Raw genomic sequence first — 61,119 nt, 5'->3', positions numbered from 1 at the left:
CCTCCAATGCCGTGGCCACATAATTACATTCACCCATTTCTGCCTTGTCAGCAGGAGCACTGGAGCCTCACCGTCTTGGACAGGCAGCAGAAATCATGCAGGGAGGTGAGCCAAGGCAGTGGCCTGCAGCTAACTTCTGAAGAAAACACATTAACAAGATCCATCAACAAAAGGCTGCGAGAAACAAGGTTCCTGCTTTATACTAGTAATATTAATACCATTTCTTATGTCCAATAAAGCGCATACATTGGTTTTCTGTGTTTATCATACTGAAAAATGTTTCCGCCAGTCTGTTATGATTGGGATGGTGTCCAAAAAAAGTCAAATATGACTCAGGAACATGTGACAATGGAGCTGTTCTAGGCAACTTCAACTTATTTGTGAATCACCAGATTGTGACCGCCTGTGCAATTCTCCAAACAAAGTGGCAGCTGGACTATCAATAAAGATTATATCATCAGGAGGCAAAAAAAAAAATAACCCAGGTAATCTAATTTTATATTTATAGATACATTTTGATATAAAGTAAATATCAAAATCAATTTCTTAGCGTGGTTGGAATGAAAAGAGTGGCATATGAATGATGAAATATAGATGCAGGGTTTCATTACATAACTGATCCACTTTGGAAAACCATTTTAGTTCCCTAACCACATAGAAGAAGCCAGGAATAATAATTACATCTACTGTGTATTAAGCTTATATATCAAATGCTGAGAGCAGAGTATGAAATCTCGGTAGGATAAATAAACACTACCCAATTAGTATCTATCTATCTATCTATCTATCTATCTATCTATCTATCTATCTATCTATCTATCTATCTATCTATCTATCTACAGCAGTCTCCACTGTCAGGACTGTTATATACAGTACTATAGCTCGCTTCGTGCTGTTTGGTCCTCACAGACACCCATAGAGCATGTGACGATCAGCTGACTCCACCCGGAAGCTTTGAGGAAGCAGGCAACCACAACAACAAATCTTCATCAACAAAACTTGAATTCCTCGCGTTATTTACGTCTGTTAATCATGGAGTCGACCCTCGAACAGCATCTGGATGATACGTGAGTCAATACCAGAGTGTGTTTGAGTTCGTGTGTAAAATGTTGGCACGTTAAAGACGACTTCTCGCTTTTGTGTGTGTTTTCGGCAGCATGAAGAACCCAGCAGTTGTCGGTGTGCTCTGCACGGATCAACAAGGACACAACCTGGGCTGTAAGAAAACCCCGAGCTAGATACTATATGAGCTTTACAGGGAAGTGCTTCTCAGCATGTGTTCACAGCAGACTGACTGAGTAAAACCATTCATCAAGCGGAGCTTAAAGTGAACTGTCGTTTGCTCCTGTAAAATCACTCCAAACACAAGGAGGCCTATAGATCATTTTCAGAATAAATCAGAATACATTTTCACCCAAAGCTTTCATCTCAAGCTAAAATAATACATCATACTTTATTTGTTGATAATATTTTGTATTTGTAATCAGAATATGCAAAGTAACAAGTAACTAAAGTTGTTAAATGTAGTGGAGAAAAAATTACAATATTTGCCTCTAAATTGTAGAGAACTTAAGTACAATACTTGACTGAATGTACTTAGTTATTTTCCACCACTGGTTTTCTATACATGAATAGCACAAACAACCTCCTGATGATGTGGTTTCATACGACCATGAGTCATCATTTGTCCCATATTTGTAATATTTGTCAGTTGTTTACACACATTTGTGTGAAACTTTCAAGTTCAATCAACACGTCGTTTTGTACCGAGCAGCCCAACATTTGATTTCTCCAGCACCAGGAAGTTACTCACTCACAGCATTTAACTTATGTGTCAGAAGGAAAATTATCAACCTGATTATCACAGCCACCAAAATTTGTAATGTCACGTTATCACCACATAAAGCAAGACGTAGGTCTTTGTGCCATTTCTCATGACAACTTATATACAGAAACCCAGTAATTAAGTCAAATATACTCTATAGCAAACTGACAAAAAAAAAGTAAATCACAATATTAATATAATGAAATACAATATAGTTATTGATAGAATAAATTGATAATGGAATAAAGAAGGGAAAGCAATATAATTACATACATATACACATATACACTACCTACACATATATAAGCACATATATACATATGCAATCGCATACATAAATATAGTAAAAGCAGTTAACAAATGAATACTACTGTCAATTCACTGGTTTGTCTTTCAATCTTCACCTTGCTGTGAGAACATGAGTTTTGGATTTGAGAGTTTAACACACTGTTTTCATTTGACAATTGTGCCAAAGCAGCTGACAAGTACTTAAAATGGAAAATATGCCTTTCTAAATTGTATAACATACAAATTGCCACCCATCTTTTTTGGTCAACCTGAGTCATAAGGTTAATCATATTTGCAAAGTTAATAATTTGCTTGTTACTGAGAATTACAAGTGGAGACGTATGAGCTAAATAACATGACCGAGGAAAATAAAATGCTTTACTTGCTGATTAAAAAAATAACAGAGTGTGTTATTTGTGAGCATCACTAGCAATATGTAACAAAGTCAGGTGCAAGACTTATTGTTACATATTGCTAGTGATGCTCACAAATAACTCATATGATCGTCACACTGCTAACTAAAATCTGGATACCCACCTTTTCTGTGCATTACTGACTACCACCAAGTTTATTGGGTTTTTCTATTGAACCTGTTCTTACTTTAGCATTATTTCCACCTGCAAATATCTGTCCTGAATGATCTGTTCACACTGAAGACATTACAACTGTAAATGCACCCAGCACGCACTGAAGATGTAACCACCTTCAAAAGATGCATTTGGTCACATAAACTTCAAATTACACAACTCTGATTTCACACACCGCACATCCAGAATGAGAATATGCAGGCGGCTCGCACAGGAGTGTCTTGGATTGTCACAGATTTGTGGATGACGACAAGCTTGTTAACTGTCAGTGTTTGTGCAATTAAAGTGTGTGGTCTTGCCAAGAATTACACGAGAAGGTCAAATAGCGCTCTCATGTCTGTAAATATGAAGCTACTGCCTGCAGCCAGTTAGCTTAGCTTAGTTTAGCTGTTGGACAGTAAACAGTGGGAAGCACATAGCCTGGCTCCGTCCAAAGTTGCCAAAATCTGACTACTGGCACATGTGAAACTGTAACTAAATAACACAGGAGATCTTGTTTGTTTAATCAATAGAAAAAAAACAAATTGTAAAAATGCGAAGTTGTGGAATTACAGTGTTATGAGCTGAACTTTTCCTTTTTTTTTTGCCTCCTTTTTGACTCAATCATTGTCTCCTTGATCAAAAAGATGAAAAATCATTTAACGTGTGATAAAATCAGATGTTCTCAGATGATAAATGCAGCTTTCAGCTTTAGAGGCAAAAGACAGAAGTTGCAAGTGAGATGGATGCTGTTCAGATAACGCTGGAGAAGGTTTAACTGTCAGTATGTTTTCTTCAGTCCTGCTCAGTGACATTCCTTTATATTTCACAACCACCAGGCCGCGGCTCCCTGTCTGATGAACATGGTGGTGTTGTGTCAGTTCTGGCCAAACAAGCTGCAGCTCTCACCAGAGACCCAACAGACACTCCGACTGTGTGCCTGGAGTCGGAGTCAGGGTGAGCACTGACACAACCTTTTGTCTTTTTTTTTTTTTTTTTTTTTTTTTTTTTGCTTGACTGACTCCCGCCTGTCGTCCCTCCCTGCAGTTTCACTGAATATAAGAGGTTTGTCTGTGGTGGTGTTGATGAATACTTGAGCAGATGAGTAAATCAAAGTCTTGGCAGATGAGCTTATTTTCATTTGTGTGGCTGTGCTGCCACCTTCTGGGCTCTGCAAAAAACCTCATCTGCTGAACTGTGTCTCCAACCACTGACTCCAACTTCGAACAATACTCATGATTATCAGGAAGAAGTCATTTTAAATGTTGGACCTTAGTGCCTGTTGCTTTGTTGTGTCAACCCAGGTGTAAATGAATGACTTAATGACCGGAGCAGACATCACGTTTCAGTGGCTGAGGGGATCATTCTGTTCTGATCATTAGTGAGGAGAGAGCACATCAGTCATGTTTTAGCTGCCCTGCACTGGCTTCCTGTATACGAAGGCCTCGGTGAGGACCAAGCTACATCGCTAACTCCCTGATTAGCTATGTACCTCCAAGAACACTGAGGTCATCTACTGCTGCTTTATTGAAGGTTCCCAGCAACAGCTGTAGAAAAATTGGGGATGCAGTCTTGGTCAGTTACGGCCCTTAGCTGTGAACCACACTCCCTGTACGTATCAGAGAAGCAGCTCACTAAGTATCTTTAGAGGAAAGCTCAAAACTTATTTCTTCACTTTAGCCTTTAACTAGCTCTGAATTTCTGCTCTTTGCTCTGCATCTATGCACCGCTCAGCGCTTCGTTTAAATGTCCTCTTATTTAATGATTTAATATTTTATTCCTTATTTTATCTCATTTTACATGAATGTTTTTAATGTTTTTCATTTTAAATCAAAGATCAGTGCTCCACATGTTTTTATGTTCTTTTTATGTCTTTTCATGTGAAGCACTTGGTGCATTTCATTTCTTTGTTGTAAAGCAGTTTGTGCTACATTTCTTGGTGCTTTATTATTATTATTATTATTATTATTATTATTAGTGATCAAAAGCTATTAGAAATTAATCAGCTGATAAGTTTCAGTGTGAGTTTGAACTAAATTAGAGTTTAAGGCCAATGTCCTCTTTATACATTTATACAACTGCCTTTATACTGCTGTTGCTCACAGCCATGATGATGATGATGATGATGATGATGATAAACAGAAATCATAACATCACCAATAATAATAATGTACAAAAGATCAGTAAAAGGTCAAAACATGTCATCACTTTTATTTTACTCATCTCTTATTTGTCTGTACGATTACTGTTTATCAGATGAATGTTCGTCTGACGATACTGTTTTTGTTTCTGTGTGTTTTGTAGAAACATCCTGGTGAGGAGTCACGGCACCATCACAGTAGCAGTTCACAAGATCGCCTCTTGAAGACACCATGACTCACTGCAGAGTTTTACTGTAAAGAATTGTACATGCAAACAAACACATTAGTATGAATCACACAATCTGAGTGAGCTCTGACAAAGAGAAATCTGAGGTTTCCTCATTCGGCTGCTGTGTTCTCTGTATTTTCTGACCCCATATTTAAACCAGAGAGCTTGTTAATTTTCTGATGCTGAATATTGGAGTGTGAATCTCTTCTTTTATAAAAAAAAAAGAAAAGAAAAAGAATCTACACCAATTCATCAGTGATGCTATTTTATTGATACTGTACAGAATAGGTCTAATATGATGTTGTATCCAGCCGTGTTAAAACCGTATGTGTGTGTGAGTGTGTGTGTGCGCGCGTGTGTGTGCGCTTTTTGCCTACAAACATATCCTTCAAGCCAAGGCAGTCATGCACAGAATAACAACCCTTAATAAACTTTAACTTGACTTTGCGCTGCCCTCCTCTGTGTTAAGTATTCATTATTTTCTCCTTTGCTCAGTAGCTGCGTGACATTTACACAAGACATGGAAAAAAAAAAAAAAACAGGTTTCACAGTTTCCAATCATTTATGAAGCCACTGAAGTCGCGTATGGCGGAAGGATCACACATTTATTCACTTTAAAGAGCGTGTAGGTTCGTGTACAAGTGGAGCGCCAGGTGTACGCAGTGTGTTTTCGTGCTCCTCTGGATGGGGGAGTGTTAATCACACAATGTTTTTTTGTTTTTTTGTCAGACAACACGTGTATCCCTCTGTCCGCAGCACATGGCTGTGTATCTGCAGAGCAGGCGGTGCAGCGCATCTTAGTGGCGCACCGCCTTTGTCCAAGACCTGAGCACAGTCTGCGGTGGCTCCGATGTTTTCGCCGCAGACCAGTTTATTTATGCCTGAGTGCCGGCGACGGTCCGTCCATCCCTTTCTAGTGAACGTGATATCTCAGGAGCGCCTGGGGGGAATTTCTCCAAATTTGGTCCAGACGTTCACTTGGACTCCAGGATGAACTGATTAGAATTTGGTGGTCAAAGGTCAAAGGTCAAGGTCACTGTCACCGTACAAACACATTTAGGGCCATATAGCTCAAGAATTCATACCCTAATTATGACAAAAATCTAACAGAAATCTCTCCTGGGATAAAACGATGAAGTTATAACATTTTATATTCAAATGGTCAACTTCACTGTGGCGTCATGATTTTCTGCAAAACCACTTTTCTGACCATTTTTAAACGCTGTAACTGAGGAACAGAAGGGGAGGGGAGATTCTGACCATATATCACCTTGAAACTTTACCAAAAACACATGTAATGCCTTTTACTGAGTTCCCTCAAACTCTCCACTACATATTTCATGCCAGCCGAGCAGACATGGATGTAAACAGCAGCTCGACTGGAGGCGTACTACTGCAAGGAGGTAATTCCAGCTTTCTCTCCTCTCTCCCCCTGAGCCCTCAGACGAGGTTCACTGCTACGTCTCAGTCACGTGGCTCTCCTCAGTTGAAGGCTTCGCTCTCTGCGGCTCCTCGGCGCAGCCAGCGATGTTGAGGCTGAGATATGAGATGCAACTGAGAGTGGCCCGCTCATAGAGGCAAAGTTATGGCACAGTCATCATCGGAAGAAGAGGTCCCGCAGCAATTTCTCTCTGCCACAAAGTCCTCCGCTGGTGACGCGCAAGCATTTCTGGGACGCACAACACCGGAGCGAGAAAACCCCAAATTAAACTAATTGAAATCGGTGCAGAAGAGCGTCGAGGACAGAAAGAGATTTCAGGTATGTGCTTCATGTTTTTAATTTTTTTTTTTTTTTTTTTTGGCACATTTATGAGAGTCTGCAGCTTTCAGCTAATTAACCGTTTTAAATATGAGATGACACAGATTTTACATTTGATGAAGCTATAATTCATTTTCATTATTGGTGAACTATTTCCTTCAAACCTTTCACATCACACTAAAGTTATGCCCTAAACTGTTATCCTCTGTGACACCCCCCCACCCACCCCCCCACCCCCCAAAGTTATTCTGGGCTTTAAAACTTTTCACCCACATTGTGTCAGTGCAGGTTTGTGCCTCTTTTTGTCCGATGGCACCCAGATGACATCTTCTTGAAATTCACTGCAGAAGTGTCAGTGTGCCTGAATTCTGAACGAGCCTTTTCTTGCCTCCCCAGCAGAGTTGAGTTGAGTGAGGGGCACAATGCAACAGGCCTGTGAAGTGAAGATAAGAACTGGCTCACAGCAACACACCGTAAGACCTCCCTGTTTTCTCCTCACGGTAATACGGTTTTGTGTGTGCCTCCGTTGGACTAAGCCAAAAGCTTTCAGCTAAACACCCTGCATTTACTACATAAGCTCACAATTCCTCAGGACTGATGCCTGTGTGGCTTCCCCCTCAGAGCTCAATGTGGAGGCCAGGCTGTGGTCACAGTTGGAGCCTCTGGGTTGTGACTCTTGATAGATAAAATAGTTAGGCAGACAGAAAATCATGAAGAAGAGGGTCAGGGACACAGCTGGCCACGAACTTCATTAGATGGTGATATTTGGTTGAATGCAGGCTGTGACGTCATGCGACCAGAACTCATAGCTAGGACAGCATATAATGAAGAATACTGATGACAACTGAGGTTGATATTTTGTTGGTTTTAATTTGTGTTCTTCACCAAAACCCAACATCTACCACACATGGGAGAAGGTTGCCTTTAAGGCTTTCTGCTAGAGTGGTTTTCAGTTAGAAAGGCAACCTAACCAAGTAGATTTGTTGACCAAATAGCCACTCAAAACTGAAAATCTAAATAAAAGAAAAACTGAAAATAATAAGCTAACAAAGTCAAGCAGGACATGAACCCTGGTATCCAGAGTGACAGTCCTATGTTTGACCCATTCACCCACCACAACTATCTCTTTGTTGTCTTTGTAGTGGGCCTACCTTCTGCCAGAAAGCATTTCTGGCTTTCTGCCAGCAGGGTTTTCTGGCGGAAAGGCTTGAAGGCAAACTTCTCCCAGAACTACGTCTTCCACGCGTCTCGTGCCAACGCCGTCTTGAAAAACAAAGTACCAACATTCTAGTTGGGAGCAAAACCCGACGTCTGCGAAATGTCACAATGTCAATCAGCCAACGCTGGGTTGTGACATCAACCCGATTTTCATTTCCAGCCAAAATGTAATGTCTGTCCAGCGTCTTTCTGAAGAGAAAGTTACTTGGAAAAATACGGTTTGAAAAACTGAAGTTGATATTTTCATGTCTCTGTAACGTAGCGGCCTGAGGTTTTTCTGTCCATCTGCCCATATGTACGCACAGGTCCGTCTGTCCCATTCTCATGAAGGCGATATGTCAGTTACGCCTTGAGGAAATTTCTTAAGCTTTGGCTGTCAAAGGTCAAAGGTCAAGGTCACAAGGACCACACAAAACACCCTTTTGGCCATAACTTTAGAATGCACAGACTAATTAACTGCAACTGGACCGGTTGGTGGAGGCATGCATGTTTTTAGAGTATCACTATTTTCTTCACTTCATCAGTATTGTAGAGCCGTAATGAAATGCCATTTCTTTCAAAAGAGCAGTTCAGCTTAAGAAATAGTTCGGCTATCAATGCATAATCTTATGCTCTTATGTTATTGGGAGGGTTTGAAAATGCAGAATTTCCAGATATTTACTTTGTAGGTAAAAGTGTATCTTCTTGGCTTTTAACTGTAACTGCAGTACTCCTGCTATGACCCCAGGAACACTTTACGCAACTGTCCTGTTAGGATTAAAATAAACACTTGTACAACTCTGCAGGAGATTTGAACGGGGCTTTTCATCACTGTGAGAGTGAACTTTTAAAGTCTGCAAGCATAGTAAGACTATGGAGAGACCTCATGGATGCAGCAGTGGGAGTTGTATAACTTTACCAAGTATTGCTCTGCGGTCATACTATGATCCGCGTATAAAGGATCTACTATTACAGTGACGTCAGCAGATGTGATGTCATGTGTATTCTCAAATTATCCCTTTTTTTTTCAGACTTTTACACAATGCAAAACTTTTCTTTTTTTGCATTTCGACTGAGATGTGTGACTGTCTTGGAAGAGGGACATCACAACTCGTTTGAGCCACGTTCACTATCATGAACTTGATTGTCTTGTCGTACTTATCAGACCTTTCTTTACAGCCTTTTAAAGAATGAAGTTGTGCAGCCTTAGAAGTATCTTACAGGAAGACATGCCTGTGCAGATGTTTTGTCAACTCTAATCTTAAAACTGATGAAAGCATTCATTGATTTGTCCATCAGTGTCTGTGCTGTGTGCCAGTGTCAGGAGCAGTTCATGTCAAAACAATGATGGGCATGGCATTGTTGCATTGCTCAAACCACAGATTCTCCTTTTAAGGTATATGTATATGTTTTTTGGCAAAGGTCTTGCTGTGTACTAAACTAAAACAGGACGTGTCACAGCAGGACAATTGTTGACTCTAAACCAGTAGAACAGGGTGAGAATGTTTCTTAAAGCACAGTCATGGAAGATGGGGTGGGGTGGGGTGGGTTCTCCTGCTTTCTGCAGGTGTCCATGCTTTCCTCCTCACTGAGGATGTAGCAAGAGCTCAAAAGTCAGCATCAAAGGGACCTGTGGCTAATTTGATGCTTTTCATTATTATTTTCATTGGTTGTTGTGATTCTTTATCCCTTCAGGCAACATTTTTTAAATGTATACCTCTATAAAGAGTATGTACGTCAATAGAGACATCTAATAGCTGGGATTGGTTTCTGGATGAGTCATTTGACATTTGCCTTATAATAATGAGGTGAGGAACCTCCTAATTAGGTCTTGGGGATGTCTGTGTGTGAGGGGTCAGCTTGAGCCTGGTGAGATGTATTCAGAGCAGCTATTACAACTTTTTTTATTGTAATGCCAATGCAATGCACACCACATAATTATAACCCCTGCCCTATTTGTCCACGTCAATCAAGCAATGAATCAAACTTAATTTGTGTAGCACCTTTCATGGAGGTGCAGTTCAAAGTGCTTCAAAGAAGACTGATATTAATAAAGAAAAAAGGAAAATCAAGTAAGAAAGCTGAGAATTAGATACAATTAAATAGATTTAAAAAAGCTATAAAACCTTTAAGAAACATTAAACATAAGAAAATTTTGTTTGTTGGTTTTGTTTGTTTGTCAGCAGGATTATGCAAAAGGTACTGAACCAATTTTCACCAAACTTGGTAGAGGGATGGGGCAGGGGCCAGGGAAGAACCCATTCATTTTAAAGGGGTGAATCCAGGAATTTCTTTTTATCACTTTCCTTTAACATGGTGAGATAGGGCATTTTTTGATTCTCTCGTCAATTTCTCAGGAAATAATTTATAGATCTTGATGTAAAAAGTCAGACATATTATTGGTGTTGAGATGACTCTGTACAATTTGGTGCAGATCCAGATTCCAGATAATAATCTAGATATAAGATTACATATAATAGATTACACGGTTACATATAAGGATATAAGAACATGTTCATGTGACTGTTGTAATAACCAGCCTAAAGCCCAGTTCAACTTTTCTCTGACTTTCTGTCATTACTAGGCATCTTTTAGTAATTAAATGTGATTGTCATTGTTTCTCATTGTAAATGGAAACACAGAGAGGGAGGAAGCAGAGTGCAACATTCTTCTCAGTGCTGCACATCTGTAGATTCACACTGCTGACTGAAGCACTATTGCTGCATCACAGTGCAGGGGCTTGCTTCTCCGCATTTGCTGACCCGATACGTTAGCAGTCATCACTCCGTTGTAAATATCTCACGTAATAAATAAGCTATGCAAAGTCACACATAAACTTTAAGGATGCCAGATATTTCCCTTAAGAGTTGGCAGAGAACAAGAAACAGAATTAAAAGAGAGTGAATAATTGACTTATATTCATGTGATGCCCAGAAATGGATGATGTTGCTCTGTAACTGCTGGAATGTGTAAATGAGTAATGCTTTAACAATAATGATATGATAATAAGCTTTATTTATATAGAACCTTTCAAAACACAGTTACAAAGTGCTTTGCAAGACAAGATGAAATTGACGATGACCAACAAAAAAAGAATGATTAAAAAAAAACATTTAAAAACAGTCCAAAGTTTTACAGTGGGGTGGGGGGGTGGGGTGGTGGGGGTGGTGGTGGTGGGGGGGTTAAGTACTAGAACTTTACAACTTGGCGGCAATCTGAGGTCATTTCCACTCACAAACTTCAGTTGCCATGAAATCTTGTACAGACATTCGTGGTCTTGAAAAAAATGAGTCCTCTTATGACATAATATACATGTAAAACTAGTGACATTTCTACTTTGTGTTTAGCGCTAATCAGCAGATGTTAGCATCCTAGCATGCTAAACTAAGATATTGGATATGATAAACATTATACTTTGTGAACATCAGCATGTTAGCATTGTCCCTGTGAGCATGCTGACATGAGCTTTTAGTGCATAGCACTGCCTTCACCACTTAACTACAGCCTGACCGAGCCTCTAGCATGGCTGTGGTCTTTTAGTCTTGATTCATTTACAAGTTGAATGAGACCGACTTGACTGTACCACTTGTGTTGTTCTCATTTGTGGAGGAGATGCAGATCCAGTCTGGCCATCAGGTCCTCTGCAGGTCCTTCTATCATACGTTCTTTGAAGGTTCCTGCGTCTGAATTGGGATGCATTGTTGCACTAGTCACATTGCAGGACGTGCAATGTGTAGTGACGCACATTAACTCAAACATGTCACGCTACAACTTTCTTGCTGCTTGATACAAAAGGAAAACTCGCACGGTTGTTATTTTTCATGACTCATCTACAAGAGAAATCTGTCTGATCATTTACTCTGATTCAAAGGTTCTTGGATACACAGAGTTTGTTGATAGTCTGTGACATGCAGACTCTGCATGTCATGTCTGTGACATGCAGAGTCTGCATGTCACAGTGAACCACCAATCTCAATCAATCATTCTTGATCATTTTATCAGCAAACCAAAGCAGGCCCCATCCCCGCAAATGATCACAATCCAGTTTTGAATAAAACACGTCCATTTCTGTATTGGTCCGGGTTAGGGATAGGGCTGTGGTCATTCTCTCGGAGCTTTCATCATATGAGGTGGGTGGGGTTTTATCTAAACACAGAAAAAGTTTTGTTTCTGTGCCTTCAGTTATCATTGTCCATTTCTTCTTGCAGGTGTAATGCTGATCTCGATGCAGCCATAGTTCCAAGTGCCCTTCAACCAACCTGAGGATGACACTCAGAGAATAGGACTTCTGACTTCATTCTTCACCTGCGGAGCCTTCAGCATTCTACCAAAACAGCATAAAAGGTAACTCATCAAACTGGTTCAGGCAAACAATCTCTGTGCTCTCTACAAGAGAAAAAGAAGGGTGGTGTCTGCACAGTTTTGGGGGATCAATCTATAACATGATGAATCTGATCTCCAAAGCTTGGTGTCGTTAGTTTCCACAACTGAAATGTGTGTGTGCATCTGTGTGGTACATATTGGCGTTGGGAAATGGCAACGTCACAGAGCAAACAAGACAAGAGATCGCTCGTATTCCAGGGTAAAAGACAAGGGACAAAATCCACAGCTCTTATTCTGTGGAAAAGTGCAATGTAAATCGGCTAAAGCTCCTACGAGGCGGCGGCCGTCTGAGGTATCTTTCAAAGTTACTGTCTTTGTAGAATACGTTTCTATCTCTTGAGTTGCAGGAGAAGGAAAAGTAGGACATTCTGGAAAATCCGCTCTTGATTTTTCTGACTGTGATTGCTGAAGTCTCGTATTAACTTCAGCTGAACATTATAACTGCGGATATTGTCTCCCATCATGTAATGGAACTGTATTAGTAAATGATTTCTTCCCATGAGGAACAATTAGAGCGACCAAACGCTGCCTCCATGTAGACATGGGCATGTGGGTAAAATTGACTCAAAAATATGTGAACCTATCAGTCCATCTGCCACAAACGTTTATGAGTATGTGAGAAAGCCTTAACTGTTAATGGAAATGCACGACTGTTGATAAAGTGAAATGAATTAGTCAAGTTGAAAGTTCATTATCAAAACAAAATTAAAAACAAATGTTCATTTTTAATGGTTGAAAGTGGATCATGGAGTGTTGAACAACCTAAAACTCAAAATGCTGCATCGCCTAAAAAATTGTAAACCCGTCTTCAGAATGTGAATTGTCTCTTGTTTCTATGAAATAAAAGTCAAATTGCATTTGCCTCAAGGGCAGGATTCTCCCAGGCTTGTTTTTTGCATGTTGTCTATTTTCCAATCTAGTTGGCTACTTTCCTTTCCAGCTCACATACTGTAGTTTCAGTGCAATTCTGATACGGTCCTGCCCACGATTCTTTGTCTTTAAAAGCGATCTTGCTCAATCCTAAATCTGCCTGAGCAGGTGTTGCCATAGCTTTTTTGTATTGACCTAAAAGGTACAATCTGTGATTGTAATATACATCCCATCAGTAAAGATCAGAGGTGGCACGTTAAAGGAAGCAGCAGTTTCTTTTTCAGATTCCTCATTCATTTCTCCCTCTGTGGTGGACAGTGGTTTTCTCTGTAGTGAACACTAGATTGGGACACTTATGATTTATCATCATTTTGGACAGAATTACTAGCAGAAAGTTGTTCACATTCCATGGATGTTCTTTTTTAACATTCTGCTTTCACATCTGTCTATAGTCAAACCTGCAGACTAACCAAACGAATACCCCCCCTCGCCCTTCTTGTTTTTGTTTTTTCACCTTCATTGAATAGGACAGTCTAGAGACAGACAGGAAACAGGGAGAGAGAGAGAGAGAGAGAGAGAGAGAGAGAGAGAGGGAGAGGGGGTATGACATGCAACACAGGTCCCCAGCTGGAATCGAAATTAAAGTTTCCCCGTGTTGTTTATCTCACGGATGCACAAGAAGACCCGATACAAAGGCAAATGATTTTACACTGTTCCACTGATCAGAAGTTGGAGATAACACACCAAGATATACAGCAATGTACCAGCAAAGGCAGTGAAGAGGAAGACAAAAACGCTAGTAAGCGCAGATGTAAACAACACTGGATTTAACATACTTAAAAAAATCTGGTCTGCAAATGTTTTATGAGGAAGAAAATGCACTCAACATTTGTGACAGCTCAAGGATACACACAATGAGCTTGTGTGAGTAACGCTGAAAGTAAAATTAAGTTTTGTTTGTTTACAAGAAAACTCCACATGGTACCTTTAAGACTGCTGTTTTCAGTTTGCTCAGTCCAGGCTTCATGCACAGACTCGGACTCATAAATCAGACTTTCAGAAGGAGGAGGTGAACGGATCTGTGAGTAGTTTCTCATTGGTTGTTGTGATTCTTTTTCCCTGCAGACAACATTTTTTTTTTAAATTTATACCTCTATAAACAGTATGTAGGTCAAATAGAGACAGATTTTGGAGAATATTATTCACTAAGTAGCCTTACTAAAAATCTAATATTATACTAGATGCACAATGTAAAATTTGGAGAGAGAATGTGCAGCTGGAAGTGTGCGGTAACGTGGTGTTAATACCTGACTACAAAGTGCTGATCTCCAATCCGCCATCGCTCCAACCCTCAGACCCCCGGCACATTTACAAACATGCACTCAAACACACTCTGAGGACAACTTGTGAACAGCACATGGGGAAATACTTTCCTCGCAATACACTGGCCCAATTCATTCCCCTTTTAATCCGCTCTCTGCTCTCTGCCTAATTTGGTCTTGGCTTCTTATTACAGGTTTACTATGCCCTCTCCTCCAGTGTTGTTCAAAGTCTTTAACACTTTGCAGCGTCTGAGTGGGAGTACAGGTTATGTGAGAAATAAAAACAAATAACATAAGTATTTGTAAGGCTAAGCACCATTTAAGACAAGTGAGGAACAGTATACATACAGTATATATTTTTGTGGTTTTCGTGAGCTGACTCTAGGATGGTAAATGATAAAGACACACAACATGTGTGGTAAATAGCTGAGTTTGCCAATTGCAGTCAACATGGCTGTTAAAGGCGTCAGACTCTCTTGCTCAAGCGTTGCCTCTGTTTGCTCTTGTGGTTCATCTCTGACCCCAGCACTCCCCCCTGCATCCAGCTGTGGGTTCCCCATAGAGAGCTTCAAAAGTTTCATTTTATAAAATATTAATATTGACTAGTGTTTGTTTGACACTGTTGAAGCTCATATACAAAGTATTGCTTGCTTCTTTTTTCAAGAACGCTAATCAACACAAGTCTAAGACATGGGAGGGGGATTCTTTGGCAATATGTTGCATGAACGGCTCCAAGTATCTCAAGGTCTCATGTTGCCTGCTGGGGAAAACCAAGTCAAACTGCAATACACTTGACACATTTGACAGAAGCCTAAGCAGGTAGCTCCTAAATCACCTCTCAACAGGAGCACAGGTGCATTTCACAAAACTGTAGTCTTGGGGCTTAAGTCTTAAAGTTCCTCTGAAGGCATGTTTGTAAAAATCCTCGCTATGATCAATATTTTTGCTTAACAGGGTTTTTCACGTTTAAAAAGTGAAGGAAAAAAAAAGAAAACTGGGGCTAGAAGCTGATCTACTCTTACTTCCTGAGAAATCTGGTTCAAGCTTGTTTTTCACCCACCATCACTGCTTGCCTTAAGTTGACAGGTGAGAGAAGAATGCATATCAAAATGGTTAGTGAGGAAACTCACAGCCACATGCTTGAGCCTCAGTCAGACTCAGACCCAGAGTTTGTTGAGGAGTGAGGAGTTTGTTGTGACCAAAATCAGCAACTAGAAGACGTATCAGAGCCGTAAGCGTAGTTATTTATTTTAGCTTGTAGCTGGCAGTGGCTGACACAGTGTTAGCGGCCGTGCTAATGCAAACTGTCACTCTCTGTACTGACAAGGTTTTGGTGAAAGAGCAGAGAGCATCAAGATGGTTAGTGTTACAGGAAACATCAGAGAGACTCAGCCACATGTTTGAGCCTCAGTCAGACCCAGACTCAGACGAGAAGTCTGTTGAGACCAGAATCAGAGACTGGCAGACGGATCGGAACGATTAGCGAAGTTAGCATCTTTGTTTGTTTGTTTTTTAATCATTTGTTTATTCTGTATGTTAGCTCATAATGTTTGTGCTTATGGAAACTCTCGCTCTCTGTACTGACAGGGTTTCGGTTTTAGTTCGCCCGTCCCCACACGTTGATGGGATTGGTTACTTAGGTTTGTGACGTGTGAAACCCTGGCTGTCTGAATCTGTTTTTATGAGACTGTCATAAAACGTCATATAGATGTTATAAGGTTTAAAACTTGATTTTCATCAGATCTTCATATCTTATTATCACTGCACTCAGTAATCAATCATTATTGCCAGTACAAACATAAAACTATATCATCTCATTGGCAATCAGTGCATTTTCATGCACTTGAATAACCTGTTTATTCTGATTTCTACAGTGACTTGACTTTGTAAACGTAAACCTGATTTACTTTAAGGTTCCCTGTGGAGCTTTTTTTCACTCTTCCTACGTGCATCCTTGAGGCTTCATGAATGTGTGGGTGCATTTGCTTATATAGGAGCTGATTTCGGGACTAATTTGAAATCTGCATTGTTAACATCAATGTCTACCACTTAGAAGTCTTCTTCCCTGTTTGTGTTAGCACATTGTTACATTATGGCTACCAGCTGTTGCATCACATGTGCATGACAAAGGGGGAGTGTCTTCAAGTCCTATTTAAAATAATTAAACCCCAAATCAGACCAGAACAACAATGTAAGTAGATTTGAGCAAGTCAGCCATGTTTTAGACTGTGTGGTTTGGAGTTGTTCAAACGTTGCTTGCTAGAAACAGGTTTACTGAGTCTGGAAGTTTTATGAGCATTTCTAGGTTCTCTGAAAAGTTATCCTGATAACCGTATAACTGCTTCCCAGAACAGCCCCAGGGTTTTTCGGTTCACAAGTTAAATTATCACGAGGTTAAAACATCATCATAAAGCAAACTTTAGCCCATCATAAACAGAACATACTGTTACGTGCTGACAGGGAGCTTCGAGATACACATTTAAATTAAATATTTGCACCTGCTGTGACATAGATGCACTTAATGTAAACACTGCTGAGACATTCAGTCCTGCGCAGGAGCTGTAATAAGAGCAAAAGAGGTGGAAAAGTAACCAGGCGTAGCTGTACTGTAACTGGCCTGTTTCACAGCTCAGTGACTTAACAAGCATTACTGTCTGTCGTCAGAAAGGATCATTCTGTCCCGTGGCATGATGACACCACATTAATGTCAAATATCAGTCAAACACATTGAATGGTTCAAAATGATTTGATTAAGTTGTTGTCTGCAGTTTACAGGTTTTACAGGTAGGTTACTTGAAGCACAAGTAACCTACCTGTAAAAGGGAGAAGAGTTTTTGTTTTTTGATACTTAAACCTTGAGAAAGAACCTGCTTGTCCTGTTTCTTCAAAAACTAAAAAATGCTACATACTGCTAATGTTGGGGAAACCAAGAGATGGAGATTCACTCACAGACAACGAACAATCAGAATTTATTGTCCTTAAAGTGCAACAGAAAAAAGTTAGAAAATTTAAAAAAAAAAAATAGATATGGATTTAACACTTAAACACACATTAGTTACTGTGTGACTTTGTGGCAAACATTTTATATAATGAATCCTGAACATTACCCTAAAATGCTGTTCCATTCGTGTTTGTATCCATGTTACCTGTGTGAAGATATGTCCTGAATTTTAGTGTATTGTTATGGCCTGCAGTCACATGAATGATCCTGATTACCCAGCCTATGTAGCTTTAAAGTTATTTGTATTATTTGCCCTTTTTTTTTCTCCTAGTGAAACCAAGGCAGCCATGAACCTGTTCAGGAAGGATGCCATGAGCACAAAGAAGGAGAAGGAGAAAGAGATCCAATATGAGGACCCTCCAGATGGAGGATGGGGCTGGATGGTGGTGCTGCATTGCTTCCTGGTATGTCCACCTCAGCTGTTTCTGATAATCTCTCATTTCTGTGGTAATGTTATTATTATCATGTGTTTATTAATATGATGGTTTTTTAAATATTGTTTTTATATTATAATAACTTATAGAAAATATGGGATTATTGAACTTTTGCACATATTTCTTTCAGCACTATATGCAATGGATGTTTTGCTGAACTGGAAACACGCAAATATTTCACAGCACACTTCTCGCACTACAATATTTGTGCCACTGCATTTCTTGATAATACTGGATATAATATTTCCATGTGTCCAAATGTGACATAACAACATGAGAGAAAAATGTGCTGTGTCTACTTCACGGACAGCACTGATTTGTTTCCCATTATTTTCATGTGTGTGTTCAGGTAAATGTCCTAGTGATGGGAACACTGAAGAGCTTCGGGATCTTCTTCGTGGCCTTCCAAGATGAGTTTGGAGGCTCGGCAGAGAGCATCAGTTGGATCGGCTCCATCATGTCGAGTCTGCGCCTGTCTGGAGGTACGATGTCTGCGTCATCTATCTAGCTCTGAGTCCATAGATTAGATGTAAAGATACTTTTTACACTTAGGTATTGAATGGCAGAAAATGAGGAACGTTTGTTGATCCTACACCTTTGTGCTTCCTCTCCCGTATCTTCTGTAGCACCCATTGCCTCTGTGGCCTGTGCCAAGCTGGGAGCCAGGGTGACCTCCATCGCCGGGGCAGTGCTGGTTAGCGGAGGCTTCCTCATGAGTATTTTCGCCAACAGCGTGGTGTTCCTCTACATCAGCATGGGAGTGATAGTTGGTGAGTAGAAACGTGCGGTAAGCCAAAAAACCTCAGTGAGACTCAAACTTGCTGTTTCCATGATGACTCCGAAACCACAAAGCAAAGCCAAGGTCTTTCTCTGCATGCCTCATGCAGAGAAGAGAAAGTCATTCACAACCAATCATCTCCTCAAGGTGATGGCCTCCATCACCCACATTCCTGTGACTGACACAGTGTTTGATAATGATAACCTTCTCTCCTCCTCATAGGAATGGGTTTTGCACTACTATACCAGTCCTTCTCAGTGGTCACAGCCCTGTACTTTCGAAAGAGGTTAGCAACAGCGTATGCAATCGGGCGTTCTGGGATGGGTTTGACCTTTGCCCTCGCCCCGTTCACTCAGCTGCTCCTGGACCAATATGCTTGGCAAGGTAGGCCGGGCAAATCTCTTAGTGAGCAGGCTTAAGCATTTGTTTGATGTGTGAACATTGCATAATAAAGTATGTTTTCTGGTGTACTTCTGTTTTTTTTATGTGTGAGTGGAAGTACACATTTTGGGTCCTGAGCTGTCTTTGTCTCCCGCAGGTGCGATGCTGATTCTTGGGGGTCTCATGCTGAATCTGGTGGCCTCTGGGATGCTTCTGCGGCCCATCAACGTGAAGCCTCCCATGTCAAACGCTACCTCTTCTCCCATCCAAAAGAGTCCTGCTGTTTCCCTCAAGAGCTCCTCAGAGAAGGAATACACTAAGAGCTGCTTGAATGGCTCCTCTCATTTGTCTAATGGCATCTCCAAATCAGACTCATTCCCATCCTCTCCTCCCCCTCACAGGGACTCTGAGAACCTGGGGGGCCAATGTACTCAGGGAGCCCAGGACCAGTCAGTGAACCCTGAATTTACCAGACTGATCCTCAATGGTGTGAATGGCCATGAGCCTCACCATGACTTGGGTCAGTGTAAACCCACCGCTCCAGACAGCTCATTGGAGCTCAATGGCAGCATGAATGGGTCCACCATTGTTGGATTTCCCTCACATGCCAGCACACCCAGTGAGGTGACCGTCAAAAAAGCCAAAGTACTGGATTTCTCCTTGCTAAAGGACCCATTCTTTTGCATCTACACTTGGTCCTTGGTCTTCAGCCAGCTGGCCTATTTCATCCCCTATTTCCACCTGTCTGCCCGAGCCAGAACCCTGGGCATCGACGCCATGGATGCTTCGTTTATCATCTCTGTGGCAGGTGAGACACACGTTTATCAAAACTTCCTGTTTTTGTGTGTGTTTGTTATGATGATTATGGTGTTTTGGAAAATAGAGCCTATTTGCTCTCTTGACGAGGGTTATAAGAGAAGGTTGACACCACCATCATGTTTGTTGTGAGAAGGAGGATCTTGACAATGAAAACTCCAAAACTTTATTTTTAAAGATTAGTTTTTATTGCCATCATTAAGGTCATCAACAGCCAATCACACATAGAATATAGGTAATACAGCAGCAAGTGACAGAGATGTTATAGCGTGGCCTTCCAGGGGTCGGGTTCTGCTCAAACCAGCACTAGTTTGTTCAATGTTTGATCATATTGGAAATGAAATCAGTGGTAGATAGTTCTTCAGAACAGCTCCACTCAAAGGTGAAGTGAAAAGCCAGCTGTCATAGAGAACAAGAGGCACAATATCATTTAAGTATGGGGGTAATGGCACACATTTTTTAGACAGCCTCTCGTGGGAGATTGTCATAGTGTCGCACTCTGTCGTTCACAAGCAACGTGAAAGAAATAGTCAAGAGAGAGAATTTCACTGCTTCTCTCTCACCTGTGCACAGCTAATCATCAGGTGGTTGTGAATGTCAGACCGTCGATTTCAGAAATGTACTGAAATTGTCAAATGAAGTGCACCTAACTCAGCCGTCGGAAAAAGTGAGAGGGGAGGGGTTTTCCAAAGCTGTTCAATGACAAGCAGCTCTGAAGAAACCTACATGCTACTTAAAACAAGTTATCCGTAGAATCCTCTCAGCTCTCAAAGGGCATTTCAAGTTTTGAAAAACTGCAAAAATGTTGTCTCTATCATACAGTGTCCATGCACTGCTTTTATAATTCTTATTGAAATATTTAGAACTTTTGCAATATGCCACATCTGATAGAAGCACCTTTTTAAAAAAAAGACCTCTCCCTCTGGGTGAGTCAATTAGAGGCGCTGTACCCCTTCTGACTGTACACCAAATATGTTGATACAGTACCCACATCCAACACCAGCACCACCCCTCACCTGACTGCCAGCTCAGCAGTTTGATCAGTGTACCAGCACATGATCATAAACCAAACTCAGTCATTGCCACATGATTCACAGCACAAATTTATATCTTTTACATTAGACACCAGTTGTGCATTTGACACTGCCTGAAATTTGAAAAAAAAAAAAAAGAAAAACACTCCCACTCTTTATAAATCTGACAGACTCCTGACTGAACAGACAGCTGCCGCTTGTCTTTGAATGTGGCTTCCAGCAGGGATTTCACAGAGACTGTGAAGAGGGAGGTCCAGGTTTCTTTAAGACTGGGTTTAAGAGGCGATGCAAAAAAGTCCTCAGTCAACTTCTAGGCATTAATTATTTGTGAGCTGCTCAGACTCTGCAGTCTTATGTAATGAATGTGCTTACATAAAAGCTGAACTTTGGTCCACTGGCCAGGCTGGGTGGGTTCAGCAGTATGCCACTGATGGGGCCACTTCATATGAACAAAAAACAGCATTAACATTTTGACCACAGAGCACACGTGTGTGTAATTATTCAAGAGTGCTTGGTCAGGCTTTGTGAATAATTGAAATGCACCACATAGGGTTGTGCATTTATGAGTTACATGCTTCTGTTTTGTAACCTCTCCCTTAGTAATCAGTGCTCAGCAGATAAGATAGTATTTCCTTTGATTGAAGGTGTCTGGTAGATAATGATAATGACAGTTAAATGGTCTGAAACACATCTGTTATCACAAGCTCGAGGATGTAGTGGGTGTGAGAATGTTATTGTGATAGTAACATGAGAAGCTGCTGACATTTCATACATTTATTACATTTTTCTCGTCACATCTCTTCAATGTGGCATGACACCAGATTTGAATCATGTCACATTGAAGAATGCAAACTGATTGTTTGCATCACCGCTCTGTTTGGCTTTTGAAGACATATTTGTGGTGTTAGATTGTCTAAAAGGCTAATTATACATTTTGAAAAAAAAAAAAAAGAAAAAAATCTGTCATTGTGAAATATGGTATATAACCTGCCTGGGAAAATACAGTGTTTCCTTTGTCAGCATTGAGGCATCAGCAGCTGGACACCACCACTGCTGGACAATATGGGTAAAATTAGAGAAAGAGGTTTCAAGAAAACACTATGTCGAGAAAACACAGCTGGGATAAAACCATTTATGGATTGAGCCAAAACTATGATTGGGGTCAAGTAACACGGCAGTATAAGATTACAGGATGCTCTGAAGGCTCTTAAACCAAACTCTATGGAATCTCATCTATGCAGCTGTAACAAAAACCAGAGGATATAGATGTCTGATGAACTGTTGCTTTACTAAGATGAGCTCTGTGCCAGTGATCAGTGCCAGCGAGCAGCAAACAACACGTTTGTTCTGTCACATTCTCTGGTCATGTGCACTGTAATGAAAGAGAGACAGAGCTGGGGAGACGGGGTGCCACCCACACCACAAAGCCACCATCCCAGTATCCTGCTGTCCTTCTTTCCCCCGACCCAGCGCTTGTCATAGAGGCCCATTGACTGGGCCGGGCGAGGGAGGCCACTATCATCCGGGTCAGTCTGTTCGTCAACTCTCAGCCACCAACACTGGAGCTAACCGGAGTCGCTAAGCAACAGCTGACTGAGTAAAGTTGCTGGCACGGTGACAGGAGGGGTCCAGTTCTAAAGTGGCTGATACTTTGCAGAGGAGCACTGAGGCGGCAACACGTACAAAAGAGGAGGCAAGACAAGCCAGCAACAACCTCAGAGAAGCTGGGAAAACCAATATATGCCTTTTATAAACCTTTGCTTTAATCTAGTGACAAAATGTCCATCTTTGAAGAAAAGGGAATGGCATCTCTCCATGGCTCCCAACCCTCCCATGGTGTTAAATCCCAGAGGCATTCATATACGCCTTCTATACCTGCCAACGCTACAAACAGAAATGGACAGAACTAATAATGTTCCTGGTGCACTTGGCTTAAGGTGCTACTTGGAGAGGCCAAATTTAAACTGCATTGTGTTGAGTTTGAACAGGAACAGCTGCAGGCCTGGATGAACCTGCTGAGGCTAAAACACACAAACAAACTCATAACTCATCTGTATGCAAGCAGGGGACACCCCAGGACATTGTCGTGGGTCGCTAGAGGAGGACACATAAACACAGCACAGCTGCCTCTTGTCATCTTTCTAACCTCAGAGGAGAGAGAGACGCTGTAGAATCTGTTATGTAAGGAGAGCAGAGGTGTTCACTGGCGAGGCATTTCAATGTTTATTCATTTAGATTTCATCCATAGGCTTAAATGAAGATGTAGCCGATCATTTAATGCATCCATGTGTTGATTTATGTTGATAAATGTAACCTTTATTGACATATACTGTAAATATGCTTACTCTACTTGGCACAGGTACTGTATGCAAACTCATATTCAGCAGAATTCCCTTCTGTTTTGGGTTGAGGTTGAGCCTTTGCAGTTGTGTTGCAGAGGCTGAGCAAAGGATCAGTATATCTGATCCGCACAGAACCAGTTTGTTATATTGATCAGTGGCTAAGCGCCGCCTGCTTGTAGCTATTCCTGTGACAGTCAATACACCACTGCAGTTTCTGCATCATCTATCGCGTTCCAGTTGACCTCAGCAGAGAGCAGCACATATCTGCCCAGTCATCATAGTGGAGTAAACAATCAATCAGATGGGATGGAGTGCATAATGAGTTGTTTAGCCGTGTGTTGCCAGTGTCATACAGATGTTAACAGAAGAGTATGTTGCCTAGTGTTTCTGGTTAGGAACATTTTCGTTTCAGAGAGCATGGACGACAGGGACTCATCTAGACATCCCGTTTGATGCTAATGCAGACCTGTGTCGCTTTGCTTTTGAACATCATTCATCATTCTTTCACACACGTGCGCACGCACACACACACACACACACACACACACACACACGCACACACACACATCCTGGCTTTGTTTTTATTAAGCAGACAATAGCTGCATGATTTTAAAGGAACAAGATGTGGTATGCTCACACGTCCCTGCACAAATCTTTCATAGATTATTTCAGCTGCACTTAAATTGATGATGTATGATGTAAATAGAAAATTGCGAACCTTTGCAAAAAAAATCAATGCTCGGCGGACCAATGGTGTAACTTCATCAGGAACTCAGTTGTATCACTCCCACAGTCAGTCAGTTGCTCACAGACATTCGGGGATGTAGCGCTGGACTGATCTAACTGAACATATTTTTTCATATATTTTATTTAGTCTTACTTCTAGTGGTATATAGCCATGTAGATAGTTTTGGTTGTATTTACCCAAGTTTTGAAATTTGAGAGATTTCTTCTCACAACCCCAATACAATGGAAGTGACTGGAATTTGTTTGTGGTAAATTCCTTTCCTCACCAAGAGCTGTATCTAGTGGTTGAAAGCAATGTCAATGTTGACTCTTCTTTTGTCTCTATTTCTATCATGTCTTTTCTTCTACTGAAGTTAGCATGCTAACCAGCTAGCCCCGGCCTGGTCAGCCTGTTTTGTCACTGTAGCATCCAGTCTGCCCTTAAAAAGTAGTGCTGATGAGAGGGTGTATTATAACCTTTTGTGCTGTTAATGCAATGATGACTGAAGCTATTGGCAAGAGACCATCATCACCATTTGCTCCTGGCAAGAAACCTTGTTCATTGGCAGAGAAAAAATATATATATAGGCCCTTTAAAGAAATCAACATTGCTGTTGAATAATAATTGTTGTAATTTTTCAATTCTGTGACCACTTAAAATCTTTTGTCTTAAAATTGTGAATTACTCTGGTATCTGTACATCAGTGGATTTTTTTTTTCAAATTGAAGATGTCATTTCTTTTTATCTAAGGTGAAGAGAGCAGCTTTTTCCAGAGAGCAGCTGCTTGATAATACCTAAATATTTCATTGTACTGTATGTGTTCCCCAGGCTGCCTCTCTTCTCTTATTCCTTCCTTTTAAGAGATTGTTGGAAACATGACTGTATTTCAGCAGGATAATCCACTCAGTATCAATACTGCTTTTCCAGGGAGATTGTGTAGGATTTGTGTAGCCATATCAAATCCTTGTACTCATACTTCTTATTTTCACTCTCACCTTTCATCTTACTGCTCCTTTCACATTTTACTTTGAGTAAAATTATTTGTAATGTCACTTCGTCTTCCCTTGTTTCAACACATTTTCTATTGTTTTTGAAATTTAACTTCACTCTCATGCTTCACTCTGTCCCAGTTTCTTATCCACCCGTCCATCCACCTCACCTGTTTGCCTCTGTTGCAGGTATCACAGAGACCATCGCCCAGCTGGCGTCAGGCTGGGTGACAGACAGGAACCTGTTTCATAAATACCACTACCACAAAGCCTATCTGATCCTGTGTGGCCTAGTCAACCTGCTTTCCCCACTGGCAACCTCCTATATCCTGCTGATGGTTTATGCAGTCTTCTTTGCCGTCTTCTGTGGCGGCTACATGGCTCTGCTGCTGCCTGTTCTAGTAAGGAGAATATCTTATCTGAACATTGTTATGCATTTGTTCTCTCTTAAATCAGTCTCTCTCACTAGTTCACCAGGGTTGTCATTTTCAGCAATGCTTTATTACAGTAGTTTAGAATAATTTCCTAGAAAAGAACTGACATGGAGATGCAGTGGCTCCTGTTGCCACCATTTTATTTTCAAGAAAACAAACAAAATAATTAAAAAATTCCAGGATTACGGCTGCTGTGTAGATGTAAAATTATTGGCTGTTTCCTGAGAGGGCTAAATTGGTACTTACTGTAGGGTAAATGGAGACTGTGTTCATTTGGTACATCCAAATAGTTAACTCTAATTAACTGGTAGTGTAATCTGTAGTCCTAAATTCAGTGCGCAGCAGGTACGCTGAACATGCAATAAGCAAACAATTCAACATACAGTAATAAAGAATAAAGTTTTCACTAATACATAAAGACGAAGAGTCTACAGCCAAGCTAGCAGCTCTGTGAGGCTGTACAGTGTTGCTTTGAGCTAGATGCTAGCATGAGCATTCTAACATGCTAATGTATAATGTTTACCATATTCACCATCTTAGTTTAGCATGTTAGCATGCTAGCATTTGCTTCTTAGTAATAAAGACATGTACAGTTAAAGCAGATGGGAATGCCATTTGTTTTTCTGGTATTTGGTTATAAACCAAAGTATTGGAAAAATTGAAATTTTGACCTGATGATGCCAGTAGATGAAAAGTCAGAAGATCATCAAAGTGATTATAAGGCATTGTCCAGAGGTAATGAATTTGTGAAAAAATTTTTATGGAGATCCTTCCAATACTTGCAGAGACATTTTACCCAAAGCCTAATTAAGGGATTACCACAATCGTTAGGATCAGTTAGAAACCAAAAATGTCTGTACAAAATTTCATGACAATCCATCCAATAGTTGGCTAAAAATGAATGAATATATACTTTATACCATAGTATAAATAGATCGGTTCTTTCAAAGAAATTCCTCTAGAAAATAAACAACTGCTTATAATCTCAACAAACTAACTAAACTCTTTACTCCTTAAAACTAAACTTTTCAGTGATTAATTACATAATTCTTCTTAGGGATTTTGCTAATAAATTATTAGGAAATTACAGACCCATGAAATCGATCGTTATAATCGTTCAATTGTTCAATTGATCAGTTGTTGAAATATAGTCATGGTTTCTTTATGACATCACATTACAGGGCAGGGCAGAGAGTAAAAGTAATTCTGAACAGATTGAAAGTGAAAACTAGGTTTTAGAAAATCAATAAAGATTAGTGAGTACAGTTAAATGTTGCAGAATCTCTGGTACCCTCAGATAGTACCACAATGTGCTCTCTCAGTATCATTTGACTGTTAACACGATCCCACCAGCATCACACTCTCTGTATTATCAGTCGGTTGTTCATTTACCCTGGAAGACCCCACAGTATCAGACTCTATAATCTGGTGAATTCACAATAAGTGTATTTGTGTGTGGGGACCTTTGTACCATGTAAAGGTGAAGTGGCTTCATTACATCATGATGTCATGTACTCAAAGGGAAATATATCCTTGAAGCAGACCATTGGATTTATGTCTCAACTGCCGTTATGGGTGGAGCAACATATTAAGTCAGCGGGTATCCAATAACTTGAGGTCATATCACACCTGAAAACAAAAACATGTGGTGTGATTTCACTTGTGCGCTCGCAAAGGGAAAGACATGCCTCTAAGCCTAAATCATGACAAGTGTGAATATGAACAGAACTAGTTTGCTCCTTTAGTTAATCCAAGCCTGTCTCTGCCTGCTGCTGTAAATCAAGAGTTTCAAGAAGGAAGGCAGCTACTTGTTTACATCTCCTGAAACCTACGGTTATCTCACCTATTTTTAATGTGTTGACGGACGAGTATCAAAAGAACAATCTGCAATTCAAAAAAGGATTTACCCACTGCAAATATTTAAACCACAGGCCTGGAATCTGTTCCCAAACTCACTGACACAACATCTACACAACAACTAAATCTGAGTTGTTGATGTTTTCTTGCATCATTAATGTTTGAAAAGCAGTGAAATATACTTATATTTTCAGTGTTAGCAAGTTAATAAAGACACACTGTTGGTTATGAATCAGTAAGAAAACACACAGAGCCAAGTACTTTCAGTGTAATAAACCTAATGTATTTGTAATTTCCACAGTCTTGCCTTTCAATAAGACAAGAGGAGTGGTAACTACGGCAACAGTTGTTTACCAAAAGTGAACAGTAGATGTGGCGACTGCTGGAGATGTCACTGTAGTTAACCCAGAATTACCATACCACTACAAGTGTAGTGTGCATTGTTTCTTATATATATATTCATTGTTTCAAATATATATGGGTAGTTAACAAGACCTTTCGCTGTATTTCACTCATCATTGTATCACAAGAAGTTCATTAACAACAAATCAGAGACAGCAGGGTCCAAACGAGCGTTTAAATCATAATATTCAGGTCACATAATATTCACAAACACGTTTATTTTCTGATGACAATGACTTAAAAATAAATGTAATAAACAGAAAATCATTTTGACTCAATTTACAGATTTAACTATGGATCCCTTATTGCACAACACAAACTGCTTCTATAAAGAAATATGACTATTTGCATGTTCACAAACACCTTGGACCAAATGCTATCTTACTGAAAACATCAGGCGCTCTAGCCCCTGCACCTACCAGATGTAATGTTACACATTGCCAAGTGAATTCAGCTACTTGCAAAATTTTAGGACACAAAGTTATGTTTGACAATGGTAACATTAACCTCACCTAATGTATAAAAACACTCAAAGTGCCATCTGTGCACCAGAGACAGAATCAGCCATCTAGTTAGCAGATTTGCTGGTGGACTATATAATGCGTGAGACACCAAAGTAAAGGGAAGTCTGTCAGTATAGATTTAGTACTAACTGTTGTGTATTACAGAGCTAGTAAGAATCACTCATTTATCATTATTCTGTCTGACTGGCATTAATACCATAAGTGGAATAATTTGAATAATTTTGAAATGATTGATAAACAAGGCCCTGGTCTGTTGCTAGGGCAAATTTTTCTGTGTCAGTAATTATATGGGGATTGTTATAGTAAGTAGTATAGCCCACATAAAGGCTAAGACAGGAGGGACGTTTCTGTATCAGCTACCATTATAATATTCATAGCAATAACGTCCCTTGTTACATTGTGAAGAGGTTGTTAGCAGGTGTTACCAAGTCTCATATTTTAACAGTCCGCATGTTAACATTGTTGTCGCCCAAAATAAAAGCAGTGGCCAGTTTCCTCCACACAGCCAAGTACTTTCAGTATAATGAACCTAATGTATTTGTAATTTACACAGTCTCACCTTTCAATGAGCCAAGAGGAGTGGCAGCCACAGCCACTGAATATTATGTTTGAAATGTTTGGGACTTGCTGTCTCTGATTTGTTCTTAAGGAACTTCTTGTGGCATGATGATGAAGTAAATACAGCAAAAGTTCTTGATAAAGTAATTATGGGTTAATTACATAGACATTTCCAGCAGTTGCTACATCTATTGTGGTTACCACTCTTCTTGGCTCATTGAAAGGTAAGTACAGATATGTTAGGCTGTGTGGTATATAAATTAGCTTGCAGACAGGTAATCCATCAAGTTGAAATTGTTTTCTTTTCTTTTTTCTTAAACAGCCTACTTAATGTGTAACATGCTTTGGAAAATTTTGTGAAGTATAAGTGATCTGTATGGAGCTAAAACATACAAAACACTGGTTACTGGCATTCAGAAGTCCCAGTGTGTGAAGAGCTTCAGGCTGAATGTGCTGCTCTGCTCTGCAGGTAGATCTCGTGGGCTCGGAGAAACTCAACAACTCCATGGGCTTCTCCATGTTCTTTGTCGGTCTGGGTTGCCTTACGGGGCCTCCTTTGGCAGGTGAGTGGATAACATCATGGAAAACCTTTGGGAGTCACACATGTGCTAACCTACTTTTCCACATGCACACAATAACAAACACATACAGTGCATATGAACCACATGTGCATGGGACTGCAACCATGACGTTACTTCTCTTTAAATGATTTGTGACACAAAGGGCAAGGTGAAGTTTGTACGCATGTTTCTGTGTGTGTGTGTGTGTGTGTGTGTGTGTGTGTGTGTGTGTGTGTGTGTGTGTGTGTGTGTGTGTGTGTGTGTGTTGGCCCATAAGCTTCAAGTGGGGAGTAAGTGAGTAAAGGGGATCAGTGAAGGGGCTGATAATGAACATATATATTTTTTGGAGTGATGCTTCAGCACATATTTTCTCAGGACTTTGAATTCCTTGCTGTGCCTCCGAGCGTGTCTGCCTGTGTGTGCATGCAGCCACTATGGAGTGTGAAAACTGAAACGTGTAGGAGAAAAACAACCTATAGCTGGTGCCGCCCTCAATGCAGACTGGGATTTTGGGTTTGCTTTGACGAAAATTCAAACAGTGGTTTCTGTGTCAAATTTCATCCTGCCTACAAGCACGTCATGTGTTCATGGCAGGGTTTGAGTCACTTTGTTTAAGTGATGGCAGATTGCCTTTGTTATTCTTCGAGTGTTGTTTCTAATCTGGGGTCAGTTTTTTTGTTGCATCAGGTTGTTGCATATTCCTTCTATTGAAGTCTGACTTATTTAGATAAGCTAAAAAAATACCAGCACCATCAATCATCTGCTCGAAATAGGAACTGGTATGTGAACTAAACCTTTTTTCTCATATGGAACATGTCTCATCATGATAAACAAATATTCACCTACACTTGTGTGAAATCTTTCTAAGAAAAATAACTCCTCTTGCCCTTATTGCTAACATTTGGCCCCAGCTAAAGGGGGGGGGGGGGTTCCCTTGAACCTATTGACATGGTCCCTGCCCACTGTGTTGGGCAATCCCCTCAGAGCTTATGGATTTCGGGGTTGAAACGTGACTAATGACCCCCTTTAGGGTGGTACGGAAATAGCATGTGGCTCTGTTTACCATTCCTGTGGTTCAAGTAAGAAACTGATGTTAGGCAAACTGTGGTTCCTCCTTCAGGCCACAGGTTGTGATAACATCCCTGTCGTCCAGTTCCTCCCCTCAGGAGAGCCAACTGTTTGTTAACTGTCTCAGCAGCAGATGTATTGCGGTCATACCTGCTTTATATTTGTCTCACACCAATTCACCTGTCTGAAATGAAATGTCAATGTGGCTCATGTGAAGAAAACAAATAAGAGCACAGGAACAAAGGAAGCTTCGGTATGAAGTTACAGTACACTGCCACCTGCAGTATAGTTTACAATAGGGTCACGCATGCTAAACATGTGAGTCCTTACAATGCTCTGAAGTGACCTATGTTGAATAGGAAATGTAAAGAGTTTACCTTTAAGAGATTACATAACAATTATGAGGAAAACACGTGTCCTCCATAATTATTTTATAAAAAATTGTGTATGGAAATGCTAACACCACTTTTTTAATAATGTATGTATTATGTTAATATATAAGTAATGGCTTCATTTACTGATGTTTTATAAAGCAGTTATAAACTATTAAGAATGTTTGGTTTGCCAGGTTATGAAAAATATCTTCTGGTGGCATTGATTAATAATCATATCAAATAAATAAATAAAAGTTATGCAACGATGACCAGACAAACTCTTGAAGTGTTTCTGTGTTGTTGCTGTTTTGCAGGGTTCCTGTACGACTACACTCAGACTTACGACTGTTCTTTCTACCTGGCTGGGCTCTGCTATCTGCTCTCCTCCCTCTCCTTGTTCATGGAGCCGCTGGCTCGGCGCTGGAAAGCCAGGAAGAGATTGGATCAGACCAAGAGAGCAGAAAGCAGCTGTAAGACCAATGGCTGTTTCACCCCAGACCGCCTGCAGAACGGCGCTGTGTAGGAATGAAACCCAGGGAAGGCCTTCGATCTTGAACCAGCATGCTCATGACTTGCCGTGGGCCTGCATACCTTGGACCTTGGACTCCAGCTTAAAGTCGGGACCTAAGTGACCCTTAATGTCTGCAGGAGCGTGACATAGGCCGGGGAGAAGGAGAATATGACCACAGTAACATGATGTCTAAGAACATACAATAGTCAGGACGTTGGTGAATAAATGATTATGTTGAACTTTTAAAAAGCCAAAATTTTAGTGTTCTGCAGAATATTTTATCCCCTATTCTTGTACACGCATCAAAAACCGAAGACAAACCCCCTACAGGCCACATCCAGCACATTTTAGTATTAGCATCTTTGCTGCCATGACTTCTTGAGGTCTAATCTAATTCTGTTTTCCAACAATGCAACAACGACAAAAACACTCAGCTTTGCCGTAACATTTAATTGCTGGAAACTAAGCTATGCAGTTGAGCTGGCAACCCTGTCTTGAACTAATTTTTCTGACATTAATGGAGGCATATATCCATGAAGGAGAACTTTTCACCTGCTTTCCTTGGAAGCCTTTACCTGTATCTGTAAAACTGACATGCACTTTGGGCCAAGTTGTGACAATGCTGCATGACATTTTCACAGACCTTTAACTGCCATATAGTTAAGATACTGAGCAACCACACAATTGCAGCCTGCCTCTATGACACAATGTGTAATTTGCTCTACAGAGCCAAAAAGCAGTAATTGCTTCACTAGTATTTTGCCTCCGCACCAGCGTCAGCCAGGGCCGCTTTCAGGTTATCCGTCCTTCCCTTTCTCAAATTTGGCCCAAACATTCATTAAGCCTCAAGGAAGAAGATTGCGGTGGTCAAAGGTCAAAGGTCTCTGTGACTTCTCAAAACACAGTTTTGGCCATAACTCACAAATTCATACTCTAATTGTGACACAATCTAACACAAGTGTCTTAATAGGTTAAAATGATGAAGTGATGACATTTTATATCCAAATGGTCAAAGATCAACTTCACTGGAACATCATAATGTTCTGCAAAAACACTTCGGCCATTATTCAATGCTGTAACTGAGGAAGGAGAGACTGTGACCATGTGTCTTGCAGCTTGTCTGGTTGGCGGAGGCATACAAGCGCGAGGCGATAATTCTAGTCTCCCATTGAAATCATTGGGCAAAATGTTCAAAATTTGAACATTCCTGTCATCTTCAAACATTTTATGTTCCTCATCAACCCATTTCTACTTCACCCTAAATACTAACTTTTGTACTTTAACACATATGTTCAGCTTTTTAACACCTCTTACAGTTTTTCTGGAAGTTGAAGTGTGACGTTATAATGGCTGATGACACTGACCTCTGCCAACGGAGCATTCAAGGGAAGTGGGAACACAGACTAACCCTCCCAATTTATTTCACGCTTTTAAGCCCTTTACATGTAAACTGACTTTCACCTGTCACGCCTGAACTGAGAAATCAACTGCTTTCTGCTTACAGTGCACACACTTGAACTGTCTCCCGCACTTCCACTTCAACTAATTTTCAACTGCTGAAACTTCAGCAGCTTAGCAGCAGACACATTCCAACCGCTTTCAAGTGACATTTAAACTGCTTTCAGCATCTAACGCTTCGGCTGATTTTTACTCTTCAACTGTCCTAACTGACAATCACGGTCGTCATTTACAGTTTAATTTCAGCTTCCATTTGTATCACTGCAAATGACAATTCAACTGCTTTCACCTCTTGCAGCTGGCTGACGTTTCTGTTGGTTTCATGGCGAAGACATCAACTAGAGCTGCAGCTGTTTTCATGATTTCATGTCTTACTCCTCAGTCGCTTTCAGCGGTTACATACAAACTGACAACTCAGCTGCCTGCAGCCATTACACATCAACTGACTGCAGCTGCTGTTAGCTGAAACACTAACACCTCAGCTCCTTTCCGTGCTTTAACTTCAACCCACTCTTCAGCTCCTTTAATCACATTTTAAAACACGATGACCCGTTTACAGTCGATGAACCTGCAATGTTCTGCACAAGAGAGGACACTTCATTTTTTTTTTTCAGAAATTTTGATATACAATTAAAACCTCTGTTGTGACCTTTTTTAAATACCGCAACTGGAACAAGGCCTTTCTCCTTCTGTGGGTCAATAATGACATTACACACTTAAATAGCTGAGTGATCTTCTACTTGGCAGCACCTGGTGATAAGAAAACCTTCACGCCCAGCTCATCGCTTGTGAGCTGTTCTATGCAAGTGCACACACAGAACGATTTCCCTTTGACAGCTCGCTTGCACGCACAATCATTGTAACTGAGAACCCTGTTTGGTCGAGGTTGAAGTGGTTTGATGTTTCCTGAATGTTTTGATCATAGTTGGACCGTCGGGGCGTCGGGGCTGATGAACTCCAGTGAACAGGGGTTTTTTTTTTCCCGTCTGATTCTGTCTCATTTCATCAACAGTTATATGTCTGTAAATCTCTGATCAACTGTGTTAGGAAGATGTTTTACTGATGTTGCCCATATAAATGCACGGTGCCCCGAACTGACTGTTGCCCAGCCTTTACAGTGCCTGCAGGCAGCCAATTAATGGTAATGCAACTTATAATTTTATTGTGTTTATAAATGGAAGCCTATTGGTTGTTGAATTTTTTTTTTTTTTTTTTTTATAGTGGAAGTTTTTGTGTTTTCAGTGGATTCTTTGTTCTCACCACTGTTTGCCTTATAAGGTACTGTATTGTATCTTTACTAACTTCCTGTGATGTCAGCCAAAGACACATTAGAAACCTACCTACAACTTGAAGCTTATTATTAGTTAAATAGCTTGGACGGTGTGTATAATTTAAACCACTATGACCATCCATTGTGCAGTCATTTCCCAGTCTTGATTGAGCATGGCCCAGCAGCCAGAGATGGACATGTGTTTTCTCATGCTGCCCTCTTGTGGCAGAGGAAGGCATCTACTCAAAGAATGCTGTCTCAATTAGTACCAAATTATTCCCCCTCAACTAACTTTCACAATACTGAGCAAGGCTCTTTGTATTGTTTCAATAACGACAGTCATGCACAAAAGCTCTTCTTGGCTCACGAGTTGCATTCACCACCAGTATGCTTTTGTGATTTAGGGCCACTGCATATTTTGTACCATAAGAAATCTTTTCTGAAAAGTATTTGATGCTTTAAAAGTAGATTTAGTTTGGGATTATTTTACTTGTTAGTTATCTGAATCTTTTAAGAAACTGTATGGTTGAGCAATATCTTGAAATACTTTTTATGTCTCTTTGGTAATGTCTCAAACACCACTGTTAAGGAACTGAGTTCTGTTTTGATGGCGTTTGATCTTATGTTCTTGTTGCAGCAAATGCATTTATGGGTGAAGCACTGTTTTATCACTACTCTCGCTCCTGGATTTGTTAACTGATCGAGTTTAGAAAATATGCTTAACCAATCATAGATATCCTGGTACAAGCCCTTAGAGTTCATTTTTAAGCCTTGTAACAGTGTGCACTCAGCTGTAATAAACTGATGTGTGACTCAGTCTGTTCTCGTGTGATTCAGATAACCCAATGTAATAGATGCACACACTCCAGACCGATTCATGTCTCCATGCAAAAAACACTCACAAGTTGCAATAGATTCAACCCATTTATTGACACATCGTTAAGACATACAAACAACAGACATAAAAAAATAAAAATGATTTGTGTATATGATTGCATTCCTTTTCATCTTAGGTTTCAAAAGTAGACCCAGAAAATATCCACTTTAAAGCGTTACACACTTTGTCATTTGATATTGTTAATCAAAGCAAACTTACAGGTTACTTACAGGAGATGAGACCTGATGGTGTGTTTATCAGTGGCCTGGAAACAAAGTGATGCACCAACTGCTGTCCACAGGAGCTCTGTATGGGAGACATGCAAACAAGTTTTCATCCTGACAGCAGTTTACAATGTTAAATGATCACTAATAACAGTTTGAGCTGAAAAACGCTTGTTATTGCACATTAATACTTGTCTTGAGAAATTTAAAAGCTTATTGAACAACATCCAACTGACAGCTTTATACAACAGCAACATAAATCAAGTGGGAAATGTTAATTGACACATTCGTGGCTTCTATAGCTTATTGTTTGTCTGCCGGTAAATCAGATGATCTTTCTTACAATAATGCATGAGCAAACACAAAAATATAATACGGTATCTTTAGAAAGAATTATAGGTAATAATGGTTATTTCAAAAACTTTTGACACTTCGACCTCAATCAGTATTCAACATATCTTAATGAAGAACTTCATGGATTGTTTTAAGATTTATGTGAATGGGTTTTACAAAGCAAGCTTTGAAAATTTTTGAAAATTTCAAATTCCAAATTACAAGAAATAAAACTTTTCCTAAACACTGTATATAAAGACAAAATCACAGGCAAGCTGTAAATTGATAAATATCAGAATCTGGAAGTTTGTTTTTAATGATCTTTTTTCCTTAAATTTAGTATATCTGATTTTTGAACAAAACACAGAGCATCGTATTGCTGCTGCAGTTGTGTTTGATGAGTCAGACCTCATTGAGGATTAAAAAAGAATATTTAGCTGCATGTCTCTGCATTCATCAGTGAAATCAACTGTGGCAGTATGACAAAAAGCACATGCAGCTGCTCATACAGCCTGAGCACACAGGGATCAGAGTAAGAAGTGCACTAACATTAGTGAGGTGGGGGCCACATCAAAAAGTCAAGTATTGACCACAGATTGATTACATTTCTTTTAACAGGATGTATTTTTGATTGGTAACTGGTGGCATGTGATGTATTTATAGTGTCCTGGAGTAGGCCTCCTTTAATCTCATATTTATATTCATTAACTGGAGGTTATCATCTGTGGCCTGTAGTCTCCTAACGCAAAAGACCATTTTGTACCAGAAGCCATTTTCTTCTATAATTCCTTTTAATCACAATTCTCTGACTGGTAAGTGGTGATAACACTTTAGGCTTTAATAAAAAACTGGCTCATACATGTTCCTTTTAGCACGATCAGTAACATCATCTATGACCAGGAGTGTCTTGCCGATGATGCTCCACATAATTGTGAGTCTACTAAGACAATACACTGGCTTGAGGCTGTTTTTTGCTGTTCTGAAACAATTAAGCCTTCATAACTGAATCTACACCAGTTTCCCCACAGGCCACATCATATTAACCTTGACTATAGTTTCTGGCTATTTTTTCCATCAGAGACTTAATAAATCTTCATCAAAGTGAATGATGGGAATTACATTTACATCTCTAATGAAGCTGCAGAAACAACCAAATGTGCAGGTTTTTATGGGCGGCTGGGGAGGGGCGGCGGGCAGGGGGGGGTGGGGGGTGGGGGGTTCAACAGCTGCAGTAGTCGTGCTGCAAAAACTCACCAAATTTAGTCTTTTCTCTCTAAGCACTTCAACATTTGACATAACAGCAATCTTGCAACGTATGTGAACAAATGTTTCATTTTAACTGAAGCTTCTACGTGAGTATTACGTGTCGAATTAAGGAGTAAAAGTGTTGGAGTACATCCATCATATTTTTTGTTGGTGGTGATCAAAATAACACCATATGCAATATATCATTGTGGGCAGTCAATGCTCCTATTATCTCACACTAGGGTCTGGGATTTATGCCAATTGCCATCAGTGGAAATGACCTCAGTAATTACTTTGGAGTGAAACCAGAGTATGCCATTTTGCATTTGTTATTGTGAAACATGTGGTGTTGACACTGTACTTACCACACTGCTGCCTAAGCCACCGATACAGACCTGGCAAGCAGCACTCGTTCTCCTACTCACCATGGTGCCGCTCTATACAGCAGTCATACAGTGATACCAGCTCTGTCCTGGGTGTCTGGTGTGCATGAGTGTGATGTATCAGGTAGCTGACTGTGAGAGGAAGGCAGGAGCTCCATGGTCCTCAAGATGGCAGTGTTTTTCTAGTGCAGTAAGGGGTCCTTCTCAGCACAGAACACAGCTTTTGCTTTCACACCAACATGACTAAAATGGATGGGAGGAGGAAACTGAAAACTTTCTTTCCTGTGTAACGTGGCCTTAAACTTCTAAAGGGGCTTAGGCAAAACAAAAAGGTCTCCTAGAAGAACTTGGGGGATGGTTGGGGTCCGCAGTGTGAATTCCTTCCAGCGGTGTCAAAAAGGGTGAACAATCTGGCCTGTTCTTGTTTCATCTCCATTCTGCAGCAGACCTCAGATGACAAGGGAATACAGCTTCAGCACAGCAAACATGCTTCTTCGCTCGTCTCCTCAGAGAGGGTTCAATCAGAGGAGAACACAAAGATGGGATGGGGGCAAACAATATTCCTAGCTGAGGCTGGACCAATCCTCTTCCCTGAGCCAAACATTAAGTCAAATCAAATCATAACTGGGCAAAATATAATAACGACAAATCAGCCCAGTGGTTCAGCTTGGCCTCTGCAGTGAGACAGCTTGAACTGTAGATGCTATGGAAATTTCAGAGCGGTGTCACCCACAATCTCCCGAGTGGAGTGTGTGACGGCCGGTGATGGAATTTCCTCAGCTCCTATTCAGACGCGGGAACAATGCGCATGAAACCTTTAGCATAATGAGCAGGTAGAACAACAGGATACTGGCACATGTTGCCGTCTGCTCCGGCCCTCGCCTCCCGAACTGCACCGCTGTCTGCATCTGCCACTGTTTCACACTGCAAACTGGACTCTGGCTCCTCGATCCTGATCAGGTGTTCACATGCCAACAGCAGCAGTTGAGGGGTATAATAGGGGATCATGAGGGAGGGAGTAATTTTTGATGGGCAGCTTAGGAGCTCAGAGCAGGCCCGTGAGCAAACAGCGATCCTCACACGAAACAGGGGTCTCTCTTCGCTGGTGCTAAACAAATTGCAAATTGTCTCCCTTTTCGTGTGCAGAAAGAAAATTTCAAGTGACAACTCCTTCGAAACACAATAAGGTATGGCAGCTTGTTTCTTCAATTCACTTCCATCGAAGAAACATGTTTCCCTTCAAATGAACAATTTATTGATAATCGGTCACATTAAGTGCCCAAACGCACTTTCAGGTATGTGAACAGCTTCGCATGGGCTCTATGGATTTTCCTTTCCCATGACATCAAAGTGTACATTGCTCAATTTTCCACTTAAAACAGAAGTCATCACAGGTGCAGATGGGCTACACAACTTAAAAGCTGCCTCATCAGTGAGGACTCACAAATACTAGGTTGCCTTCTCTGCAGAGGTTTTCAGCTCTGCTCTCGTCTCCTCAGGAGTCCAACGTTGCAGTGGGTGTGATGTTCACACATAACAACTTTCCCACATATGAATGTTCTCAATACATATTTAACCAAGGTCAGCAAATTATAATTCAGAGTGGATTACTTTTGCATGACAAACATACAATGGCAAAAGAAAATATGGTGAGTAGGCCTTTGGAACATGTTGGCAGTCGTCAGTAAAATATTCAAATTCAAAATTAGACCTCTAAAATTTAAATTCCAACATCAACAGTTAAGGTACTGCTAAAACTTTAAAATTACACAGACCTACTTGCTGAACAAATAGCAGGTTTTTGTTACTTGGTACCAACATTTTAATTATACTGAATATTATTATTCTTGGAGGAACTACTGGTTTCAGAGCAATAAATGAAACAGACTGTCAATATCAACACAAACTTCTCTAAGCTTTTTTATCCATTACTACTGTAGTTTTTTTTTTCATAGATCACATTACACAACCATTTCTAAGGTAGGGATGCACAAAATAAAATATGAAGTAAGAAATATGAGAAATATGTTATTATTTGCTTTACTATACTATGCGTATTGTGTTATGGGCCGTTCCTTTTCTCACATCTGTTAGTATTCAGCATTCCACAGAGTTGATATGACAATTTAGTTTTACCAGCGCACTGGACACAGTTCATTGTCTATCTTGCAATTTGTTTGTTTGTTCCACAAACTGAGGAACACAATTAAAAAATACACTCAAATCCAAACCATGAACCTGAATATAATTTTTCTAACAGTTGACAATGTAGATAACTGAAATGTATCAGCTGTATCTAGACACTTTTTTATCTGATGACCTTCAAAATTTTCCAACTCTGAGAACGCACACAGGGACACCAGTGTGAGCTTCGAGTCAAGCCCATCAAAATTAGTACACATAGCACAACTCTTCCTCTGCACACCACTCTCCGTTCACCAGTGCTCAGGCTGCGTTGCCTTCATCAGGGTGGTTACCTGATGAAGGCAAAAGACCTTCAGTTAATGGAGCGTGGTGCAATGGAGAAGAGTTGTCCCACATGTTTTGACCGTCAAAATGTTAACAGGGTTCTTTCTCCGAAGAGATTAGCTTTGAAACTGCAGTACCAAATCATTCACTACACCTTTCCTGAAATCCACAAATTCAAAACTGTCACGCTCACCTTTGTATCCATCCATCAAAAAGTGATTATAGTAGAAATATTATTGCACTGTAATTCAAAGCTTTGAAAAATTATGTCTTCTGATTCCCCTCATCTTAAGTACCTGTGTAGGAGGTAGACACAACAACAACAACACTTGTACAATCTAAGGCCATACAGAATGCCAGCCCATAAACAAACATGACCTTTGTTGGGCTGGTATTGTTCAGCTTTTGTTAACACTGTGTCAGGGAGACGTGGATTCAATGACAAAAATAGTTTGCGAGGCCTGGGTTTGTGGTTTTATTGTAGTGGAGGTATTATTGTGTCCACTCCTTGCATTTCTACATTTTCTTTTCCTTATTTTCTGGTATATCTGGATGGATTAGATTTTAAACCTGCAAATGAGTGTTTTCTTTATGACTTATCTCTTCTTAAATTAAATTAAAATTTATTCCTCAAATGCTCCTCATGTTTTACAGTATCCTGACTAAATTACTGCAGGTTTATGACTTTGTGAGCAATTCACCCTTTAAAAAAATCATTTCAAAACCACACACCCTCTCAGTTTTGTAGAAGGGCACTGTTTGTCCTTTTAGTGGATTACATGGCAACATACAAACAAACACTCAAGAACCATACTAGTGTAACCCATAATGCAGAACACACAGCATGCAATAGTTACTGACATACAGCAGATTTTTTTTTTTTTTACATGACTTGAACTTAGTGTGTTCTGATTTTTTTAAGATGCTCCACGAACCACAATCATGACCAGATAGTCCTCTTCACTTTTAGCCAGAGCTTTGGCAGAGGAATCCAGGAACTGCTGGGAGAAATCACAGGGAGGGAAAGCATGAAGAACCCCTGTGTTGTCTTTATCTCTGCTCCCTCCCACAGGCAGGCTGATGACTCCTGCTGCTTGTTTTTGGTTGAGGTAGGACACCAGGTTCCGAAGTGGCCGCTGAGTCGACGCTGCAGGGTCAGACGAAGATGTATCCTCTGTGGTCCCAGGAACTGCTAGCAGAATGGCGTAGCCGTCGGGACCTGCAACCTTGATGCGCCGGGACACCTCGTCAAGCTTGGGCTGGTCCAGACGGAGACGCTGGGTGATCTTTAGCTCGCTCACCTGCCTCCCTGTTGTGCCGTCAATGAGCAGGTCACTGGCTACATTGTGGTCGCCTTCCAGCAGGTGCATGTTGGCTGGAAAGTTGCTGTTCTTCAGCAACAGCATACCCTGCCAGGCCAAACTGAGTCTGGTGCTGTCCGGCTTGGACAGCTGGCCTCCCTTGGCGCTGATCTCAGAACGTTCTCTCTTGGCGGGCCCTTTACCACCATCACCAGCTTTACGTTTACGCTCTCCGACTATTGAAATGCTGCTGCTTGAAGGTCCCTTGTCAGAGAGACTCTGGCTTTTGAGTCTCCGTTCAGCCCCACTTCTCTCCAGGCTGCTGTGACGTTCTCGTGCTGGGGAGGGTCTCTCGCCCCGAATAGGGCGCTCTGAGTCACTGAAGCGGCCTCCGTCTCTGCTGCTACCTCCAGGACTGCCATCCGGAGAAGCACGTCTGCGCCTTACTGTCCTCTCAGTGCTGTCAGGGGAGTGGTCTATGTGACGTCCATCCTCCATTACGCGCCGCTTGCGTACAGGTTCTCGTCCCTGCAACTCTCGTTCCAAAGACCAGGGCTCCCGTGCCCGCCGCTCACGTTCCAAGTGTTCCAAAGGCTCAAAGGGCGAGGCACGTACCCGTTCCCGAATAGCCGGGTTGGGCCACTCAGTTCCAGGAAAGAGTTCTCTCTCCCTGAAGTGAAGCGGCGGTGGAGTCCGTTCCCTGACCCTCAGTGGTTCAGGTGTGGCACGGTGGACAAATGACTCAGCCACCATGTCGAAAGGTGGAATTGGAAGAGGCTGCAGGAACTGTTGCTGGTAGCGATGCTCAGTGTCAGCAAAGTCCACTCTAAGTCTTCTCTCTGGACCCCCCAGTGGGAAGCCCCTCATGTGTGTGCATGCCGCCTGTGCAGCATCCAAACTTTCATACTGAATGTATGCCCAGGTATCCCCCTTTCTGTAGTCAATGGTCCTTATAGTGCCAAAGCGATCAAACTCTCTTGCCAGGGCAGCTAGAGGAACCCAGGGTCCAAGTCCACCCACCCACAACCGTGTGGTAGGAGTTGCTTTCCCATAGCCTATCTTTATGGGGTTGCGGCCCACTATTTTGCCAGACATACTAAGCTTAGCACGGTGAGCCATGTCAAGGTTCTCAAATTTCAGAAATCCATATGTGCTGGTTTGTCCCCGTGTGGGTCTTTTAATGTCCACTTCTGTAATGACCCCAAACCTGTCAAAGGCTCTCCTCAGGTCCGCCTCTGTAACAGTTATGTCCAGGTTGCCTAAAAATAACGTCCTATTGGCTCTTTGGTCATCTTCTGGAGATATAAAATCCTCCTCACGAAAAGCTGCTCGCTCTGCAATGAAAGCCGGACGCGCCCTGGCTTCAAACAGGGCGAACTCCCTGTCCCGTTCCAGTTCTCTGGGCAAAGGGGGCGGCGGGGGAGGGGGGAGCCGTCCCAAGGCCAGCTGCTGAAGCCGGTAGTCTCTATATCCAAGCCCCGTGGGCGAAAGGGGTCTCTGCAAATGTCTATGGCTTTGAGCTGCACCATACAAGTCTCTCTCCACTGGGGAGCGGCTTCTCCTCCGGTTTATGTACACTGCCTCGATTTTCAGCGGCCGGTCGTACAACACCAACCGTCCCCTGGCGTGCTTAGCAGCTCTGGCGTCCTCCGGCTTCCTGAAATTCACAAACGCTATCCGCTCGTCGTTGCTGCGGCTTATCTTAACGCTCACATCTCCAAATTTTTTAAATTCATGAAAGAGTCCGTCCTCTATGTCTTCGTCGCTCAGCTGGGTGCCGAGGTCGCTTATTTTGAGGGTTTTGTACTCACTCTCGGTGCTGGGCGGCTGAACCCGCTGCTCCCCCCGTGAAGTGGTCCTCGGTGAGGCTAAATCCAGCGTCAGGCTCAGGTTGTGGTTTTTACCCACGGAGCTAGCGGCTGCAGACTGACAGCTGTGATTATTTCCAGTGCGGCTATGACTGTCGAAATCCCTCTCTCTCTTTTCACCGAGTAGACTCCTTCTCGTCGAGCCGCCGTCGCTTTTGGTCGAGCTATTCCCATTATTACTCCCACTGGAAACGGAAAGAGCCCCCATTTTCTTGCTGGTCGGGTGGCATCCTCCCCTGTCTCGAATATCGTCCAAGGCCCGGGAGCGTTTTTTAATCGGAGACCGCTCTTTACCTTTCATTTCAGTCCACACAGAGCCGATCCTCGGGGCGCCTGGGGTTTTTTAGTGCTGTTTCTGCAAATTAGTGCAGAAAATTAATGAAATAAAAAGCGGATTTATTCACTGACCCTGCGGCAAAACAACAACAGCCGCCATTTTGTAAAGATTAGCGTGAAGGCCCGCCCCTTCGAGCTGATTGGTTGAAAAGTGGGTGGAAAACTTTAAAGAGTATGTCAATCATCCGCTGAGACATTTAAATAAAAATGTTTAGGTTTTTCACATTTTGATACCAAGGAAACGGTGGACTAAATAACTGGAGTACTACACGAAAGAAATTTATTTCAAGATTTACAATTTCTCTGGGGGCATGTGAATGCATCAGCTGTGTGTGTAACTGTGTGTAACTGTTATGTTGTAGTATTATGGACAATGTGCCTAGTAAATGAGTCATAAAAAATATTCTAGCATTTGACAGGTAACAAAATGAGCACAGTGTAGGGAGGTACAGAGAAACTTTGTCATCTCATTAACACAAATTAGACCTAATACCACAAGGTGGCAGTATTTGAACAGTAGCTCAATAGGTACAGTAGCCCATAAGCCTCTAACTAATCCTTAAAAATGACCTTGGATGGCCACAAGGCCTTTCTGCCTGGGGTAGGTGGACAAAGCAAGCTGGTAATAAACCTGTTGTAATCTGTTTCCTCATACAGTAACCAAACTCCATGCATAACTGCAGTAATTTATTAATTATCAGCCTTTTAAGTTGATATTTAATTAATAGCCTTGTTAAGTAATAGAGGTTAAATGGACAGATTTTCAGCCATGCTATTAGTGCTTGTTCGTGTCCTTGAATACTTTTTAAAGGCGTTACCTTTTTGCATGTACAAACTGAAAGCAAAATAAAAAAAAACACAATTGTTACAACCCACTGATACAGCATTTGGCCTTTGAATTTATTTTCCTCCTATTTTTTTCAAGTCAAGCTATTGCTTTGATGAAGCCAAAATAAAACAACAATTAGCTGAAGTTGCTGTTTCTATCAGCCACCTTTAGCACCTCCTGATAAAAACATTTTGTACCACCGTACAGTAAAATGCAAATCATCAGCTCGGTGGGGCATTTAAAGCTGAAGGACGTTTTTTTTTTTGTGTGGATAATGAAAAGCCAAATGGAAGCAACCAAATACCTCATGACAGACTGTGTTGAACTTGCCTCACTCCACTGTTTGACTGTGTTGGTCGCTCTGAGCTTCCACATTGTTTATCGTAGTGGGACATGTTAATGCTGTCCGGCTACTTCAAATACAGGGATCTGTTGGTTCACAATAGCTGCGCTTCAAGGCTGAGATAAATCTTGTTGAGATCAAAGCTCAGAACGGTGGCCAGCAGGCAGCTTACAGATGTTAATGAGCATTAAATCATATTTTTAGTCCATTAATGAGGCTGCGGGTATGTTCATTTCCAGACTCTAGCTATAGTCTTCACCCAGTGACCCTGACACACAGAGCGATGCTTAGTTAAGAACTGCCCCCAGCATTGTGCAGTCTTAACTCAACAGTTTTCATTTATTTCTGACAAATCACATAGGCCTTTTGTAGTCTGATATACTCAGTGAATACGGAACAAAGCTAATACCACACCACTGTAATTTAAATGACAACTTCAATCAAAACTGATGACCCCCTATTGTAAGATGATTTTTAAGTTATTACAACATTGTGAGTTACTATATTACAACTGTCCTGACAGTGTTCAAAAGTTAACATATCCAATTCACGAAGCCGCAGTTTCCTCTTTTGTTTATGGACAGATAGATTTGATTAACCTGCTGCTTATCCAAAAATAAATATTAAAATTGAGCCCTGATCCACCATCTGCTATTTCTTTAGCTTTCCCAAAGATGGCCATCTCCTCAATCCCTTATCCCTACTGACAGGTCTTCTTATCTTCTCCACTTAATCTGGGATTTAATCAGGGGGACTATGTAACTGCAGTAAGGGCTGCCGTCTCCCAGGGCCTGGCTGGAATTTGAAGCTGTGGGTGTGGAAAGTGTTTCTGATGGGTTTGTGCATTCTTCTATTGGAACCACATGTTAGTGGCTCACACAAAACCCCGACACAGACTAAGGGAATGGCAGCTAATCCGCCCCAGCATGGCTGTCATGGTGAAGCAAGCAAAAGGGAAAGGAGAGCCAATATATTCTGCCGTAAGCCATGTACACTCCTGGGGAGTAAGTGGAGCTTGGGAGGGCTTTGTCCACCAGTGGAACTCCTTTTTTCTCAATTCAAGTTGCATTCTCAATCTCACACAGATTGAAATGTGCACATCTGACATGAATATGCTGGTATTTAGTAATTTACACCAGATGGGATGGTACCATGCAATTCGGTGTTTCCTTGACAATAAAGTAAATTGTTTGGGGTAAAGCACAACAAGGAGATTTCCTGAAAACAATTATTAGGAAAGCATTCAGAATACATGCGAGACTAAGTATGGCACAGAAACATATTTATGTCATGTTCTTCTTTTAAGACAACACACAAAGACAAGTATTTATAACTGGGCCATGGTAACCCCAATTTCTTCTATTAAACTGTAACTCATTACTCAGTTGGTCGGGTTTACCACTGATGCCAGATGTGAATGAGAAATGCCTGCCTCACCGTGAAGCCAGCCGTCTGTGGGAGGCTCTCTACTTTATCATCAATAGTCAAGTGTGGTCGCTCAGTTAGCTTTTCATTAATGAACCTGCCACTTGTTCGTGATACACGAGGTGCAACCTGAAGGCCTCCTGAAGCGAAGCCAAGTAGGCTGCACATGTACGGTCTCTCTGTGCACGTTACTGAACACAAAGAAGCTCACTTCCTGCACAGCAGAAATCTCTATGTTTATGGCAACCACAGCCTGTGAAGCATTTTTGCCTCACAACCACATTCCCAGTTAAAATGTGACACAGACTTTTTGGTTAGCTCTCTTGGTTATCGTTTTCTAAAAGAGTCATGTCAAGGCTAAAATAATTCCGGCTGAGATTGTTTTTGTTACATTTTCATAACGTCTTTTCCCAAAACTACTTTCCTATTGAATAAGACAGATGATTTAGATTGAGGCCTTTATTACTGGTCACACTATAAAGCACAACAGACATAAAACAAAGATTAATATGATAATTACATTTTTTACATGCTTAAATAATTTTTCCTCTTTGGTCTCAGCATTGTGATATTAAAGTAAAACTGGAAACAAGAAAGTTCCTGTTAATATGTTGGGTTTCATGCAGGAGGCTCAAGTTGCCCTGAATGTTCATGAAATTTGTGTTCCAAGATCTTCTGAATCCTGAAACGTCTCCAAGTTGGCTTACATAAATGTTAAGAGGAAATATTTGAGTCATATGCTGAGGTGGGTGTGTACATCTGGGACTGTGCATGGGTCAGGAATGTAATATGCTTTGGCTCAGTCAGTGCATTATGGAGAGCTGGCACTGTTGTGGTCATGTAGGCCAGGAGAGGATGCTGCCTGGCTCTTTGGCTTTCATCCGCAGCGCCACCAGGCCCGTTGGCTTGTACTCAGTCTCGGGCCCCTCGATGGAAGGGGACCCGAGGCCTCCGGGGAAGCCGTGGAGCGAGTAGAGGCCATTGATGCCCGGATGGTGGGACGGGTGGTGGTGGTGGTGGTGGTGGTGTGGGTGGCTGGGGGATGTGGGCATGCCCATGAAGCCCTGCAGGTTGCTGTGGGGGTGAGGGTAAGGACTCATGCAGGATGAGGGGATGGAGTCAGCTCCTAGGACACAACCAGCACCTGAACCACCGCCTCCCCCTGAGGCTGCCCCTGGCCACAGGTTTCCCTGCATCTGGAGAGATTTAGGATAAGATACATCTGGAATTCTGTTGAAATCAACATGACGATGTTTCATGCTCTGCGATGAACACAGTATCAGCAAAGGTCAGATTGAGCTTGTTCAGTTTCGTACTAGTTCTCGTTCTCGCAGCAGGATCAATACGGTATTACAACATGTAAGTCATGTGAGATCTGTGGTGGCCCACCTGGTATGTATCATGGCGAGGGAGAAGAGAGATATCATATGTAGCAGCAAAGTGGTTGCGCACCTCGTGGATCTTCCCATAGCGTTCCCGTTTCCTCCACTTGGCTCTACGATTCTGGAACCAAACCTTTCAAATACAAAAATATAGCAGAACAGGAAATCTTCAGATGACAACAGGTCTTGTTCAGGCCACAGACTCTCTTCTGTTTGTAGTTATAAAATGAGAAGGTGTAAAATGTGAATTAGTTGCCCGAACACACACCTGAACCCGAGCCTCAGTGAGCTCGGTCCTCAGTGCCAGCTGTTCCCGGGCGTACACGTCAGGGTAGTGTGTCTTCTGAAACACTTTCTCCAGCTCCTCCAGCTGAAAGGTGCTGAACGTGGTGCGGTTGCGTCGCTTCTTGTTCTTGCCTGATAAGTCGATGGAGTCAGCGATGGAGTCCCCCTGTAAACCGCCGACTGACTCTTTCAGCTTGCCGCAACAGTCTGTGCCAATCCCAGGATAGCCCATGGCTTTTGGAGCTCCTTTCTCTCTGACTGAGGCATGCAGGGCACACAGAAATGTAATGAATATATATATATATTTAAAAATTGACAGAAATTCATATGGAAATATTCAAACTGTAACATTTTTTTCCCTCAGCATCAAATTATTGTTTGATGGTTTCAGACTACTGATCGGTTGACTTTAACGTACCACTCTCTGTAATTTTTAGAGTGCTGATTCAACTTAAGATTTTGCATTTGTAAACTTCTGCTTTAAATTCTAACATCATTGCAATCTGATCCTCTGTCAAACACTTCATGCAATCCGTTTTATTTGGTTTGTCTGGATCTCATAGCTGCCAATCTTGGCCAGGACACTCTTGAAAATGATGTACTCATGAAAAAAAAATGTTGATCTCAATTTAGTGGTTAAATTAAATTTAAAATATTTTTTTTGTTTTGTTTTTGTTTTTGTTTTTTTTTTTACACTTTGTTGATTTCAGGGAGACTAGGCGGGACCCCGAGGCACACCACAAACAGATCAGCAGCTTTTTACAGGGCGGCACAGATAACATTCATACCTCAAGCCAAATCAGAGCATCCAGAGGATACACCCATGAACATGAGGTAGAGAAATATACAACATTAGAACAGAATAAGCCAGTGCTTCAAGCCAAATGTCTTTGCATATCAGACACTGATGCAAAGAACTGAACGATCAACAATTCGCCTTTTCACTGCCAACGAAATTACTTAATGTCCTTTTTTAAAACCAGAACACTGTCACCTACATATGGATCTGGCACACAGTGGTCAAGACCAATAAACTGTAACTTTACACCTTGTTACAAAATCAAATTCAACTTTGTATCACATCAAACATTTTGTTCTCGAGGTATCACTGAAAACCATTAATCTCTTGCTTGTTTTTTATGCCTCTCAATTTAATTCCCAAACAAAAGCTGCCAGAAGAGGCTGAGCTGTGAGACGCCTGAGAAAATCAACACACACAACACTAATTCAGCCAGGCAGTGTTTTAATTAGATTAGCCCAGACAACCATATTTAGGCAGTGAACTCTCAGTGAGTTAAACCCACAAGGCAATAAGTAAAAAACAAGATTTGATTTCATGTGGAAATACAGAAAAGAAAGGTTTAGGGTCACATTCCAAACAGACATGTCAATTTATTCTATGGGAAACGTTTTTGCAATGTCCAAGTCAAAACATTCACATTAAGGATAAGACAACCAGGATACTGCACTGAAATATATGACATATCTATATACGATAAAGCGCTTGATTGTTTGAATTAATAATATACATTCTGGCCTTTACATTCAGCAGTAAAGGGAAATCTGAAAGTCTTATTTTCCTTCCTGTTAACAGACCATGGAAAGAGCTGTTCCCTCCTGCAATGTTTGGATGTTGTTGTCCATGTTCATTAAGTTTAACCTTGAGCTCCAAAACAAAATCACTCTCCATCTATCTGCAGGCACTCATTCACCGGGGGGGCAGCTCAGACGCTACTCTGCTATTCTCCTGATTCAATATGGGGCCCAACAGAGAGCACTTTTCATTGCAACGTTAATTTCCTCGCGTCCATTAGATCCGACCTCACACCACAGTTCATGCTGTATTCTGCAATATTCTCTGTCAAGATAGCAAACTGCGGCCGCGGGCCATAGTATAGCTTTTACCCTGTCAAGCATCCACATCTGCTCTGCCTCCACTCCAGTGTAATTGGAGATCTATGTAAAATGCAAGAAAAGGCAAATAGAGGAAAAATTTGAAATGTACACGCAGGAACATCATGCTGTGAGCAAGGGGATTAATTCTAATATAAAATAGTCACAGTAGAAATTTCAGCTGCTTCTTTTCCAGGCCTCCTGCTCTTACATTAACGTTTTCAATTCGTGCAAAACACCGCTTCAATCTTTAAAACATGTTTCATCCTGCTCCATTAAAGGACGTAGAACACATTCGCTGGTTTTAAATACATCTGCTACAGTTATTATAACAGATGAATAATAAAAATGCACACAATTAAAAATTACGCAATCTCAGCCTCTTTTGCGAGGGTTGAACCTTTTTGTGCTGCTGGGGGGGGGGTGGTTTAAATGGTGAGGGATTTTTAGTGAGGGATACTTTATTTTATTTTAATTTTATGGAGAAATGACATGCATTTGTATGTATGGAATATTTCGAATCTGAAAAATATGAAAAAGATAATAAATGTTTGTACCCGTAGATACATTTTATATGTTGCTGTAGCTATGCCATACATTTAGAGACAAAAAGCTAATATCCTATTGGAAACATCATACATATAAATTAAAATTTAGCAATGTAGTAAATATATAGTGAAAAACACTATAAATGTAATAAATACAATACAGACATTCAAGCGTTAAAACCCCTCAAAGTGTAAAAGCACAAAAGAAGCATTATTCTTTACGTACTGGTTCCCTTTATTTGTGAAAATAGTGAGAAATCTTTTGTTTAAAAATTTTTAGTTTGCATCATAGAAATCAAGCAATTCCTTGTGAAGCAGTTTTATAAAGATCAATTCACCCATTAATTAAAATGTGTTAACTCTGTATTGCAGTTTTAATAATGGATTGTGAAAAACAATATTGCAAACTAGAATAAAACCTCAAGGTGTGAAAATGGTTGACATTTTTTTTTTTTTTCACATGTTGGTCTGTCCCGCCATCACTAAACTATCCTCCCACTGTAGACAAAACAGGAAGACGCGTCTGCTTTTTGAAGGTGTGTGAACCCAAACTCAAAAACACACTAATGAAGAGTAGTGGGAGGATAGATACACACACATACACACACACTGTTCTGCACATAAATCCAAAGCCCGGCGCATTTGCAGCAGCATTAAAAAGTAAATTAAACTAACACTTAACAATTGTCAGTGCTCAAGCTTGCGTGTGTGTGTGTGTGTGTTTTCTGAGAAAGAGGGAAGGGGAAACCATACATGCCTTCTCTTATTCAAACTTTAAAGAGAAAAGTAATAAAAGTCTTTGAAACAAGACAGCTGATATCGTTATCATAACTAACTGCGAAAAAAAATCTATTGGCTGTCTTTGGCAGGAACATGAATCAAGCTGTTGTATATTATTCTGGACACAGATATCACAAAGACCTTATCAGCGCTCATATCCTCTTTTGCTTTGCAGAATCATCAACACCAATAAATAAAGTGAAAGACCACATCATTTCTTCAGGCTTCGGTTCAACGTATACAGTTGTTACTTTTCTTCCCAAGATGGACATTTGTAGGCAATTACGTCTGACAGTCTTTGAGTCCATGACTGCTTGCAAACTTCAAAGTCCATTCCTATTGTTTTACACCACGAAACCTTTCATATGATGTGAAAAGGGCGGTTGACAGAGAGTATAAGGGCTGAAATACGCTGAATGTTACCCTAAAAAGCTGATAGCTGACTAGTAGCCTAATGACACACCCAACTTGCTGCCAGGCTGACCTTTAACCTCTCTCACTTTACATCAAGCGCTGTCAAGGGAAAGAAAACTTGTTGACATTTTTATCACAACCATGCTTTCCCTTGCATTGCCAGTAAAACTCAAGTAACACATTTGTGTAATTATTAAAACAGAAACAAATTATAATGATTTGAAATATGATCCACTGGATTTGTGTAATTTAATTACTCACAAAATGTATTTATTTTTTTGATTTTATTAACGTTTATTGTCAGTTTTTATTTCTCCATTCATCCAATATTTTTTTTTACAACCGCTTATTCTGAGCAAGGCGGCCATTATTTTATTTTTGAAATGTCATAATTGGAAAAAATATGTCAATGCAAGGATCGTCTGCAGCACTAAAGAAATGTGGGCATAAAATACTTGTTTTTTAATGCCTCTTAAGGATAAACTATCATTTATTAAAATCTTGTTGTGAGCTGTTGTAGGCTAAAGACAAATATATAATTCAGACATATACAAACAAGCCTAGTTCATCATGATGGCAACAGGAGTTGTAGAGATTTTGCTGTTGCTCCTACTTTTATTTTAGTTATTCTTTTTTTAAACTTTTTTTTTAAACTTAAATGATCTCAAACTTACCCTCTGAGCTGCTTTCATAAAACGCCGGCTTGCCGCTCCCCTTCTGATCCTGGTTTATACTGTCCAAGAACTTGCTGTGTTTGGATGGTGAGGCGGGCGGGTTCGCCGGGGCAGCGCCGTGCGTAAAGTCCGCCGCAGCATCACCAAACCTCCCCATGGCGGCGGCGTACACATCCCCGCGCAGGCTGAGGCGGTGAGGGAGAGGAGGAGGAGGAAGGTGCGAGGGTTTCTGCAGCTCATCGCAGGGGAGAAAGGAGCCGGAGCCGCCGTGTTCCAGTCCCGGGGAGTTCTCCGGCGTCCTCCTGCTGGTCTGCGAAGAGAAAGGCAAACAACTCTCAGTCTCCATCTTACGGGTCCAGCGGGCAGGACAGACAACAGCGACTGGGCGCTAATAGTGTGGGCGCCTGAGTGAGAGGTTTTTTTTTTTCTTCTTCTGTGTTCATGTCAAGTGGGTGGGATTTAATAGATCAGAAACAAAGACCCGTGAAACCGGGGTTGGAGTGTGTGTGTGTGTGTGTGTGTGTGTATGTGTGTGTGTGTGTGTGTGCCCGCGCGCCTGTGTGCGCGTGGGAGGAAAAGAGAGAGGAACGGGAGGGGGCGCGGGGGGGGGGGGGTGGGGGGGGGGGTGCAGACGAGGAGAGCAGCAGATGATCGAGAAGAGACGAGAGAGAGAGAGAGAGAAAGAGAGAGCGAGAGAGAGGGTTGTCTCTCGATGTCTACAGCATCGGGCAATCTGATATAATCCGCCAAAAATTCAATCACGTGTGGTTTGTGTCCCTCCAATTAACCATTTAATTCCTATTTCATATATTATTATGGACCTAATCACCAAATCAAGCAGGACAGGAGAAGCAGACAGACACACACACAACAGTTTACACACGGAAAATCACCGAATAAAAACACACCTTTTTCCTGAAGGCCACGATGACACAGTCTGTTATTTGTTTTTTTTTTGTTTTTTTCATTTATTCATTTAATTTTCTTATTTTTATTTTACTCTATTTCATTACATTTCATAACGACTGGACCTAAATGTTTTCTTAACATATGCTTTGTCATACTGAGACTCTCTTCCTTTTCATTTAAATATTTCTGCACGCACAGTATAAACTGTTCCACCTATTACAGCTCATCTTTTTATTTCATGGGTCAGATTTCGATGCATTATTCTACTGCGGGTAAATATATTCTTAACTGGACCTTGCCGCTAAAGCAAAAAGGGAAGAAATTAATTGAAATACGTGCCACATCAAAAATGACCAGTTCACTGGGGTGGTAGCACAAATTCCTGACCATTATAAATGACTCATGTAAAAAAAAAAAAAAAAAAAAAAAAAGAAAGAAAGAAAAGAGGAGAGTAATTTGATTTGGCTACAAAACGTGTGGAAATCAGTCCAGAAGATTGTCGAGGTCAAGCACAATTGGATAATAAATTAAACACAAATTGATACGCAAACAGCTTAATTAAATATGCTAATGATTATAAACAAATATGTAAATAATAATAAAACATGTAAATTAATTGAGATGGTTTATTTAATTGTCCACTTACAGTAATAAATTTTTCGATCGCTTATGTTTTTGAATTGATACAGTAAAAACCATCATTCTCTTTGCAAATGCGACGGCATCCATCGAAACATTTCAAAGCGTATGTGGCAGTTTGGCCCACATCTTATTTCACCTGAGAAGATCTGTGAGAAATTTGGGATTTTGGAGGTTGTTATCTATACAATAAGATATTTGTTTTAAATGAAGAACGTTAAGCATCAGTTATTAATTTAAACAAAATAATTATTCGATCATGTAATCTTGAGAATACACCAATGTGAGGCCGAAATACATGGTTATGACTTACACTGAGATCATAGAGATTAAATGCATAATAGTCATGTTACTGTACATTATCGATGTGTCTGCCCGACTATTACAGCGGTTGTAGTTCACTTCGCCGTTTCCTTGTCCTTCAGCTCCAAACTATGGCGCTGATTTCCTGTGGCTGTACTAAATAATACTGAATGTCTTTCAGAAATAATGGAAAGAGCAGAACAATAGTCATGAAAGTCATAACATTTCCCTGTAGGCAGTAAAATACAGTTTTAATTGATGCAATATTACTCTTAGATTTTTGTGGGTTTTTTTTTTTTTTTACTTGAAATCAAGTAACATTTGTTTTGATAAAAGTCTTTGAATATAAAAACAATAACAATATCTTAAATAAAAGCAGAAAGAGCATTCTTTGTTTATGGCACAAGCTGTGTTATTCATTTTTACCATGAGGCTCAAAACTGACTGAATATCCTCAGAAAGAGTTAGACTCAGCAGTAAGATAAAAGCCTTTTGATACTGACATGTTATCTCCGATCTAGACGAACCTCGACTAAACACAGTGCACTTACCAGGTTTGGGTTCATCTCACCATCTCTCTGGATACCTGAGGCCGCAGGCTGCTCAGCTGATGGACAAGTGTGTAAACATGAGGTCCATTTGGGCTGAAGGGCCTCATAAGCCCCATTTGATTCCATTTTGAGCTCTGAAATATCAAAGTGTCCACACTGCATGTTACAGATCCAAGTGTAGGAAAAAGGCTGTGCAACAAGAAAGATGGAGTTAACATGGCGTGTGAATGATGGCTCCAAGTGAGCTCAAATTCTAGCTTGAAGCTATGTTTTTATGACATTTAAATATAACAATAATCAGTAAACCAACAGAAAACAATTTTTAATCCCTTCTTCATACTCCAATGTGCAGATAAGACACTCAAAATACATTCCTGTCTTTATCTTTCTTGAGACTCAAAAGTGTAGTCATGAGCAAAATGAAAATTTTAGTCTTCATCTGGACACAAATTGTAAAGACATAGCTGCGTGCACGGAAAGGAAGAGCTCCTTTAAGTTTAAAATGATTAGTGACCTCAGATATAAGGCCTAATGACATTTATGAGTAACATGACTTAGATTAACATGTTTGGGTCAGTAGAGCGTAGAGGCTAAAAAAGGCAGCACTGTCATGTTAATCACAACCACAGTGCCACCTTTTACCCTCCCACACTCTGAGTGCATTCATCCCCCTAAACTTGAGCCTAGGTGTAGCTGCCAGCATTTATCAAGCTGTCTGGCTGACCACCATTAAAAACCTCATAGTTCTGTGAGAGGGGAGTATACGTTTTAAGATGTACACACAAGGGGACGCGGATATGTTCCTCAAATCTCGTGTCAAGCATGTCCTCTGTGGCCCGAGGCAGCAGAGCACTCTTGAATTCATGAACCCAGCTGAGTAAATGCATTCCAGAAATGTGGGCAAGAGGAAGAACGTCTGCGCTATGATCTCGGAGCCGCCGCAGGTAACAGTGTTTATATGAATATTGCATCAAGAGAGTATAAAATGTAGAGGATTATGGGTATGTTATTTGCTGAGGAATCAGAGTCTCCTACGTGTCTGTGTAGACATCTGTATGCTGTGGCTTGTTTAATTATACTTGGGGGGGGGCACCATTCATTCATCTACTGAAAGGTCCAACTTTCAGGATAAAATAGACATTGAAATATCTGCAACATCAAGCAAAACAAAGCCGCGGTCCTTTATAAAATGAGCGCATTGTGTTAAATTATCACTAAATCCTACCTCAGCAAGAGATGTGTGCATTTTATGCTCACCCACTCGCAGGGAAAGAAGCGGTGGTTAAAAGCAGGGAAACAGCAGAAAATAGCATCAACTTGCTGTCCATACCATGACCAGCTCCACTCACTGCTCCCTGCGGTCCTAAACCCTTGTCCTCCAAGTCTGTCCTGGGCATGACCCTGCACAGGAAATGAGTTCAGCCTGTTGGGAGTCCCAGGTCTCCCCCCGCCACCTCCCCGCTCTGGGCACAGACAGCATGGATAAAGGTGACCCTGCACTCTCACGGCGCACCCTGCGGCCCTTGGGCTAAAGAGCCACTTCCACCCCTCCCTCCACTACATCCTCTCTGCCTGACTGTCAGTCTGCAGGGCTTTGTCACACCCTGTTACACCTTACATCCTGTCTCTTAATGTCACATACACAGGCTTGTAAGATTGCACACAGGCACAAATGTAATCAAATGAATTAAGTACTCGGGCACTAATTGATTACATACATTCAGACATTTAAAAGGTTATATGGTAATTTAGTGATGTTATAATAGTGCATAATGTTTGTCGCATCAATAGAGAGTAAACAAAGATCTGACCTTTTCCAGTGACAATCTGTGTGATCTCCAAACAGCACGTAGATGGAGAAGTTATTAAGACTGACCTTAGATGAACACCAACATAGACTGCCAGCTAGAATGAAGTACAACTCTGTACTTCATACAAGCTGGCTGTCTTTGACTATCACTGCCCGAGGCCTTTCCTCTCACGTACAGGGTGGCGATTCAACCTGAGGTTTGCATTAGAATAGGAGAAGGATGGCTAATTTAATTACCCGCCATGAATGCACAGAGATGATCCCATATGCAGAGCCAGGGCTCCTCTCAGAGGCCTCCCTCACATCCTCCGGTCTGTGTCCAGAAGTTGCAGAGCCAGCTGAGGATGTGATTGGCAGCTGCCGACCCGAGGGTCAACCGGCTGGAGAGGTGCATTCTGGGAAGCGTAAGATGGTCTGCTGTAGCGAAGGGGGTTGAGGTTTCGAAGGGAAGTGGGAAGTGGTGTTGCTGTCCTCTGTCTGACCTCGCATGAGGCGTCATGGAGCACACTGGAGCCCAGTGAGTGTTAGCAGCCAGCCAGGATCCACAGCCACAACACACAAGAGATGAGCTGGGTATTTATCTGTCAGAAAAGAAGGGACAAAGATTTATACGGACAAATGTTCAAAAAAAGAGAGAAGGATGATGGTATTGTTTTGGTTAGAATTTGACTGTATGAAAATATTATTTTCCACACAGCTCTGCAAGAACATAAGACATGAAAAGTAAAAGTTTTTTCCATTATTTTCACTGCTGGAAAGATCGTGACATATTGAGTCACTCAATTAACCCCCCAGTGATCTTCAAACCAAAAGACCTTCATGTTTGACAGTGTAGACAGACTAACAATGACAAGTCCTGCAGCCTTTGTTAATCAAAATTTGGAAATTGTTCTTCTATGGTTGATTTATCGCATAAGATTTGCTGCTGCAACACATGCTGCGTGTTGTTCTCTTACTGTAGTTTCAGAAATTGGGAACACTTAATTCAAATCCAAGACAGAACTACCGTGACCACTTTCTGGTAAGGCACCATTGATAAAGGGTTCATAAGATGTAATTTATAGCTCTAGTACTGGTAAATAAATCATTTATTATGCTGTATAGATCAGTTATGAGCTATTAATAAGAGAAATTTATTTATCAGGTTATGGAAAATCCTCCCCTGGTGTGACACTTCTCCTATATACTGTTAACAGCTTAATAACATTTATAACTATAGACTTGATGGATTGTCATAGAACCCCTTATTAATGACTTTATTAACATTTATAGGTGACTAACTAACTTTTGCTGATAGCTTATTACAAATTAAGAAACCCATCATCCTTTATTAATGGCGTACTAACATTTATAACCGCATGCAAAATGACGTGGATGACTCACTAAGGTTTATAAATACAGATTTAATGGCTTGGATGAATTTAAGGATTTCCCACAACCTGGCAACCCAAGAGTTATTAGTAAACAATTCATTAACCATTAATAAATCCATTAATCACAGCTTATAAAGCCATGGTAAAAGTTGCCTGATCAGAAAGTGGTAGGCTACTGAAAGCCACACAAGGCCCACGACAGAAAACCGACAATGTATGAAGAGTGAAAATTGTCTGAATTTTTTCCACTTGGCTCATTTAGTTTTTCAAATTAAATATAGTTTTCACTATATGAAACAGTATTGTAAACCTACATTCCAAAAATAAATAAGTTTTATATCAACTGCTCTACAACGTTGAGCTGACTGGGGTTGTCATAGCAACATAATCGAAGGACCCACACAGGTGCTAGCTTAAATTCTGACATTTTAGCAGTTTAATATGAGTATTTAACCTAGCTGAAGCTGAATGTGGAGGCTTGCTCGGCACAGTAGCTCAGATACAGAAACGCAATGTGTGTGCGTGTGTGTGTGTGTGTGTGTGTGTGTGTGTGTGTGTGTGTGTGTGCGCGGGAACACCGGGTTATGAAAGCTCAGTCTGTCGTGATAAATACCTCTCTGCTCTGACTGGCGCTTAATGAAGGACAGACCGGTGCAGCCTCGCTCCTTACTCACAAACTCCAGGAATCCGTAAACACGCACCTCAACGAAACCATCTGGATGTATCAGCTAGGCCCAGATACAGCAGACACACGCCAGAGCTAAAAATAAATAATCCCTAAATGTGTTTGAGAGCGGACCGGGAGGAACCGTTGGCGAAGTGGCCCTGCTGGGCGGCGACGCATGTGTAAGGGGTGGACTACAAAATAGTCGCTAAAACAAATTTAGCATTTTGTTAACTGTCAGCATATGTAGCTACGAATCAAATGTAATTTTTATCGTTCAAATTATTAGCCATATTCCTGTCAAAATCTCACTCCTTTATCGCATTTGGTCTATTTTAGATACCTTTAGATATGAAATATAAGATAGCTGGTTATCATCCTCCTCACTGACGCAAGTTAAAATAAACTAACATTAGATTAGAAATGGTCAATAGAGGCCATTTCCTTTAAGTGGAAGAACATATTTCTTTGCGATCTTACAGATTCTCTTCCTTGACCACTTGTGGCCAAGATTATTGAGGTAATCAATTTGCCTATTTCCGAGTAATTTGGATTGGCTATTGAAGGAAAAGTGGGCTAATGTAAGGAGTTAAATGCAGGATGAACTGTGAGATCACTTTAACAGCTATAATCTTATTGATGCTGCTTTTTTGTTATTTTTTATAACAGCCTACAAGATTGCCCGTGACCCGGGGGTCTCGGGTTGAATTATGAACAGCACGGATTGAAGATCATGGGGTTTTCATTATCCAGAGCCAGAGGACAGCAGCCTCCTCAGGTCCTCCTCCTCCTGTCCTGCTGTCACCATGACTTCCGGTGAGTGGATAAGTGTCATGTAGCACCTGTGTTCATCCTGGAAAGGGGATGAACGCAAAAATATGTTGTCAAGCTGTCAATCAAGAATAATGGACATATTCAAAAATACATTTGAATGAAAATCAGCCAAAAGATTAAATAAAAAAATAAAAATAAAAAAAATAAATTAATCTGAATTTTAAGTTAGCTGTTGTAGCATTTATATTTATTTATCTATGATACTTCTGTATCCAAGTAGAACTGACTTATATCATTTAAGATAACATTACAGAAATTCCGGTCTAAACAGTGAATATAGACCTTTAACTTTGGTTTGTAATTTAATAGGAATACACAACTAATAAACGGATATTTAACCATAAAACTCAAACCCGTTTACTTTGTTACCAGTTTTGTGAATAATAGCCTAGTCAAAAAATCCATCAGTTTCTTTTCTTTGTTCTTTTCTGTCTTTATATATATATATCACAGCGTATAAAGCATAATATTGGATGGAAACTTTTTTCCAGGCGTGTATTCTACCCCCTACGTCTCCATTACAGATTCTATTTTCCGGAGATCAGTTCAGATCGTTTTTCACTGGTGATTGAAGGAAACGAGTTTATTTTCTGATTTTTTTTGACTGCCAACTGGAAATCCCAAAATCACAGGTTTTCACAGATAATGAATTAAGGCAAGCCAACGAACGAAGGATAAACTTTAACAATATTTTATAGGCTTTCTTTTTTCTTTTTCTTTTTTTTTTGTTAGAAATCATGATCTGAGCTGTGATTTTCACAGCGAAAAAATTGAGAGTATCATTGTCTAATTAATTTAAGACGAATAATTGCGAGGATATATTTATCCTAAAACTTTAACATGTTGCCTGCAGTGAGAGGAATTAAAAACAAATAGATTGAATTAAGAATCTATAGATAAACGAAATATAAAGTAAGTAAACTTATTCTTCTGGTCTGTCTTCACGAAAAGCTTGAAACCGTTTTCAGCAAAAAAAAAAAAAAAATAAGAGTCAGTTTCTGTTTAAATATAGCCTAAAGAGATTTTTCCTCACTTTTTTTTATTTGACGGGATTCTATAGACAAGGCCTTGACAACTTTTGAACAACTGTTCACCTAAATATAGAAAACTAAGGTAAGTCCTATAGCTCGTATAGCCTATAAAACGCCAAGCATGATCTCCGACGGGGAAAACACTTTTCTGAAAGCATAACTGACTTTTATTGGTATATTGGTATCAGTTGTCTTATTCTCAGTAAAGGTTACAGTCTGCACATGTGTGTGACAGGCTGTATGATTCCTCTGGCATGTGTGACCGACAAACCGACAGACACACAGGTCTGTAATCCTGAGGCTCCAGTCAGGACCTGCGGCTTTGGCAGCGGCCTCCAGCTCCAGCGCATCACATGAGAAAACTCCTGACGCACAGGAGGTCTCCGGTAGCCACCAGTTTTCTCACATTTTTGGAAGAAACCTGTCAGCTATATTCTGGATAAATACTTATGAAAGAACAACATTTTTTATTTTATTTTTTACAGTGCCTGACAATAAATCTGTCTCTTTTTTGCGAGTTCAGCTGAGGGAAGGGATGACAGTGGCAAAAGTGATCACCAAATTAACGTGCTCATATTTCTCTGTTGCTATCAGCGGTGTCAGAAGGATTTGTTGGGACGGTGATATTTAATGGGTTTTTACAAATGAGTCAAGGTGTGAAATCTCCTCCAGGATGGAGACTCTCCTCTGTAGTGGAGTTTACAGGCCTACATGCCCAGTAAAGCTGAAATACTACAAATAAGAAGATAAGATAGATAGATAGATAGATAGATAGATAGATAGATAGATAGATAGATAGATAGATAGATAGATAGATAGATAGATAGATAGATCTTTTTCAAAATATCCCTCCTCATAGGATTACAATACAAGCGAAAATACTAAAGAAAAGTCTAAAAATGTCAAATTTAAGATGAATTAAAATTCAATAGTCATCATGTTTGCATTTTGCATATTCAAACTCAATTTTCTTAAAACTTAAAAAATTGCCAACATTCTCAGAGTAGCACACGCAGATCACCGCTATCATAAAAATATTGGTGAAGATATAGTCGTGATTTTTGTCTGAGAGGATCAGTTCTTATATCTGCTGAATGCCAAACCCCCTGGTGCAGTGCAGTCCTTTGTTCCTGTCCAATCAGATACAGCTGTACAAGCCAAACTCCACAGGGATAGCTGGGGTCATCCTCCCAGCGGATGCTTAGGCCCATCCTGCTACTGGTGCCCTGAGGGCCCGGGCACAGAGCATGACCCCCTAAACAGCCACCCAGACACTGGCCATAATGCCCCCGTTCACC

The 61,119-nt window shown here is 40.8% G+C and overlaps 4 protein-coding genes across 7 annotated transcripts; 2 read left to right on the top strand and 2 right to left on the bottom strand.

Moving 5' to 3' along the window:
- Nucleotides 1-927: 927 nt before the first annotated feature.
- Nucleotides 928-5,496, top strand: lamtor5 (late endosomal/lysosomal adaptor, MAPK and MTOR activator 5). The gene is made up of 4 exons (XM_022741698.1): nucleotides 928-1,067; nucleotides 1,157-1,218; nucleotides 3,519-3,636; nucleotides 4,984-5,496. Exons 1-4 carry the CDS (start codon nucleotides 1,033-1,035, stop codon nucleotides 5,042-5,044), a joined length of 276 nt encoding a protein of 91 aa, XP_022597419.1. The 5' UTR covers nucleotides 928-1,032; the 3' UTR covers nucleotides 5,045-5,496.
- A 1,102-nt stretch (nucleotides 5,497-6,598) lies between these two features.
- On the top strand, nucleotides 6,599-32,417 carry slc16a4 (solute carrier family 16 member 4). Of its 4 annotated transcripts, none has more exons than XM_022741585.1 (11): nucleotides 6,599-6,808; nucleotides 7,208-7,281; nucleotides 12,214-12,349; nucleotides 17,853-17,985; nucleotides 18,365-18,497; nucleotides 18,642-18,785; nucleotides 19,016-19,177; nucleotides 19,332-19,982; nucleotides 25,272-25,483; nucleotides 29,331-29,420; nucleotides 31,174-32,417. In XM_022741585.1, exons 4-11 carry the CDS (start codon nucleotides 17,869-17,871, stop codon nucleotides 31,489-31,491), a joined length of 1,827 nt encoding a protein of 608 aa, XP_022597306.1. In that variant the 5' UTR covers nucleotides 6,599-6,808; nucleotides 7,208-7,281; nucleotides 12,214-12,349; nucleotides 17,853-17,868; the 3' UTR covers nucleotides 31,492-32,417. The 4 variants fall into 4 exon arrangements, with proteins under 4 accessions (XP_022597306.1, XP_022597305.1, XP_022597304.1 ...); XM_022741584.1 differs by having other exon boundaries at nucleotides 7,205-7,281; XM_022741583.1 differs by lacking the exons at nucleotides 6,599-6,808; nucleotides 7,208-7,281 and adding an exon at nucleotides 12,031-12,135.
- Nucleotides 32,418-38,383: 5,966 nt separating this feature from the next.
- rbm15 (RNA binding motif protein 15) lies at nucleotides 38,384-43,243 on the bottom strand. Its single transcript, XM_022741741.1, has one exon. It carries the CDS (start codon nucleotides 43,097-43,099, stop codon nucleotides 40,547-40,549), a length of 2,553 nt encoding a protein of 850 aa, XP_022597462.1. The 5' UTR covers nucleotides 43,100-43,243; the 3' UTR covers nucleotides 38,384-40,546.
- A 3,324-nt stretch (nucleotides 43,244-46,567) lies between these two features.
- Nucleotides 46,568-52,053, bottom strand: alx3 (ALX homeobox 3). Its single transcript, XM_022741882.1, has 4 exons — nucleotides 51,708-52,053; nucleotides 47,382-47,656; nucleotides 47,121-47,246; nucleotides 46,568-46,927 (listed from the first exon to the last, which is right to left on the bottom strand). Exons 1-4 carry the CDS (start codon nucleotides 52,051-52,053, stop codon nucleotides 46,568-46,570), a joined length of 1,107 nt encoding a protein of 368 aa, XP_022597603.1.
- Nucleotides 52,054-61,119: the final 9,066 nt, after the last annotated feature.

Source organism: Seriola dumerili, unplaced genomic scaffold, assembly GCF_002260705.1.
Source record: "Seriola dumerili isolate Sdu_G_001 unplaced genomic scaffold, Sdu_1.0 BDQW01000056.1, whole genome shotgun sequence".
NCBI classification, from domain to species: Eukaryota; Metazoa; Chordata; class Actinopteri; order Carangiformes; family Carangidae; genus Seriola; species Seriola dumerili.
This window is presented reverse-complemented; position numbering and strand designations above follow the sequence as displayed.

Bases quoted from the DNA above. Each gene is read 5' to 3' on its own strand.
- lamtor5 (XM_022741698.1), top strand. From the start codon at position 1,033: ATGGAGTCGACCCTCGAACAGCATCTGGATGATAC. The intron at 1,068-1,156 runs GTGAGTCAATAC...TGTTTTCGGCAG, and splicing joins GAACAGCATCTGGATGATAC to CATGAAGAACCCAGCAGTTG. The intron at 3,637-4,983 runs GTGAGCACTGAC...TGTGTTTTGTAG, and splicing joins TGCCTGGAGTCGGAGTCAGG to AAACATCCTGGTGAGGAGTC.
- slc16a4 (XM_022741585.1), top strand. From the start codon at position 17,869: ATGAACCTGTTCAGGAAGGATGCCATGAGCACAAAGAAGGAGAAGGAG. The intron at 18,498-18,641 runs GTACGATGTCTG...TATCTTCTGTAG, and splicing joins GAGTCTGCGCCTGTCTGGAG to CACCCATTGCCTCTGTGGCC. The intron at 29,421-31,173 runs GTGAGTGGATAA...GCTGTTTTGCAG, and splicing joins TACGGGGCCTCCTTTGGCAG to GGTTCCTGTACGACTACACT.
- rbm15 (XM_022741741.1), bottom strand. From the start codon at position 43,099: ATGAAAGGTAAAGAGCGGTCTCCGATTAAAAAACGCTCCCGGGCCTTG.
- alx3 (XM_022741882.1), bottom strand. From the start codon at position 52,053: ATGGAGACTGAGAGTTGTTTGCCTTTCTCTTCGCAGACCAGCAGGAGG. The intron at 47,247-47,381 runs GTGTGTGTTCGG...TGTATTTGAAAG, and splicing joins TCACTGAGGCTCGGGTTCAG to GTTTGGTTCCAGAATCGTAG. The intron at 46,928-47,120 runs GTGGGCCACCAC...AAATCTCTCCAG, and splicing joins CTCGCCATGATACATACCAG to ATGCAGGGAAACCTGTGGCC.